Source organism: Pituophis catenifer, unplaced genomic scaffold (assembly GCF_029215685.1).
Source record: "Pituophis catenifer annectens isolate HBS135680 unplaced genomic scaffold, rPitCat1.0.hap2 SCAF_19, whole genome shotgun sequence".
Classification (NCBI taxonomy): Eukaryota; Metazoa; Chordata; class Lepidosauria; order Squamata; family Colubridae; genus Pituophis; species Pituophis catenifer.
Window position 1 is genome coordinate 735,843 of NW_027256899.1, and position 72,089 is coordinate 807,931.

The following is a 72,089-nucleotide window of genomic DNA, read 5'->3' on the forward strand; positions in this document are numbered from 1 at the left end:
AGCACTCCCAGGAGATAGATTTCAGGCAGAAAGTTAATATCCTCATTTAATACTTCTTGGATCCATTTTTGTATTTTTTTCCAGAATTTCCTCGCTTCCGGGCACGTCCACCACATGTGGTAGAAGGTACCTTGATGGTGGCCGCATTTCCAACACTTGGGGCTTGCATTCGGATAGATCTTTGCAATTCTAGATGGTGCTAAATGCCATCTATACAACATTTTGTACTGATTCTCCGTATAGCTTATTGCTCTTGTCAATTTAAGATTGCTGTTCCATATTTCTTCCCAATCATCTAAGTTTATCTTTGAGTCAATATTTTTCCCCCAAGCGATCATTTGGTCTTTAAGTATTTCTCCTTCTCTATCATATTCGAGCAGGTAGGAGTATAATTTAGCTAATAGTTTATTCTCATTGCCCAACCATATCTTATCAAAGCTATTTGTCCCTGTTTCTATTCCCTCTTCCTGTTTATCTTTCCTATATCGGGATTTTATCTGTAAATAGGGCCACCAATCGATATGAATCCCTTGCTCTTTCAATATCTCATTAGATTTAAGGTTGCCACTGTTATCTAGAATGTCTTGGTATGTGAACATTTTCTCTCTGCTTATTGTGTTTGGGTAGATCATTGCCTCCATTGTAGAGATCCACTTTGGGATTTTAAAGTAATGTTTATGCCGAATTTCTTTTCATGTCTTCATTAATGTATCTCTAATTTTGTGTCAGTGGAAACATATCCCTGCCCCCTTTCCTTTATCCCAGAGATAGGCATGCCAACCTCTCAGTAGGTCGTGCCCTTCCAGTTGTAAAATTCTTTTGTTTCTTAATGAGGCCCACTCTCGTAGCCATACTAAATTGGCAGCTTTGTGGTATAGCTCCCAAACTAGGAGCCCGAATCCGCCTTTATTCCTTTTTTCCTGCAATGATCGTAATGCAATTCTCGGTTTTTGCCTCCCCAAATAAATTTCCTTACTATCCCATTTAGATCCGAAAAATATTTTTTATCAATGCTAACAGGTTTGAAAGAAGTATATTAATTTGGGGAGAATACTCATCTTAATGGTGGCGATCCTACCAAGAAACGATATTTGCAACTTCCCCCAACGTTCCAAATCTTGCTTGATCTTTGTCAGTAATGGTGTATAATTGTCCTCCTTTAAGGTTGAGCATCTAGTGGTAATCCAAATCCCTAAATATTTTATCTTCTTAACTATTTGGATGCCCAAGTTTTCTGCTAATGTTTCCTGTTCTCTTATTGGGATATTTTTTGTTAACATTTTAGTTTTTGTCATATTTAATTTGAATCCAGATAGCTTCCCGTACTCGTCTAACTCTTTCAATACCTTTGGCCCAGTTGTTGACGGGTCCTCCATAATCAGCGCTACATTGTCGGCAAAAGCTTGAATCTTGAAGGTTTCATTCCTAATTTCCAATCCACGTATCTCGTTATTTTGCCTAATTTTCCTTAGCAATACCTCCAGGGCTAATATGAATAAGAGTGGAGAGAGTGGACAGCCTTGTCTTACCCCTTTACCAATCCGGAAAGTTTTGGTCATATCCCCATTCAGTATAATATTTGCACTCTGCTTATCATAAATTGTTTTTATCGCATTCTCGAAGTATCCCCCAAAATTCATTCTTTTGATTTGCTGGATCATAAATCCCCAATTTAGGTTGTCGAACGCCTTCTGAGCATCGAGGAAGACCAAGGCCAGCTGTTTCTCAGAGTGTGTTTCGTAATACTCCAGCACATCCATCACCACTCTCATATTAGTTCTAATCTGTCTGCCAGGGAGGAACCCGTTTTGGTCAGAGTGGATCCAATTATTTAGTATTATCTTCATCCTACCTGCTAAAATTCCCATAAATATTTTATAGTCTGTATTAAGTAAGGAGATCGGTCTATAATTCTTTATTTGCTTGGGGTCGGTACCTTCTTTTCCTACCAGTATGATGAACGCCTCCTTCCACGATTCTGGGATCCTGGAGCCTTTCAGGGCCCCATTACATATTGTCAGAAGTTTTGGTACAAGTATTTCTTCCAAATCCTGATTTTTGTACAATTCTCCTGGGAGGCTGTCAGGGCCAGGGGTTTTATTGCTCTTTAATTTGGATATTACCCCCTTCAATTCCTCTGTTGTAATTTCTCTATTTAACATTTCCCTTTCCTCCTCCTTTATCTATGGGAGTTTCTCTTTGGCAAGTTATTGATTTATATTATCAGTTGAAATTTCCTCCTCTCTATATAATGTCTCATAATATTGTCTGACAAACTCGAGTTTCTCCTCCTCATCCTCTAATATTTTGCCTTCCGAATTCTCCAAGCAATCTATAACCCCCTTCTCCTTCTCTTTTTTTAATTTATACGATAGCCATCTCCCGGGCTTGTCAAAATAGTATTGTTTAGATTGTTTGATTTTTTTTGCCAATTCTTCCTGTTCTAATAAATTTAATTTATGCCCTGTTGTCATCCATTGCTCTTTTTTTGCGGTATCACTCGGATCTCGTTGTAATCTCTTTTCTGCTTCTTCCAGTTGGATTAGCAAATCCTTCCGAACCTTTCTTTTTTCTTTGTGGTTATATATATTATGCGATATTACTAACCCTCTTAAATAGGCTTTCATTGTATCCCAAACACATGTTAAGGGAGTTTCCTGGTTTTCATTCTCCTCAAAGAAAAACTGTAGATCTCTCTGGAGCTTCTTAGTAAACCCTACATCTCTGAGGATATGGGTATTTAATCTCCATCTCCTTCGTTTAATCCTGTTTGGGCTTTTCCACTTTATCTCTAATGGGTTGTGATCGGCCCAAACATTTGGGGCGATTTCAACCGAGTGGATTTCTAACCCCAAACTTCTACTGACCCAAACCATATCAATCCTTGACCAGGACATCTACTAAATTGTAGATCTCTGGTGAGTATTACATCCGAACGATAAGCAATTTATAATATCATCTTTATCCTGTTGTAGTATTCCAGCTATTAAGTCCACCATAACATTTCCCAGATCTTCGTCTTTATCCTCTACCACGTTCTGGAAACAAAGGTAGAAAGCTGCCTGGTCCATCTCAAGCTGGATAATAGAGTCCTCCAACTCCCTATTCGGTGCCATTAATTTCTGGTCGATCGAGTCGAGGTTTCTCTCATTCTGCTCCACCCTCATCTCGACCTTTATCTTTTTCTCATTATTATGGATGGACTCCTGAATCTCACTCATTTTCTGGTCAATAGAATGGATATCAGTTTTAAGTTCTACATGATTATTGGTCATTTTTTCTTGTAACAGGAGCAGAGTTTCTTGAATTGTTGACAAAGTCACCTGCATCGCTTGAATGGTTGGTAGCATTGCTGATTTGTCCGCTTTTGTTAGCACCTCAGTGGGTTTTTGCGGAGCTGGAGAGGACATTGTTAATGCAGGGTTAGATGACATTTTCTTCCCAGCCTTAAATACTGCCGATGAGATGCTTGTCATCTCCTTTAAGATTCTCTTCTGGTTTGTCAAAATTACCTCGATGTTCTTCCAAATTATCATCCACTATCCTTTCTCTAATAGCAAGATTCACTTAAATCATCCAATCATAAATTTTCCTATCAACTCACAACAGTTCATTCAGCTGTTATTATTCAAGGTTATATATAAATAAGCTAGATGCAATTATCTAAACAAAGCCAATATACAATACTAACTACTCATTCCAATTATAGTCAAAGTTATGTCTAAATATAGGTTAGATATAGTTGACTAATCCAGATCAATATATGATAATAAATACTCAATCTCTTCAATATTCACTTTACAATATTCATACAATCGTACTATTTCACACTTATTAAATTTGTTAAATATAGTCTATAAATTCTTACATAAATCTAAGTTAAATATAGATATAGGTATCAATTTAATAGAGATAAGAGGTTAACAGTTTAAGAAAAAGGGTTATACAATAACAGTGGATTAAGATCTATTAGGCTTTTACAAGGTAATATATGATAAGTAAGTTTTCCAAGGATCTTGCCCAATAATCACAGACACGATAGGCTTTGAGTTCAATGTATTTATTTACTCCATTTCTTTCTATTCAGGTACTCATTTGGAACTGGTCCTGGACTTCTGCGCACAGCCTTATATATGGAGGAGGTGGAGTCAAGGTAAGGAGGGGTTATGGGAAGGGCTAAGTGAGGGAGGAGGGATCAGTGGGTCAGTCTATGCAATGGTGTATACACAGTTAGGCATTTACTTGTAACAATATATAGTTCACTCAAAAGGAACTAAGAGAAGTTATCTAAAATAATTAATATCTATATAAATAGAGGGATGATTATAAAATAGTTAATAAGTTAATAAGTTAGTATTAATATTAATATTAGTAATTGATAAAGAATTCTATAAATAGTGTTTTAAAAATTTGTTTAATTGACTACTACCACAGTCAAGGGAATTCTTCCACGTAGAGAGATATTTCAGTTAATTAAGGGGAAATCTCAAGTAAATCCAACGAGCAGCTAAGTCTTAATAAGCAGGAATACAGTTCAAAGAGAAGACCGCAGCTCAGAACGTTACAAAATCCTTCCTGTTGTCGAGCTTCAAATGCCCGTTGTGATTTATGGCTGCATTTCCGGTTTCTCCCTTCGGAGAGAGCCGGGTAGCTGAGAGTTGACAACAAAAAGTTATTGTTTCGATGATTCCTCGCGGTGTTATACACAAAATCTAAGTCTGAGCCTCTTTATCCACGTTCGCTACAGATTTAGAAAAATGTGCCAACAGCTTCTGATTTCGCCTTCCCCGCTTCAGCAAATTCTCCTTCCTCCTTGCAACTTTGCCAGCGATCCACACACTGCCAATCTGCTCTGTCACTTATACTCGCTGCCTTCCCACCGCCATGAGCACTTTCAGCTGGCTACACTCGCAATTCCTTGAGATCTGCTCCCACGATCACCAGGGATTTATGGTTGGGTCTCCTTCTCGTGTTAGCCATCCCGAACTCCTCGCTTCCTCGTTGTTGTTGGTAGTTGTGGCTTCGGGTCCGCCATTAAACGGCGGACGCGCCCATGCCGGTTTGACAGAGGAATCTGTCCGAGCGAGAGGCACTTGCACGTTGCTCTCCCACTTTCCAGATCCCCTCTCTAATCCGAGACACTCTCCAGGCGATCTCGCCCCTCAGGTTCCCCAAGACACGGCAAAAAAGATAGTGCCGTGGAGCAGAGCTCGCTCACACAGCACCCTGTTGCCATGATTCCCAACCGGAAGTCCCTCTTTGCAGATCAGCTTTCCATCTGCAACACGAGGGTCCTGAGCTCCCCTTCCCTCCTTTCTTCCCTCCCTCCCCTCCCCGCATGGGGAGAGAGGCAGCCTTGATTTCTCCATCTCTTTTCACTTGGCTTTCTCTAATTTCTCTCTCTCCCTCTCTCCCCCCCTTCCCCCCACTCTCTCTCCCTGTCCTTGTGATTTTTTTTAACTTCGCAAAGTTCAAAAAACTAGTTTTTCACTAAAGTTGATTTTGTTCTTAGAGACTGGCTGCACTATTGCATCAGCCCTTTTGTGCGATGCCCTTGAGCATTAGCTTTCAAAATAAAGTAAATTTTGGTTCCAACTCAGCTGGCAGCTATTTCAGATCTGTGGAAGGCTCTGGCATTAACTGGCCCCCGTAGTTTTGTCTTTCATCACTATGCAAACAAATATCAGATTTATTTGTTATTTCAGCAACAGGTGACATGTATTCCCTGCATGGAGCTAACAAATCTCTCAATTCTAGATGATGGATTTAATTCCATCTCTGCTTCTGTTATTCTGAATCACATGAGGATTATTTCCCTCCAGAGAATTTCCCAACAATCTCTGACTGCAAGAACTAGTTGAATTATCCAGGGATCCCTCCTGAGAGGGAGAATTATGATAAAAGTTTCAGCTCTGCTCTTTGGCCAAATCCTCCAGGGGAGACTTTGGGCAGAGAAATATGGAGTTTTGGGACAGGCAGAGTCTGTGCTCTTGAATTTACGTCTCTCTCTTTTCCACATGAAGCCGAGTGTTTCTCTGTGTTGAGAAAAAGCAATTGGATGTTCCACCTTGTGAGAGTCCTTTGATTCTTCTAATTCTTTAGAAACAGGAAAGGGATTCATTGATTCACGCCATTAATTATGGATCTCCTGCTTCTGCTGCTGCTTTTGTCCCATCCAGTCTCTGGGAAGCTGAGAATGAAATGCCCGCTGAGTTTGGAGAACCAGGATGGGAAACCATGGAGCTACTACAGACCAGGAGACCATCTAATCAGTATAGTCACCAATGGAATGGAAATATTGCATAGAAAATTGCTTTTCAACATGGCTCCTTCTGTTCAGTTTGTTTTTTATGATTCGTAAGTCATTCAGGGTGATGGAGTTGCACTCCCTCCATTCTAATACTCTCCTTCTTTTCAGTTTTTTATTTTTCATTTCTTCCTATATTGGGGGATGTGTCTAATTTCCTGAATGATTTTGATTTCCATGGCTTCTCTCTTTGGACTGATTTTGTGAAAAAGACTCAAAAAGGGGTCTGAAAAAAAGCTGAAAGGCCTGCAGATTATTTTCCTCTCTCTTTTCAATCCTTAATTTATCATTTGAATAATGAGTTTTATTTAAAGTAGTGGTGGAATCAGTTGTAGTTGCCATACCTCAGCCCATTTCCATATTTCTGTAACTGATCATTGCTTTTGGATCAATGTTGGTTTAAGGCTCAGTAGGCTTGTGGAGGATTATATATATTATATGTAAGAAAAGAATTTGTTGTGGCTGTTGAATATAATAACTTTTTTTCAATAGGACTTCTTACAATTTTTTTTATTGCTTACTATACGTTTTCAACATTCAAATGGTCAACAAGAATTCCCATCTCCTGCAAAATCTCACACTTGGCTACAACATCCATAACAACTATATGAGCACTTTCCGCACTTCAGATGCCTTGCTGGACATGCTCTCCACTGGAGAAGCCAATGTCCCCAACTACAGCTGTGGAAGGAAGGAGAACCTCCTGGCTCTTCTTGATGCACCTCACAGGGGCATCTCCATCCAGATGTCAACATTAGGAGGCACCTACAAAGTCCCGCAGGTTTGTGTGTGTTTTTCTCCCTCTGGTAAAGTGAGGGGTGGGTGGTGGTGGGAGAGCAATCATGTCTTCTCCATGGAATTCAAAAGCTGCTTTTCTCCATATTAGCAAAAATGTCAATATTTTATCCCATTATGTTCATCTTGAGATTAATTATAAAAGGCCTGAAATGCAAGCAATACATTCCCTGGAGAAGACTTTCTCCCAACTATTTAACTGATCAAAAAATATCCCTGGTTGTTGGGGCCTCTATTGGCATATTCATTTTCACAGATAAATGATACCTGCCCTATCCAGTTGGATTGAACTTGGCAATAGTAGCATTTTATACATCTGAAAAGTGGAATAAAAATTACTCTAGCAATTATAGGCCAAATAGACTAGCAGATATTGTGGCTAAAATTTATGCCATGATCCTCTTAGTTAAACGTGAGAAAATTTCATTCCTTGAAGAAGGTTTTAGGTAGAGTTAAACGCTATATAGATTTTGTAAGAAATAATGCATAAGTTAATAATCTAATATTGGCAACAAATTTGTCTTGAAATATCTAATCTATATCAGTGAGGTAAAACAAGGTTTGCTGCTTTCTAGATGTTAGTGCAGCATTTGATTCAATAAACAGAGAAATATGATGGGGAAAATGTTTTGCCCTCAAAATGGAGCTCAGCCTGTTGGCCCTGATCCAAGCCCTTGTTTGAGAGGAAGGTTTGGGCTCAATGGAGCCATGAGAAGAAGGACCTATGCTTACCGAGGGGGAAGGGAAAGGTGCATATTTGAACCCTTGTTCTTCAGGCTAGATATGAATGACTTACTAGGACTAATGCAGGATCAAAAAACAGATCATAAATAAACGTTATTTCTTTTTTTAACAAAAATGTCTAAATTAGTAGACCAGTGAAATGCAGTGCATGTATTATACAGTACTTGGATTTCAAAAAATATTTATGCGGAATCCTTTTGATCTCTCAAAATTTTCAATATTTTCAATGTTGGGACCAATGATATACTTGGTTGAATAACAGAATAAAAAGAAGATAAGGTTAGTGTAGATTTTATATTTTATTTGTATATTTTGACTAAAGTTATTATATTGTGTAAAGCTCCCGTCGTGATCTGTATGTGAATAAATACTTTGTTTGTAAAGAAATAAATAAATAAAAATAAAATTAAAAAAAAAAGATTTGATAAAGTAAACCACAACCTATTTCTCAGGAAGCTGAAAATATGTGGGAGAGACAGCATCATCCCCAGATGGAGTCAGCCTGTGGTCCTCAATGGAACTATGTCTGCATGGAGGGAAACAAACAGTGGGGGACCCCAAGGTTCCATTTTAGGCCCAGTTCTCTTCAACGTCTTCATGAATGATTTGGATGAGGGGAGAAATGGGGAAATCAACAAATTTGCACATGACACTAAAGTGGCAGGAATAGCCAACACCCCAGAAGATAGAGTGAAGATCCAGATGGATCTAGATAGACTTGAACCCTGGGCCTACCTAACAAACTGTAATTCATTGTAGAGAAAAGTCAGGTTTTATATTTAGGCTAGAAAAACCAGATGTACACTTACAGATGAGGTCAAACTAGATTCCATAGCAGTAACTGTGAGAGGATCTTGGAGTGAAAGTGGACAATCACTTAAATATGAGCCAGCAATCTGTGGCAGCAGCCAAAAAAGCCATTGCAATTCTAGGTTGCATTAATAGAGGGATAAAATCAAGATCACATGAAGTATTGGTACTGATTTATAATGCCTTGGCAAGACCACACTTGGAATAGTGCATCCAGTTTTAGTCTCCATATTATAAAACAGATGTAGAGACTCTGGAAAGAGTGCAGAAAAGATGATTAAAGGCCTGGAGACTAAAACTTATGAGAAACAGTTGCAGGAATTCAGTATGTCTAGTCTAGTGAAAAGGACTAAGGGTGACATTATAGCAATGTACCAATATTTGGGGGGCTGCTACAGAGAAGAGGAGGTCCACCTATTTTCCAAAGTACAAGAAGGCAAGACAAAAAACAATGGAGGGAAACTAATCAAGGAGAGAAACAACCTAGAACTAAGGAGAAATTTCCTAATAGTGAGGAGTGCAACGTCTACCCTTCAGAAATTGTGGGTGGTCCATCACTGGAGGCTTTTAAGAAGAGACTGGACAGCCACTTGTCTGGAATAGTATAGATAGATACAGATTAACAGAGTTGGAAGGGACCTTGTAGGTCATCTAGTCCAAGCAGACCCTACACCATTTCTGACAGATGACGGTCCAGTCTCTTCTTGAAAGCTTCCAGTGATGAAGCTCCCACAACTTCTGAAGGCAACTTTATCTCTTTATTTCCAGGTTGAATCTCTCCTTGTTCAGTTTCCATCCATTATTCCTTCTCCGGCCTTTGTCCGACCTTTGGGTGCTTTGGAAAACAGCTTGACCCCCTCCTCTCTGTGGCAGCCCCTCAAATATTGGAAGACTGCTATCATGTCTCTCCTGGTCCTTCTCTTCACTAGACCAGCCATGCCCAGTTCCTGCAACCGTTCATTGTATGTTTTAGCCTCCTGTCCCCTAATCCTCTTGGTTGCTCTTCTCTGCCCTTTTTCTAGAGTCTCAACATCTTTTTTATAGTGTGGGGACCAAAACTGGATGCAGGATTCTAGGTGTGGTCTTACTAAGGCTTTATACGGTGGTATTAGTACCTCTCTTGATCTTGATTGTATCCTTCTCTTAATGCAATTTAGGATTGCATTGGCTTTTTTGGCTGCCGCTGCACACTCTTGACTCATATTTAATTGGTTGTCCACTAAGACTCCAGGAACCTCTCACAGTTACTGCTATTATGCCTGGTTTACTGCTTGAACAGGGGGTTGGACTAGAAGACCTCCAAGGTCCCTTCCAACCCTTTTATTTTGTTATAAATTCTGTTATAGGTACACATGTTTAGCCTGCTAAATTCCTATTGGAATACACTGATTTATACAGATAATGTGATGTTCTCATACTTACACATTGGATTGTATAGACTTGGATTGTTTTTGTCTTAATAATTATCTGATAATTTATAAACAAGTTCAAAAGTTATGGTCTTTGGGAAATGACATCATAGCCATGGATGGTCAGACAATAGAGCAAGTAACACCTTTCCTTACCTGGGGTTGTTTTCTCTGAGCCTGAATCTTGGCTCCCTCATCATCCAAGGAGCTCAGTTAGAGAAAGGGCAGGAGTGAAAGTGGTGCTTAAATGAAAACCTCTCAGCTCTCCAGCTTCCTCAGCCCCAATTATTAAAGTATCTGAGGCCCAGTTTTCCCCCATGTTCTTCCATCAATCTGATGTTTGGGGCTCCAGAGAGAAACCACCAGCAGAACCAACCCAATCTCAGCCTCTGAGGAGGATCTTGGGGTGGGTAAAAGGACTCCAGCTGCTGCCCTCAGAGCTGATTTGGGAATTTACACAATTTCTGCTTTGTCTAAATTCAGAAAATATGGGCATTGGCATAAAATTTAATTTATGGAAACTGTCAGACTCTGAAAATTGTGGCTGTTGGAACAGACAAAACTTCAATTAAAGACCAAACTTGGATTATGCAACTGACAAATCTTATTAGGCTTTGAGGTCTGCCTGTTTCTTGTATAACTGGAGAAAGAAGTTAAAAAATTTCCTCCAGAAAGAATCTGGGATATAGAAGCAAAAAAAGATGCAGCAATCCTCGAAAATTATAATAGGCCCTTTATTGGAATAGAATACTCCAGTTGGCATTTGCACGTGTTAATCTAATTGTGATAAATTGTAGGGGTGGAATACAGTAATATGATTTACATTTTTATTGTTTTTTAATTTGCTTATTATTTTCCATTATTATGATACAATTTTGCTAATATTCTGTCTTTAATATTTTAAACAATGTCTGATTAACAAACTATTCTAATACATTCAGGAGAACCAGGTTGGATTTATTAAAATCTAATATTTTGGACTTGATCTGATCCCAAATGTAACACAGCATTCTTCATTGCTTTTTCAGATCAGTCGTACAATTGTTTCAGAGGCTCTGAGTGATAAAAGGAAATTCCCCTTTTTCCATCAGATGAATCCCAAAGAAGGATTCCAGTACCCAGCAATTGTCCAACTGCTCCTCCATTTCAGATGGACCCTGATTGGCCTCTTTGCTTCAAACACAGAGAAGGGAGAGAATTTCATGAGGATTTTTCCTCCTGTGCTTGTCAGGAATGGAATTTCTGTGGTTATATCACAACTGTTCTCAACAACTGGATACACAACAGCCCTCAGGGATTCCATCTCTAAGTGGAGACAAGTCAACGTCTTTGTTCACTTCATGGAATTTGAGTTCATTTGGGACAGAATCCTTCCTTTCCATTTAACATTTATGCGTCTGCCAGGACCCATTGAAGGGAAAGTCTGGATCCTCACAAATTTTGCAGAGTATGAAATGAACAATCGTAGACTTCTCAAGTACATCCATAGTATTTGGAACTTTGGTTATCTGTTAAAAAAAAGGCCAAAAGATTCTGCCTTTGAACCCCATTTCTTTGTGGAAGAAAAATTTCAAGATCATTATTTCCACTGTTCTCTTTCAAAGAACGTCTTTTCTCTCAAAGGCCGCAGAAGATGCACCCAGAAAGCCCCACTGGAGACCCAGGAGAAAAAGAACAGAGTATGGGTCACAAATCACTATCTATATTACAGTATCATTCAGACTCTGGCCCAGGCCTTGAATGCCGCCTATTCCTCCAGATCAAGGAGGAGAAGGAAGGAGGGAGAAAAGTCTTTGGGGTCTCCAAAGCTGCAGCCGTGGCAGGTATGGGGTCTCCATATGGATCCATTGATCTTAGATCCTTTGGAGGAGGAATCCAGAGGAGAAGGAGGGGAACCAACTCAACAGATCTGGCCAATTCAAATACTCAGGGAATAATGGTTCCAAAGAGTAGATACCATGGCATTTTATTTATTTATTATTTATTTTATTTTATTAAATTTCTATACCGCCCTATTCTACACAGATTAAAACACATAAGTACAAAAATTTAAAATAGAATAAAATGAATTAAATAATTTGTCTGACACAAATTTAAAATACCCAACAATTTAAAAACAAATTAAAATTTACATTTAAAAAGGGGAGTAGATTTTATTTTAATATTAAACTCTGCTCATTTGAAAATGCTGTGTTCTTTTTTAAATGAATTGCTGTATTTCTGGGTATGTGATGAGAATGGTGGAATTTTCCCTTTGTTCCGTCCCCACTGCAGGTGGGTCTGTGTGCAGCTCAACAGGCAGCTAAACCCCCCCATTCTCCTCCAGTGAAAGGGATCCAGTGGGGTGGATCTGGGTGTTTCATTGGGAGAAAAGGGCACGGAGAAACTGAGGAAATGCAAAGAGTGAGAATCAAATATAAATAGGAGATAGGCAGCATTAACTAAGAGCCAACAAAGAAGCAGCTGGAACCTCTCCAGCGATGCTCCGTGTGAGGGACGGAGGCCTCCAGATGACCATGTGTCTTGGTCAAACTGGCTGTTTCCATCTCCTCCAAAGGCTGACAGAAAAGGGAGTCTGGCTTCAGACCATATAGTTCAGCTTATTTACCTCTGGCCAGCAGTGGGGCTAGAGCAACAACAGCACAATAGATACATGTTGTGGCATGACAACCTTTATAAATTTGGGGGAGACCCTGAGACCATCTAGCCCAACCCCTCCTCTCTGCACGAATCCCAGTTAAAGCTTCTCTGACTGATGGCTGCTCAGTCTTTGCACTCAGATAATCCATGAAGAGGAGACTGAACTTCTCTGCTTTACTGGCTCAGCTCTAAAACAGCTCAAACTTTTATCATATTTTTTCTTTCATTCAGCTAAAATCTCCTCTCTTGTAACTTAATTCATTTTTCTGTGTTTGACACTCTGGAATAATAGTGAGCAGATCTTACACTCGTGTGTAACCTGTGTCAGTGATTGGAAGAGGGCTGCATCCTCCCTTCTCCAACCGAGAGATTGTGTCAGTTGGAAAAGGGGCTCCCAGACTCCTCCTGATCTTCAGCTCTTCTCCTTGTTCTCTTTCCTCAAGGCTAAGAGCAGCTCCTTTGATCTCTTCCTTGGCTTATTTCTCCTTCCCTGAAGTTCAGGTAGATTTTGTGCAAATTCTCCTCCAAGCTTGGTGCCTGCAAAGGGACCTGGTCCTTGAGTTAGGGTCTCACCTAACCAGAACGTTCACTTCCTGAGATTCTTATGGCTGCATTTGCCTTCTTTCCATGAACATCTCCCTGCTGACTCAGATTCTGTTCCCAGTTAACTACGATTTTGAGATAATTTCCACAAACATGCCTATCAAGTTTGGTGTCCCTCATCTTTCTTCCAGTCCATCATTCATGTTCTTATATGAGACTCTATTGTTAGTCAAGTCTTAGTTGCTAAAAATCAGATATTTTTCTACTGTTTTTTACATATGCACCCTTCTCTGTGTGCTGATGATAAATATTGTTTGTGGAAACTTGATATTCCTGTCATTAAATTTTATTTTTTTCAAAAAGGTAAAATACAAACTTCAAAAAATAAAACTATTACAAAGTCAAAACAAAATTAGATGAAACATTTTTTTTAAAAAATTGTGCATTAAAAACAGATAAAATCACATACGCATATATTGTTCCTCAGTTGAATACTGACAGATGTACATTTCTCCCCCTTGCAAAATAGGCCCACAACTATAAACTTCTACCGATATATTTGCAACTACTTGACTTGTCATCTGTCTGCTGTATATAAAAAATGTAGTGAACAGGCAATCAAAAAAAAAATTAAATTTCAAAACTTCAAAACTGTCATCTGCTATTATATTTAACTCTCAGACAATTTGCAGGGGCTTCTTATCTACCACAGACCACCACAATTATTATCTCTGATCCATCCTGAATCCATTCATGATTCAATATCTTTGTTTGATTCTTTATAATAATTCATTTCCTTAAAACTTTAATTAGGATCTTTCCCAGCAACTGCTTTCCATTCCCCAAAGTCATAGGACCTCCTGTAAATTGAAACACAATGACTCTTAAGATTTGTTTTCCAGTTAAGTATGATAAGTCCATTCCCCAATCTCCCTCAATCTTCTTGAAAGAATCCATTTCTTCAGCCATCCGTTCTGTCCACTTTGAGTCTTCAGGGTCCATGGCCTCTCCAGCCATCTCCAAGCAGCCTGCCTTCAAACCAGACTCCTCCTTCAGGGATGCCAGCAGCAAATTCAGTTCCAGTCCATCCATCCAATCCATCCGATTCAACAATTGTTGCTTGCTTCTGATTATCGCCTTTAAGTTGATTTAAAACCATTGTTATTTTATCAAACTTTGGAAATGAAGCTTCAAATAAGGTTTTTAAGTAGAAAAACTTTATAGTCTTTAAATTAAATCACATCAAATTAGCTTACTCTAGGATCTACATCGTTGTGACTCCGACCCTCGAGCCCGTCTTATCAGAGGGAGAAGGCTCCGAAAGTGAAGGAGAGGAGTTGGCCAGGCCTCCCTCTCCAGGACCCTCCTCTCTGGCAATGCCTCAGGTGTCTCCTGAAGGAGAAGAGATTGGCCAGGAGCCAGGTATTCCCAAGCAGTCGCAGTCGGACAGTGACGGAGATAAGTCTTGGCTGGATCCACACCAGCGTCAGAGAGACAAGCGCACGCAGCAGAAAAGGAGGTGTGCCAGAGATTAAGCTGAGTCACTGGACCACACCCCACAGGGGTGTGGTGGCCATTTATGCTCTGTGACGGACAAAACTAAACAACTAGCGAGTCGCATTGTATCTCTGAAACTACGTTATCTGCCTGCCTTGGATTTAATACGGACTGGACTTGACAATTCTTTGACTTTGTTTATTTGTTTTGGTATCTGACAGAAAAGGAACAACTCCCTCTGTGAGTAAAGTTCTTGGCAAGCAGCTACTAGGTTGCTGCCAATCCTGTTATTGAAGGAATTTATTGTCTGCATGTTTTATTTAACCCCTGGCTGACTGTTTGTATGCGTGTGTGAGACGGGGACAGAACAATCTTAGATCAAATCTTGCATGAAGGGGATTTATCAATTTGACCGTATTATAGAAAAATTGATGTCCAATAGCAAAAAGTTATCCCTAACCTTCAATCCCTGGCCCATTAGTTAAAGTATATAACGGTTATCCCTATGCTCTTGTATGGAGCAGAATTTTGGGATTTATGCTCAACCACAGTACTAGAACAAACACAGTCCCAGCACCTGAGCTGTATTGTGGGTGTAGATCTAAGGACATCTGCTGCAGCAGTTAGAGCTGAATTGGGAATCTATACAATTCATCCACTATCCAAAATTAAAGCATATAACCACTGGCACAAAGTCAATGAAATGGAGACTGATAGACTCCCCAAGTTATGCTTACTAGAGCAGATAAACTCACAATCACAAACCTCTTGGATCACTAAACTGATTAATTTTGGAAGTAGCTCTGGCCTTCCTGTCTCTTGCGTAACAGGAAAACAATTCAAAAAACAGCTGCCCAAAGAATTAAGGATGTAGAAGCTCAAAATGACATGGCTATTCTTAGTAAGGTGGGTAAGTTGAAATGGCTGAGCAAATACAAACCTACTTTTCAACTAGACAACTATTTAAAGTTACAACTGCCAAAACATCTTAGGGAGAGATTTATGCGAGCAAGATTCAAACTGCTGGACACAATGGTCAGATATGGGAGATTCCACTCTAGACCTTATAATGGACGTCTCTGCATTTGCAGAGTGGCAGAGGGAGAAGACCTGGCTCACATCCTATTTGATTGCTGCCTGCATAAGACTGTGAGAGGCAGGTACCTTGGTCCATAGACCAAACGAAGGACCCATTGGGAATCCCATATCAAAATGACTCACCTTATCTGCAGCCAGAATTTGAAAACAACATTTAATACAGCTCAGTACTTGAGCAAAATGGCTCGGTTGAGATCAGCATTTGTGCGGCTGGCTGGGATAGACTGAAGGGGTGATATTGAAATATGATTTTATCCTATTTTATTTATCCATATATTATTGTATTCTATTCCAATCTCATTTTAAATTGTTTTTATCGGATTTTAGTAATAATTTGTGTTTGGAACTCTGCACTTTGATTTGGCCCATGGACTAATCAATCAAATAAACAAAAATAACCTTCAGGTGTCGTAGGAAAAATTTAAAAAGATTAAAAATTATTTGAGTATCACTTTGAAGACAGTTTTTATCCACTTAGTTATCATGCGATCCGTCCCTCAGTTTTCTAATCACATCACACAATTGTTTCTGAGTCCATTACTGAAATCCAGTGATATCACCAGAGTTCCCATAATCTATTTAGGAAGTGCAATGATGTGTGAGAATGACTTTTGGGATGAGGGGAAGAGAGGCTGCCTAGGGAAGGATCAGAGAAGAGGGGAGAATCCAGGGGTGAAATTCACTTACCTTCCCTACCGGTTCGCAAATGTGTGTGCACTACCACAGAGCCCTCATCAGAGCCTCCCCAGACTCCAGGACTGGCCCATGTCCCTCCCCAACCTCCTCACTGTCCGAATCTGCTGCCAGCTCCACTATATGGATTCTTGCTTCGGCTTGTCAATTCTGTCTCCAGGCACAGAAGTGCATTTGAGACACAACGTGGCATCTGGAGAATTGATCTCGTGAATTTGGATTGAACTACTTCTAATGATGTAAAACATGAAGCTGACGGTCCGAGCAACGTCCCATAAAGGAGCTGTGCTAGCGACTTGGGCACAAAAAGCTGAATAGCAGCAGGGACATAGTAGCCTCCCTTTGTGCGGAAACAATGAAGAATGGTGCTGGCTGATCTTTGGCCCAGGGCAGCTGCATGTTTCTTGAACCCTTGGCCTGAATGGCCACCCCCAGGGATTTGAAGGGGCTTCCCTGCTCTATGTTGTGGCTATTTATATACCATGAATAAAGTTTTGGCCTTTTTGATCTTTGTTTTCTCATCATTTATGCCCAGTTGATTGTAATTACAGTGCTGGAGAAGGGCTCGCAAGGCTCTTTTAAGGCCTTCTGGTGTCCTGGAGAGGATCACAGGGGCATCTGCATAGAGCAGGAGGGCGATGCTTCGGTCACCTAATTTTTTTGGGGGGTGATTTGGTTTGTTTAGCCATTTTACCATGCCAATTGTGTAAAAGTTGAAAAGCAGGGGGGCCAAAATGCCCCCGTTTAACCCCCTTTTGAGTTTTAACTGACTTTGAGAGGGACCCCTGCATATCACACCTCACCTTGAGGGATTTATTTATTTTATTTATTTTATTTTGAATTTGTATACCGCCCTTCTCCCTGAGGACTCAGGGCGGTGAACAGCCAAGTAAAAACATCAAGTACAAATATTAAAATACAGTTAAAATATACATATATAAATTTGGCCCCATTAATTAAAAACAATAAACAAAACACTTAAAAACACTTAAAAAAATTAGGCCAGCCCGGCTTGCTGGAAAAGGAAGGTTTTAAGGGCACGGCGGAAGGCACCGAGGTCTTGGATTCTCCTTATCTCTGGAGGCAATTGATTCCAGAGGGTAGGTGCCCCCACAGAGAAGGCCCTCCCCCTGGGGGTCACCAGCCTGCACTGTTTGGCTGATGGCACCCCGAGGAGGCCCTCTCTGTGGGAGCGCACGGGTCGATGGGAGATTGTCGGTGGCAGCAGGCGGTCTCGAAGATAGCTAGGCCCTATGCCATGGAGCGCTTTAAAGGTGATAACCAACACCTTGAAGCGCACCCGGAAGACCACTGGGAGCCAGTGCAGCTCGCGCAGCAGCGGTGTTACATGGGAGCGCCAGGCTGCTCCCGTCACTACCCGCGCTGCTGCATTCTGGACCAGTTGGAGCCTCCGGGTGCTCCTCAAGGGGAGCCCCATGTAGAGAGCGTTGCAGTAGTCAAGGCGAGAGGTGACGAGGGCATGAGTGACTGTGCACAGGGAATCCCGATCAAGAAAGGGCCGCAACTGGCGGATCAGGCGAACCTGACAAAAGGTCCCCCTGGTTACAGCTGTCAGATGTTCCTCCAAGGACAGCTGCCTATCCAGGAGGACTCCCAGATTGCGAGCCCTCTCTGTGGGGGCCAACGACTCGCCCCCAATAGTCAGTGATGGAGTCAACTGACTATATCGGGATGCCGGGAGCCACAGCCACTCAGTCTTGGAAGGGTTGAGCCTGAGCCTGTTCCTCCCCATCCAGATCCGCACAGCCTCCAGGCACTGGGACATCACTTCAAGGGCATCGTTGGGGTGGCCTGGGGTGGAGATGTACAGCTGGGTGTCATCAGCGTACTGGTGGTATCTCACCCCAAAGCCACGGATGATCTCGCCCAGCGGCTTCACATAAATGTTGAACAGGAGGGGCGAGAGGACCGACCCCTGAGGCACTCCACATATAAGAGGCCTTGAGGTCGACCTCTGCCCACCTGCCAACACGAACTGCGACCGGTCGGAGAGAAAGGAGGAGAACCACCGTAATACGGTGCCCCCCATCCCCAACTCTTCCAGCCGGTGCAGCATGATACCATGGTCGATGGTATCAAAAGCCGCTGAGAGGTCTAACAGGACCAGAACAGAGGAACAACCCCTGTCCCGAGCCCTCCAGAGATCATCAACCAACGCGACCAATGCCGTTTCCGTGCTGTGCCCAGGCCTGAAACCAGACTGGAACGGATCTAGATAGGATGTTTCCTCCAAGAATTGTGGAAACTGTCGCGCGACCACACTCTCAACAACCTTCGCCAGGAAGCGAAGGTTGGAGACAGGACGATAGTTGGCCAATATTGCCGGATCCAGGGACGGCTTCTTGAGGAGAGGCCTCACCACCGCTTCTTTCAAAGCGGCGGGGAGGTGACCCTCACTCAACGAAGCGTTGATAACACCCTGGAGCCAGCCTCGTGTAACCTCCCGGGAGGCCAGTACCAACCAGGAGGGACACGGGTCCAGTAAACATGTGGCCGCACTAAGTCTCCCCAAAATCCTGTCCACATCATCCGGAGTCACAGCATCAAACTCCTCCCAGGTAACATTCTCAAGACTATTCCTCGTCACCCTGCCCTGATCTACCCAGTCAGAGTCCAAATCCCCCCGGATCTGAGCGATTTTGTCATACAGGTATTGTCCGAAATCCTCCGCCCTGCCTTCCAAGGGATCCTCCCGCGCTCCCGGATGGAGCAGGGAGCGGGTTACCCTGAACAGGGCGGCCGGACGATTCCCTGATGACGCAATAGAGGCGGAAAAGTAGTTAAACTTTGCCGTCTTTATCGCCACTAGGTAGGTCTTAATATGCGACCTTACCAGTGTTCGGTCAGATTCAGCGAGACTGGCCCTCCAACCACTCTCTAGGCGTCTTTTCCGGCGTTTCATCTCCCTCAGCTCCTCGGTGAACCAAGGAGCCGCGAGGGATCGACACCGGGTCAGAGGCCGCAAAGGCACGACTCGATCCAAGGCCCCACCAGCCGCCCGATCCCAGGCAGCTACCAGGTCCTCGGCCGAGTCGTGTGCCAGATCTTCAGGAATTGGCCCAAGCTCCATCTGGAACCTATCGGGATCCATCAGGCGCCTGGGACGGATCCATCTAATTGGGTCCGCCTCCCTGCGGCGGGGTGTAGCGGTTCGAAGGTCCAGACGAAGGAGTGAGTGATCTGACCATGACAAGGGTTTCATGTCTATATCCCCTATAATAAGACCACTCAACCACTGGCCAGAGACAAAAATCAGGTCCAGCGTGTGTCCCCCCCTGTGAGTGGGGCCATGAACTAACTGGGTCAGGTCCATGGCCGTCATGGAAGCCATGAACTCCCGAGCCATCTCTGACGTTTCACCAACGGACGGCAGATTGAAATCACCCATGACCATAAGCCTGGGTGTATCAACTGCCACCGTGGCTATCACGTCGAGTAGCTCGGGCAGGGCCGTTGCCACGCGGCAGGGAGCCAGGTACGTAAGCAGCAAGCCCATCTGAACCCCATGACCCCATCTCACAAAGAGGGACTCACACCCGGCAATCTGTGGCACAGTGGTCTCCCTCGGACCCAGACCTTCGTTAATAATAACCGCCACCCCCCCCGCCCCTCCCCTGGGCCCTCGGCTGATGGAATGCTCTGAAGCCTGGTGGACACATCTCAACCAGAGGGACCCCTCCCTCCGGGCCCAACCAGGTCTCCGTAATACCCGCCAGGTCCGCTCCCCCCTCTTGAATAAGATCGTAAATGAGGGGGCCCTTATTTACCACGGACCTGGGATGTTTTAGTATGTAGGGCAGGTAACAGATGAAGAAGCCTGTGGTCAATTGAGGCAGCTTCCAGCTTCTCCCATAGCTTAGTCCTGGTAGCCGTATCAAAGGCTGCCTTGAGATCTATGAAGCAGGCGTAGAATGATGCAGGTCTATTTGATATGTATTTTTTCAATCAGTTGATGAAGAACTAAGCACTGATCGGTAGTGCCTCTCCCCTCTCTAAGCCCTCTTCAGCGATCAAATTCTCCAGAGCCAGCTGTTAAGGATATTGGTGTTGTGTTACCAACCAGCAGAATAAATGCACAAGGAAACGTTGCTGAGAGCGATGAATAAGAGTTATGCAAACTGGTTTATCAAAAGCTTACTTTATAGTAGAAAAACAGTCTCATAGTCTTTAAACAAATTCCAAGTCTTTGCCAGTAAATCAGTCCAGTAGTTACAGAATCTTCTTACCCAACAAACAGTAGTTGGTTAGAATAACAAACTCACTCTGGTTCACAAACCACGATGGTTGCAGATCCATCAAATGATGATTAGCAGATAACAACTCCTCTCAATGGTAGCTTATCATAGCAGCTTCATCATCTCATCATCTTCATACACAATGGCAGCATAGCATAGCAGCAACTGAACATGTTACAATACCTTTCTTAAATACTCTCACAACCAGTCATTATCTAATTACAGCATGACTCAGCATTAAAGTCACATAATACATTTACAGATTAAAGTTACAGTACACATATATTGCCTGGACAACTGTTAGGCTCAAACCATATCCTAACATGCTCCCTTTTGGACAGGTCAATATATACAGTTTAGATTCTTAATCCATAGCTTTCGCAACACGTTTTATGTTTGATAGCACCTTGCGCTTTGGTAAAATTATCAGCTATATTGTCTTCCAACATACAATATTCCAACTTAACCATGTTGCTTTGGATACACTGACGAACATTCAGATACCTAATGTCAGTATACTTAGATCTAGTTTTAACTGCTAAATTCGTTGCCATTTTTATAGCAGCTTGATTGTCCTCATGTATTACAATTGGATAATCCATTTTTAAACCAATATCCATCATTAATTGTTTGTAATAAATTAAGTCGGTACAAACTAGTGACAAACATGAGAATTCTGCCTCCATAGTCGAAAGACTAATATGTTTTTAACGAATTGATTTCCAGCCAATCAAACAATTGTCTAACATGATAGCTATACCCGATGTGGACTTTCTGGTGGTCACATCAGTAGCAAAACCGGCATCATCATATGCGCTCAATACTAAATCATTGTTAGGTTCTAGATACAATGCATAATGCATCGTCATTTTCAGATATCTTAATATACGCTTTGCGGCTTGCCAATGCCTATTAGTTGGCTCTGCATTATATTTCGCTAATTGGTTTACTCCAAATGAAATATCGGGCCTTGACCAATTGCTTATATAAGATAGACTACCTAGAAGAGACTGGTAGATCTCCTTACTAAATTTAGGACTTTGGATTTCTCCTTGTTGAAAATCCTGTGCCGTAGGCATTTTAGCTGGCTTACATAGCTCCATACCATAACGTTTTAACATTTGGCTTATTTTGCTAGATTGAGATATTTTATAACCTCTAGCTGTTTGATTTATATCTAAGCCCAAATAATGCCTAATATTTCCTAAATTTCTAATCTTAAATTTGGTTTCTAACTGTTTAACAATATCTATGGCTTCATTGTCAGTTTTGGTTATTATGGCTATATCATCTGTAAACAATAATAGAAATGATACTACACCATTATTTTCTCTTTTAAAGAGACCCTTATCCGCTACACCTTCATGAAAACTGATCTTATTTACCTCTTTAACTATACATTGGTTCCACTCAAACCCTGATTGTCTCAAACCATAAAGGCTTTTATTTAACTTCCAACAATCAGTGTGGTTTTGTGTTTCAACTCCTAAAGGCTTCCTCATATAGATGGTGTGTCTCAATGGAGCATGCAAGTATGCTGTCTCTACATCTATATGGTTAATACTATATTTATGCTTAGCAGCCCACACTAGCATAGTCCTTAAAGTACTCGCACGTAAACTAGGAGCAAAAACCTCATCGAAATCATTTTCGGTCTGAGAAAAACCTTGAGCTACAAGGCGAGCTTTATGGGTTACTGTCCCATCTATACTTTTCTTAATTTTGTAAACCCATCTACAACCTAATAATTTTTCACTAGGTGGCAATTTCACAGTTTCATAAACACCTAACTTAGTTAAAGAATTAATTTCCTTACTCATTGCCTCCTTCCAAGCATTCTGCTCCTTTTCAGGATAAAGCCTGATATCTTCATAACTTGAAGGTTCAACATTAACCTGACAAACTATGGTTGCTTTATATCGACCTGGCGGATGCCTTTCCCTAGTAGATCTCCTAGATAAAACAGGACTTACAGCAGATGATTCATCTGACTCCTCCCCTAAAACTGCATCCTCTAAACCTACTTCCTGTTCTTCCTCCTTTATAGAGGATTTTACATCATCTAAATCCTCAGGAATATCATCAGGAATATGATGCTTTATACTAACAGTATTATTATCATGTCTATAATCTGCACCTTCTAGTTTATCCCATCCTTCGTGCTCTAGAAATTTAGCACTTGCACTACAGTAAACATTAGTAATTCCTTGTGCCCAAAATCTAAAAGATCTATGATTTGATTCATAGCCAACGAAAAACATTTTTCTGGCTCTCTGTTGATCCTTTCTCCTTAAACTAGATGGAATATGTACCCAAGCTGGGGTTCCAAATGTGTGTAAGTAACTAAGATTTGGTTTCCTCCCATGCCATAAGGTGCATGGTATTTCACCTGTAGAGGAATTAACCACGTTGTTTAACACATGGTTAGCACACATAACAGCCTCACCCCATAAAGTTTCAGGCAAACCAGAATCTGCCAACATAGTTCTAGTCATGGCTTGTAATGTCTGACCTCGTCTCTCATACACGAATTGTGCTGTGCTCTGTACGGAGCAGACCGTTTATGCTGGATCCCTGCATCCTGCAAAAACTTTTCCAATCTTTAGTTGGTAAATTCTGTACCATTATCAGTCACTAAGCATTTAACCTTAAATTTCTGTTTCCTTTCTACAAAAGGTAGCCAGTTGTTAATATGCTGGAATGTTTCACTTTTTGTTTTCATAAGATAACAGAATCCGTATCTTGAATAATGGTCTACTATGCTCAGAATATAGCAGGCACCTCCTATGCTAGGTTTCTTGGGTCCAATTAGATCTATAAACACTACCTCTAATGGATTTGTGGTTTTAAAACCATTAACACGGTTTGCTGGTGTAACCCTACTTTTTTGCTGACTACAGGCATTGCAATTTAGATATTTACTACATGCTTGTAGTTTTATCCCTTCAGATAACTGAACTGTTTTCTTTAACATCCTGAAATTTAAATGCCCAAGTCTTCGGTGTAACAGATGAATACATTCATCATGTGGTTTAACATTCTTATAAACAGACTTAAATTTAGCCACCAATACTGGGTTATCCCTTAAAGCAAATAAATCATTTTCTAAACTTGCAGTAACAATTTTGCCATCTTTCTCAATAAAACATTTATCATTTTTAAATGTTACTGTAAACCCAAATTTCAATAATGATTTAACAGATAATAAATTGAATTTTAACCCAGGAATATATAACATAGGCAATGGTTCATTACTAAATGACCAACGACCAACACCCTCTCCAGCTACCTTAACTTTCCAGCCATTAGCTAGTTTAACATGCTGGTTACTCTTCTCCATTTTAACAAAAAAATTTCTGTTCCTAGAAATAGATTGAGAAGCACCACTGTCAACAACCCAACAATCCTGGTTAACATCAGTAGTTGAACTGGATATAGCTAAATTACAACCCTTCTTGGGTCTAGTATTGTTCCTAACAGGCATTTTCTTATTCTTACAATACTTAGCTATATGCCCTTTAGCGCCACAAGCAAAACAACGTTTTACAAAATAGGCAGTAGAATATATTTTTTCTTCTTTTGGTTGTTGCACTCTCAACTGATCCCTTTCTTGTCTTCTTTTGGATTCTTCCAATAACCTACCGGTTATGCCAGCCAATGTCAGTTCATCTCTGGACAAAACCTCTAATGAAGAAACATAGTTGTCATAGCTATCGTCCAATGAAGAAAGAATTATATAAATGTTGGAAGAAACTTCCTTCTAGGTTCTGCTCCAAGTGGGGAAAACAGACACTGGAAACATGGAGACTGCTTGGAAAGATGGTTTAATGGTGGACGGGATCACATGGCTTGAGTTCCTGAACAGAAAAAGGGGCAGATACAGTAAATCCTCGGGTTTTTATGCTCTCTCTGGCTCTGCATTTCTTGGGGCCCCGAAAGAGTATCCTGATTGGTTGTCAGACTCCCAGGGGGTGGGGGCCTTGCTGGCTGATGGTCAGATGTGCTTCCCAGGTCACATGTGGTGAGTTTCTGCTGCTATTGTGTAGAGGGCTAATCCTATCTTTGTTGGATCTTTGGCAATTCCTACTATGGCTCTGCCTGAAGGAGGTAGATCTTTGTTATGTAGAATAGACTGGCCCAAGCCTTAATGGCCCATTGACAAAGGGTGGGGGCAGGAAGGTGGGAGCTGCTTTGTCTGTAAAATATGCTTCTCATATTTCTCATCCAGGGAAATATAATATTCTGCCTTTTTCATATTTCCTAAAATATTTCACTCTTCCAGGAAAGGGGTGGGTGCTAACTTCCTACATAAACTTGTTGTAGTTCTGAGAACACAAGTTCTTTTTCATGCAGCTCCTGGAAAATTCTGGTCATGGATTCCAAATGAGCCATCATATCTCCACCTTTAAGAAGATGTTGTTTAAATAATCTCCGTGTGAGATAAATATGAGCACCCACAGAGGCACGAAAATATAGTCTCTTCAACTTGGTCCAACACCTAGCAGCAGACTCTTCGCCACGAATATGGACAAGCTGCTGGTCACCCAGTGTTAGTCCAATAATGCATAGAGCTCGCTCATTGTCTCTGTTAAACTTCGCTAATTTCTTCTCATCTTCCTCATCAGCAGGATTCCATGCTGTTACATCGGGTGGATTATTAACTATATCCCACAGTCCTTCTCTAAGCAAAAGTAGTTTACATTTTGCAAACCAGGATAAATAGTTTGTTCCATCCAGCCGGGTTATCATGGAAAAATTTGCTGCTTGTTCTAGTGCCATCTTCACTTGGATTGTTTATCACAAACACAGTTTGTACTATTCACATTTACTCTCAGTTTAGCTCTTAACAATCCTAGTTAGTTCTGGTTGGCTCTGGGCCCATAACCAATGTTAAGGATATTGGTGTTGTGTTACCAACCAGCAGAGTAAATGCACAAGGAAACGTTGCTGAGAGCAATGAATAAGAGTTATGCGAACTGGTTTATCAAAAGCTTACTTTATAGTAGAAAAACAGTCTCATAGTCTTTAAACAAATTCCAAGTCTTTGCCAGTAAATCAGTCCAGTAGTTACAGAATCTTCTTACCCAACAAACAGTAGTTGATTAGAATAACAAACTCACTCTGGTTCACAAACCACGATGGTTGCAGATCCATCCAACGATGATTAGCAGATAACAACTCCTCTCAATGGTAGCTTATCATAGCAGCTTCATCATCTCATCATCTTCATACACAATGGCAGCATAGCATAGCAGCAACTGAACATGTTACAATATCTTGCTTAAATACTCTCACAACCAGTCATTATCTAATTACAGCATGACTCAGCATTAAAGTCACATAATACATTTACAGATTAAAGTTACAGTACACATATATTGCCTGGACAACTGTTAGGCTCAAACCATATCCTAACACCAGCCACTCTACATCTGGAGGTGTTTTCCATCAGGATGACCAGGGAGAAGATTAGCCTGACACCTTTCTTCTTGATCAACCCATGCTTTCTGGGAATCAACCTCCTGTTTTCAAAGAGTTTATGAATCATCTTTTTCCCCCCTCTGTTCATTTTATTTGTCATCTGCTCTAGAATGTTCCCTATAATTGATCAATTGTGTCGATTATATTTTCTCTATGCTTTGTCAGTATATGATGGACAAATTTTTCTCAAAGTTTTTCATTCACTTATAAAAATAATGTTAATATTTGTATCCTTTTTAACCATATTTGGAGATTAGACAATTGTGGAAGAAAGTTTTTATGTGGGATAAGAAACAAAGTTTTCTGTTTTTCAAATTCCTGGATGTTCCCTTTCTAGTTTCATCCCTTTCTGGAGAAGAATGAATTTTGGAATATTTCTGATAGAAAACTGTACTTGGACCAAATTGGAGAGATAACAGCAGATCTGGGCATTCACGGCTTCTTGGTTCTCCCCAAGGGGGATGTCAGGAGAGGGGCTCTGGCGTATTCTCTAAGACAGAGACTTTCTATCGACCAAGATGTTCTTTCACGGATAAAGTTGCTCAATAAGGTGGGAGAAATTTTGGTGTCTTTCCTCCGTTTTCCAAAGCCTGAGTCCCATTTCAAGTGGGCAAAGCAGGGGTGAAATGCTACCAGTTTGCTCTGGTTTAGGCAAACTGGTAGTAATAAAAACTACCCATTCGGGTAAACTGGTACTAAAAAATACTTTTAAAAGGTAAAAAAAAGGTTCCAATGATCGCGCAGCACAGCTGTGATCATAGGAACCTTTTAAAAAAAACTTTTTAAAGCATTTTTTTACAACCTATTCGCCCCAACCGGTGGTAAAAACAATGCTTTAAAAAAGTTTTAAAAAAATGTTGGCCAAGACCACCCGGTCACATGACCCCCCCCCCAAGCCATGCGCCCCTCCCCCAGCCACGCACACAGAACCGGTAACAACAAATTTTACATTTCACCACTGGGGCAAAGCCTGGAGTCTCCAGAGTGATTGGCCTCCCAAGCCAGGTGGTGTCATCTCATGGAAGCTCTTCAAGAGACGGGACCTAAGTGGAGTGGCTTTGCCATGTTTTATGGAAACCTTTCAAGGTCTTACTGGTCAGAGGTTTCTTCATCACAGTTTTACTCTACATTAAAAAATCTAATAGAATAAAAGCTTCCTAAAATTTTTACAGTAAACTTTGTTTTCTGTTTTAATAAGAGTATATCATCATATTTAAAAAAAATCAGTTCCATCTCTCTAGACTACATTAAACAGAAAAGTATCTTATTATAATGTTAAATTCCAAAAGAAAAAGGGAGGAAATAAATGAAGAATCTGCTAATTGTACTTCCTGCATCTGTTTGGAAGTAGTCAGAGCTTTCATATTTACCTCAGTGAAGACCAGAGGCTACTTATCTCCATCCATTTCTCCCTCCATTTTCCATGGACGGAGAGTCCTAACCTCTTTTCTTTGGCATTCCTTGTTTTTCTGTTCAGTCCCTGCCTCAGTCCAAATGTGTGGAAAGTTGTCATCCTGGATTTGTCAAGAGGGCTCGAGAAGGAGAGCCAGTTTGCTGCTATGACTGCGTTCCTTGTCCGGAGGGGACCTTCTCCACTCAGGAAGGTGGGTCACACTGAGGAAAATGGGAGGCTTTGTGGAACTGGATCCATCCAGAACCTTTTCATGAAAGTGCAAGTTAAAAGACAGATGGAAGCTCACCTGGGTTTTTTATTTTTAACCTGCACAATTTCTTATATAAATGGAATTAAATCAAAAAGACTTGGAAGGAGGGGCTGGGAAGAGATGGAAGGAGGGAGTGGCAGACTGGGCAAGCTTTACTAACAGCAGAGGAAATATCTCTTCTGCTTTTTAGTTTGGATATGTGCTGCTATGTTTATCTTTCTAGGAACATCTGAGATCTTTGAAACTTGATCAATTGTTTTAGGTCCACCTTTTGAAAGACCTTGCAATCCACTGTATCTTGGATCCTCCCCTTGAGGATCACTGAGAAGGTGTCACTGGTCCATAATCTGGTGCTGTGGATAGTTATGAGGGGGAAATCATTACAGAAATATTCTGCCAGTCATGTAGATCAATCAATCAATCAATCAATCAATCAAACAATCAATCAGAATAGACCAGGAAGGGACCTTGGAGGTCTTTTACTCCTACCCCCTATTCAAGTTGGAGACCCTATACCATTTCAGACAAGTGACTGTCCAGTCTCTTCTTAAAAATCTTCAATGTTGAAGAACCCACAACTTCTGGAGGCCAGCTGTTCCACTGGTTAATTGCTCTCAGTGATAGGAAGTTTCTCCTTAATTCCAGGTTGCTTCCAGATGTTACAAGATGCTGTAGGTATCCTCCAAGTCCAGGATATTAACTGCCATGTGGCAGGACTCAGGATGTTTGCCTAAATAGATAATATGATTCATTATTAACCTCTAATAATGTAGGTTCCTGTGAAGATTCTACACATTGCACTGGAAATAATTAACATCCTAGATTAGTGGTTCTCAACCTTCCTAATGTCGCGACCCATTAATACGGTTCCTCATGTTGTGGTGACCCCCAACCAGGGGTGGGTTCTAAATTTTTTTACTACCGGTTCTGTGGCCATGGTTTATTTTGTGGGCATGGCTTGGAGGTCATGTGACTGGGTGGGCGTGGCTAGCTGGTCATGTGACCTGGTGGCCATGGCTATGTGTATAGGGACTACTCAGAGGGCTGAAAAAAGTCATTTCTGACAGGTCCTCGCACTTTTGACCGGTCTTCGCACTTATGACCATCGTCACATTTATGCCTGTGCAGCATTCTTAACAACCATCTCATTCATTTCACAACTGCTTCTCTTCACCATGGTGACAAGATAGGGCAAAAACGTAAAATGTGAGGACAGTCGTAAGTTCGAGGACTGGTCAAAAGTGCGACAACCAGTCAAAAATAACTTTTTCAGCCTTCTGAGTAGTCCATATGTATAAAAGGATACAGCAATAGAGAGGGATGAAGGAAAGGAAGGGAAATTAGAGTAGGAGTGAGGGTAAGAGTGGGAGGAAGAGAGGAGGAGGAGAAAGGAAGAGGAAGTAGGGAGGAGAAGAAGAGGGGGGGAAGAGAAAGTAAGAAGGAAAGAAAAGAGAGAGGTGGTAGGTTTGAGGAGAAAGATTGCTGTACAATAAAAAAGATGAAAGGGAAGAAAGCCAACACCAAACAAATATCAAGATATTAAGATAAAGAATGAATTGTTAAACTTTAAAGAATAAAAGAGAACAAATACGAATAAATAGCAATAATTAGAAACATACGTACAAACATACAATGTATTTTCTTTGAACAGAGTATTTGGCCGGTTCACAAATTTAAAGTGTTTAGTCATTTCAATTAAATTTATAATTTCTATATTTCCTTTTTGCCATATTTATTCCTCATCTTTTTTTTAAAAAAAAACCAATATTACCCTTCATCGTCATCTCTAATCTTAATCAAATTCAATTTTTCCCTTCTATTCTATATTATACCTCTTCCCATTGTCATCTATTTTTATATCCATCCTCACATTGGTTAATTATGTAATTATGTAATACAGTTGTTTAATACAAATTCAACATTTTAATATAAATCAATTAGTTATATAACTATCTTTTTTGTATATTAATCAATATGAACGTGACTATTCCAATTATTTCCATGCAATCCAATTTCTTACAAATCAATTAATTATATTTACCAATAATAATAAACCAAATAATTTCCCCCATATATTCCTCCAAACCACAATTTAACCATTTCTGCTTTCAACACAATATACAATTAATAGTATCTCAATTATTACAATTCCCTAGTTAAATAAAGCTTTTTTTCTTTTGTGTTTTAAAATCTTGAACTTCCACTTTTGCCCTAAATTTCCCATTGTTTGCAGTTTTGCACCTACCTTTTTTGGTGAGGAAAAAGAAAAAGAAATCTCTCTGCCTCATTTGTCACGTTGCAGCAAAGACCCTGCTTTACTTTCAGTTTTGTTTTTCAGCATAGCTAGGGGGGGGAAATCTGCTCCTCTCTTTGCAGCTAGCAACAGAGCCCTCCGCAAAACAGCTGAGAGCAAATCAACTGAGAGTCCGGAGGCTGATCAAATCAACTTATGGTAATTAACCTATGCTGAAGCTGAAAGGAGATGTTTTTTTTCTATTTTTGCAGGCACCGGTCTTCTCATTTGTTTTCTTTTAACATTGATCAGCTGTATAGCGGCCCTTTGAAGCCCCACGGCAAGAATTTAAACGGTTTGTTTCCCTCTAGCCATCAGCTGGGACTCAGGAGGCAGCAATAGATTGGGAGTAGGCGGGGTAAGCAAACGGCGATCCAACAGAGGCAGAGGGTGAGGGCGAGTGAAGACATGGGGGGGGGGGTGAGAGAGGGCTTTGGCGACCTCTGTGAAATGGCCGTTCGACCCCCAAAGAGGTCGCGACCCCCAGTTTGAAAACTGCTGTCCTAGAACTTTCCTCAACTTCATTTACCTAGCTACATTTTTTAAAACAAAATATGCTCTTTTTAATGAAATTGTTAATAAATACTCCTTGGTAAATGCCTGTTGTATCAGCTATTAACCAAAAAATGTTTTCCTTGCAAGAGAAAGAGACAGAATATTAAAGAAAGTTGCTTTTTGCTTTCTCAGATACAGAAAAATGCACCAAGTGTCCAGATGATAAATATCCAAATGAGGCCAGAGTCCAATGTATCCCCAAAGTCATAACTTTCCTGTCTTATGAAGAACATCTGGGCATCATCCTGGTCTCTTTTGCCCTACTCTTGTTCTTAATCACAGACCGTGTTTTAATCACATTCATTAAATACAGAGAAACTCCCCTTGTCAAAGCCAACAACCGGGACCTCTCCTACATCCTCCTGGTCTCCCTCCTGCTTTGCTTCTTGTCTCCTCTTCTCTTCATTGGTCAACCAAGGAAAGCCACCTGCCTTCTCCGACAAACGGTTTTCAGCCTCATCTTCTCAGTTGCTGTTTCTTCTCTCTTGGCCAAAACCATCACGGTGGTGCTGGCTTTCCTGGCCACAAAACCAGGAAACCGAGTGAAGAGATGGTTGGGAAAGAGCTTGGCCAACTCCATCATCCTTTCTTCTTCTGCAGTCCAAATTCTCATCTGCTCCACCTGGCTGGGAGTTTCTGCCCCCTTCCCTGACTCTGACCTCCACTCCCAGCCTGGAGAGATCATCCTGCAATGCAACGAAGGGGCCGTTGTCATGTTCTACGTCACCCTCAGCTACATGGGCTTCCTGGCTGCCATCTGCTTCACGGTGGCTTTCCTGGCCAGGAACCTGCCTGGGGCCTTCAACGAAGCCAAGCTGATCACCTTCAGCATGCTGGTCTTCTGCAGTGTCTGGGTGACTTTTGTGCCCACCTACCTGAGCACCAAAGGGAAATCCATGGTGGCTGTGCAGGTCTTCTCCATCCTGGCCTCCAGTGCTGGTCTGCTGGTCTGCATCTTCATCCCCAAGTGCTACATTATCCTTCTGAGGCCGGACCTCAACACAAAGGAGCAGCTCACAGCCAGAACAAATGTGAAAACATGAGATATAACACCATTGTGATATTGGAAGAATTGTTAAAAGTTTTTTTTTTATTTGAAAGGAGATATTCTTTACATTTAGATAGTAAGCAGGATTCAAAGAAAATCATATTTATATGTTTCAAAATGTGATATTGTTGAACAACTGGAATTCTTTTAGCTCCTTTTCCTTCCAGCTCACTAAATCAGCAACAATTGAAGTATCACAATTGAATGTGACACTTTATAAAAAATAATTTGGGCCCTTGTTCCTCCTGACAGCATCTAAAAGTGTGCCAGAGAGAGAGAGAGAGAGAGAGAGAGAGAGAGAGAGAGAGAGAGAGAGAGAGAGAGAGAGAGAGAGAGAGAGAGAGAGAGAGAGAGAGAGAGAGAGCAAGCAGGAAAAGAGGCCAGGAGGAAGCTGAGGGAACCAGCCTGGTTGCCTGATCCTCTCCCTGAGAATGTCAGAATGATGTGAAATGCCATGTTTGACTGGCTCTCAGCTGGGGAGGGAAATCTTCATCACTCTTATATTGTTGTCTTGATTTCCTGATTAAAACCTCCTTTGCAGAAAATGTTCAGCAGAACAGCTGTCTGGGATTTCAGTTTGGGGTTTTTATCTTGGTGTATACTTCACACCAAAATAAAAATAAATAAAGTAAATAAAAGAATAAAGTGTATAAAGAAATTTCCACTGTGTTTTTAACTTTCCTCCACCAGAGAAATAAAATAGCAGTTTTCAGGCCCTTTAATTTTCCACTCTACAATTTCTACCTAAAGCAGTTTCTTTGCTCATCTTCCAAGCTTGTCTTGTCTGTGAAGGGGTGGAGAAGATGTCCAGAGAAAGGGGACCTGGAGACTCTCCCCAGGAGGAGTTGAAGGGATCCTGTCTAAAGGCAGCTGCACCACTGACCAGGTCACAAACCTTCAATGCTGCATAATATTCATCCAGGTCCAAGATGGGGGTGAATAGAGGGGGAGGGCGGGAACTTCCAGGTTTCTAGGAAGAGGCACCCATGGAAGCTGTTCTGCTCTCCAACCACACAGATTGCTGATCAATTGGGAATCAATGTTTATGTCTTATAATGGCTGCTAATTGCAAATAGGATCCCTTTGAAGCCCAGTCTAAGATCCACAATGAACACTCTGGTTCTCCCACAAGCAGAAGACAGAGAGACTTATGGCTTTGCCCAACATGGAAAAGGCATCTTCCCACAATTTCACTTTCCTCCATCAAACCACACAGCTTTGGACACTCGGCCATCTCACACTCTAGGAATCCCCAATTCTGATCTCCCACATTAATCTGAGAAAATATTTCCAACTTTCACACCCGCAATCAAAAAGGACTAAGGCGGGACTGGAACTCAAGACCCTCCTGGGGATTGGCCCAAAGTCACTCAGGAAGATTTCATGCCTGTGGGAAGATTAGAACTCAGAGCCTCCTGGACCTTGGCCCAAACTCCCCCAACTGGCTTTCCTGCCTAAGGCAGAGCTAGAACTCACCATCTCCCAGTGATTGTCTCAAAGGCGCCCATTTGGATTCTATTTTAAAGCTGCTTTAGTGAGGGAAGAAAAGTCCCTCGGCTGCCTTTGCTTCTCTGCACCCTCCCCGGACACTCCTGGCCCCCCTTTCCCCCCCTCCCCAGCACCCAAGGCTCCTCCTGCCCCTGCGCCTCCTGGCTCCCCCCTTGCCTCGCCCAGACAGACAGCTGTCACTCAAGCCCCTGTCCTGCAGCGCCACCCCCAGCAGGCGATCTGCCCGAGTGCCTCCCCTCCCGCCGCCTCGTCCCCGCAGAAGCCGCCTCAGGAGCCGGTCGGAGGGCAGCGGGCGGGCGGGCGAGTGCCTGGACGGGCTTCCTCCCAGCCACGCTGCGTGGATGGTTGCTGGGTCTCCCGGGCCACGTCGGGGCTCCGTCTCCAGAAGCTGCGGCGGCCCAGCCGAGGAGAGCGGCCCGCGGAATTGAGAGCAGGAGAAGCTCCGGGCGGGCGGGCTCTGGGAAGCCTCCCTCCCCGCAGACTCTGCCAGGCGGGCGGGCGGGGGCTGCGGCGGGGAAGCCGGTCTCGGGAGGAGAGGAGCTGCCACCGCCGGACTCCGGCCCAGGTTGCAGCCGTCGGGCGGGGACGGAGGGAGGGCTCCGGCTCCACTCCAGGACAGGCGAGGCCAGGAGCAGCAGCAGCTGCAAAGGGGGGGGGGGGCTCTCGGAAAGGGAGGGGGGAGTCTTCTCGTGGCTGTGGCTGTGAGAGAGAGAGAAAATCCCCCCTTTTTTTACTTGAATTCCGTCAAAGGGGCTCCCTCTGCCCCTCCCGCCCCCTCAGTCCCTTCTCCGCCCTTCGGCCGACCCGCCCCTCCCACCACGGCGCTGCTCCTGCCTGGCAGCTGGGAAAGCCCTGGAGGGGCAGCCGAGGGCCCTCCCCCCCAGGATTGAAAAGCCCCCTTTCCGCCTCTGGTTCTGCGGGGGGGGGGAGAACCTCCCCCCCCCCTTCAGAGGAGTTGGTGGTTTGGTGAGACGGTTCAAAGAAAGGTTTCTAGACCTCAAGGTGGGAGGGAGGGGAGGGAGGAAAGGCGGGGGGAGCGTGGCGCACCTTCCGCGGGTGGGAGGCTGCAGGGGCACCGCAGGCGGAGGCTCCCCAAAGGACAGCCAGGGGGTCGGGGAGCGCGGGGCAAGGCCTCCAAAGGCAGCGGAGGGGCTGCGTGGCTGCGGTGCCCTGTTCCCACTTTCCCCGGGTGCAAGAGGGAGGGGCAGGCAAGGGGCGGCCGCCACGGCTGTAGGTTTGGGCAAGGCGAGAGGGGGCGGGGAAGCACCTTACTGTCCATCCATCCATCCGTGTCTGAGACTAGGTTGAGCGTCCGTCTCTCTCTCCGCTAAATCAATAAAGAGAAGGTGGGATTTCTATTTAGCCTCCTGTCCAACGGCCTCATCCAGGCCATCCGGGAGAAGGAGGAATCTGCGTGAAACAAGAAGGAAAAGAGGGATTGAAAGAGGAGGAAAGGGAGGGGGAGGAGAAGGGGAGGAAACCCCCAATCCCCTTTTCTTGTCTTTGGATGATTTTCTAAGTACAAACACCCGAACAAGAATCAGCCTGACTTGCTCAAAACTTCCGAGATCAAAGCAATCCGAAGGCTGCTCTCTTCAGAAGGGACCCTGTGCAACTGTCTGGGCTTCTGGGCATTGGCTGATTTCCCTCTCCCCCTCCCTCCCTTCCCCCCCCCTCTCCCCCTCCCTCCCGTCTTTCCTGCCCATGGACTTTTCCTCCCGCATCACCTGCCACCAGGTGTCCACAGAGTATTTGTCACGTTCCCTTAGGCAGCTCTTACCTAGCAGAGCAAACCCCACCCAGACAGCCAACCTCAAAACCAACCCAAAGCTGCCAATCATCCCCGGCCAGATCGAGGTCCCTGCCACAGTTGAAGAGGAAGGGATCCAGCGGGACGGCCGAGGAAGGGAGGGTCTCCTGGGACTGAAGGGGCCTCTGCAGATCTCCAGAGCCGGAAGGTCTGGACAGGGAGGAACTGGGTCTGCCTCAACTCGAACAAAAGGAGGATTTTGGGGGCCCTGAATCTGGGCAGCTGCATCTTTTCTCTCCTCCCCCAAGGCAGAAGAAGCCCCTCCTTCTCCAGATGTTGCTCTCTACAGTTGTGGGAGTGACGAAGGGCCAAGTTGTCCCAATCACCCCTCCCCCCACCTGCAACTTCCTAATAAACCCGACTGTGAGATCAGGAATGTGGAACTCGGAATTTGGAATTTGGAACATGGAATACGGAATACGGAACACGGAACACGGAATTCAGAACTCGGAACTTTGTACTCTGAATTTGAAATGCAGAATGCAGAATTTGGAATTTGGAATTTGGAATTTGGAACATGGAATACGGAATACGGAACACGGAACACGGAATTCAGAACTCGGAACTTTGTACTCTGAATTTGAAATGCAGAATGCAGAATTTGGAATTTGGAATTTGGAACATGGAATACGGAATACGGAACACGGAACACGGAATTCAGAACTCGGAACTTTGTACTCTGAATTTGAAATGCAGAATGCAGAATTTGGAATTTGGAACTTGGTACTCGGAATTCAGAATGCGGAGTGCGGAGTACAGAGTGCGGAACTTGGAATTTGGAATTTGGAATTTGGAACACAGAACGCGGAATGCAGAGTTCGGAGTGCCGAACTCAGAACTCAGAATTTTGAATTTGGAACGCAGAATACGGAATACAGAATGCGGAACGCGGAATTCAGAATACGGAACTCGGAACCCAGAATCTCTTCCTGCCTTCAGGGGCTCTGGAGGATGAATGGAGCCCCTCTTCTCCGTGAGAGCCACCCAAGTATTGGGCAATGCTCTCTGATCCCCTGCAGCCCTTCCCTTCCTTGGACCAGACATTCCCCGTCCCTTCATCCGTCACCCCCTGGTTCAGCCTCCGGACCCTCCACCCTCTTTCTTGCTCTGCTCTGCCCACTGAGGCCGAGGGGTTTTGGGGTTGGGGGAGGGAAGAGGTGCAGGCTGCCCTTGCCCCCCACCTCCATCCTGCAGCCGGCTAAGGAGGAAGCCTGTCCAACCTCCCCCCCCCCTTGCTGCGCTCCTTCTGCCCGGCAGCTGCTGGCTGAGAAGCGAATGGAGGGAGGGGCGAGGGGAGCTGTGCCCAAGGCCACACACCCCCTTTCCCTCTTTTCCCCCTCTGCCTTTGTCAACGGGAGCTGGGCTGCGGCCTGGGGCTCCCGAACCTTCCCCCCCACCACCACAGGATGATCTTTATTGGGAAGTTGGATGTGGGGGGGAGGGGTGACTGGGACAACTCTTCTTACCACAACTGTAGACAGCAACATCTGGAGAAGGAGGGGCTTCCTCTGCCTTGGGGGAGGAGAGAAAAGAGGGCAGCTGCCCAGATTTGTGGGGGGGGGAGGCGAAATCTGCCTTTTATTCCAGTTGAGGCGCACCCGGTTCCTCCCGCCAGACCTCCTCCCCGCAGATCTGGGGATTTGCAGAGGCCCCTTCACGAGGCCCCTTCAGTCCCAGGAGACCCTCCCTTCCTCCGCCAAACGTCTCAGACTGGCCGTCCAGCTGGGTCCCTTCCTCTCCAACTGCGGCAGGGACCTCGGTCTGGCCGGGGATGATTGACAGCTCCTGGGTAGTTTGGGTTGGTTGTTGAGGTAGCCTGGCTGGGTGGGGTTTGCTCTGCTGTGTAAGAGCTGCGGAAGGGAAGGTCACAAATACCCTGCGGACACCTGGTGGCAGGTGAGGGAGGAAAAGACGGGAGGGAGGGGGAGAAGAGGGGGGAAGAGGGAGGGAAATCAACCAATGCCCAGAAGCCCAGACAGCTGCATGCGGCCCCTTCTGAAGAGCCTCCGGATGACTTGGATCGCTGAAGTTTTGAGCAGGTCAGGCTGATTCTTCTTCAGCTGTTTGTGGTTACAAAATCATCCAAAGACAAGAAAAGGCGTTGGGGTTTCTTCCTCTTCCCTTCTCCTTCCCCTCCCCCTCCTCTTACAATCCCTCTTTCCCTTCCCATCAGGTCACACAGATGTCATGCGAATCCCTCGTTCTCCAGGAAGGCCCGGATGAGCCCCTTGGACAGGAGATTAAAGAGAAATGCCAACTTCCCTCTATTGATTTATTTAATGGAGAGAGATGGACACTCAACCTAGTTTCAGACACACCCAGATGGATGGATGGACGGACAGTAAGGCGCCTCCCTGCCCCCCCTCTCGCCTTGCCCAACCATACAGCCGTGGCGCCCGCCCCTTGCCTGCCCCCCTCCCTTGGCACCCGGGGAAAGTCGGAACAAGGCACAGCAGCCCCCCAGCCCCTCCGCTGCCTTTGAAGCCTTTGCGCCGCGCTCCCCGACCCCCTCCCCGCTCTCTGGAGAGGAGCCTTCGCCTGCGGTCCCCCCTCCAGCCTCCCACCCGCGGAGGACGCACCACGCTGAGCCTCCAATCAACCGACTCCCCCCCATTTTCTCCCCCCCCCGGCTTCCCTTGAATGGCCTCATCCCCCCCCCCACCTCCTCCGCTCAGCGCCTCCGTCTCTGAGTAACGGGGGAGGTTCCGCACCTGGAGGGCCCCGCCTCTCGTCTCTCCTCACCTGGCCCAGATGTTGCCGCCTGGAGGTTGGGGGGCGAAGACGGGCTGAGCTTCCCCATCGCCCCCGCAGCTTCCCCAGAACAGAGGATGCGGGCATTGGGGGGGTCTGGGAGGGGCCTCAGCGTAGCCCTTGGCAGAGGCGGAAAGGGGGCTTTTCAGTCCTGGGGGGGGAGGGACCTCCAGGGCTTCTGGGCAGCAGCTGCCAGGCAGGAGGAGCGCCGCAGTAGGAGGGCCGGGTTGGACGGAGAGCGGGGAAGCGACTAGGGGTGGGGGTGGGATGCAGATGCAGATGCAGATCAAAAGGGGGGATTTATACACACACATACAAAAAGAGCCGCTTCCCTCCCCCCCCCCCTTCCTTCCAAGAGCCTCCAACTTTGCAGCTGCTGTTCTGGGACTGGAGCCGGGCGCTGTTTCTCCCCCGCCCGACGGCTGCACACTTAGCAGGAGAGCAACCTGGCCCGGATTCCGGTGGTGGCCGATCCATTCCTCCCATGACCGTCTTCCCCGCCGCCCCCTCCGCAGTGCTCGCCCTCCCGCCCGGCTCCCTGGCGAGGCTCCCGCGCAAGGCCCGAGGCGGCTTCTGCAGGGACGAGGCGGCTCAGGCGGATTGCCTGCCGAGGGTGCCGCTGCAGGACAGGGGCTTGAGTGACAGCTGTCTGTTCGGGGGGGAGGGGAGAAGGGAGGCGCAGGGGCAGGAGGAGCCTTTGGTGCTTGGGGGGGGGGAGAAGGGGGGCCAGGAGTGCCCGGGGAGGGTGCAGAGAACCAAAGCCAGCCGAGGGACTTTGCTGGACTCACTAAACTTTTAAAACCAGCTTTAAAATAAAAGCCGAATGGGTGCCTTTGAGACAATCATTGGGAGATTGTGAGTTCTAGTTCTGCCTTAGGCATGAAAGCCTGTTGGGGGAGTTTGGGCCAAGGTCCAGGAGGCTCTGAGTTCTAATCTTCCCACTGGTATGAAATCTTCCCGAGTGACTTTGGATGAATCCCCAGGAGACTCTTGAGTTCCAGTCCTGCCTTAGTACTTTTTGATTGGGGGTATGAAACTTGGAAACATTTTCTCAGATTAATGTGTCCAATATTGTGTGGTGTGATGGAGGAAAGTGAAATTGTGGGAAAAGACCAGTTCCGTGTTGAGCAAAGCCATAAGTCTCTCTGCCTTCTGCTTGTGGGAGAACCAGAGATATTTGTGTGGTCACTGTGAATCTATCAGAGTTTCTTACAAAAATCAAATCCAGAAGCACACAGAAACTGATTCAGCTGGATTCATTAACTTCTTTATATATACAATAATAATACATGAAGTAAGTTTACAATACAGTTTCACAGTTTCATTTCAGCTCAGAACAGCAGACAAGTTCACACACTGGTTTCAGTTTCTTTTCTCTGCACAGAGTCAGAAGCTGCAGACTAAGACATGCCCTGGATCCAGTCTGTCTCAGCTCTCAATTGGCTGATTTAGTTGCTATGCCTATTCATTGGCTGACTTTGTTATCGTGTCTTCCCAGTCATGAACATTCTGACAGAATCTTAGACTGACCTTGTTCTGATGCCATCAGAGCTTTTTTTATCTCCTTAAAATAAAATTTGCAAAGGGATTCTACTCACAATTGGGAGCCATTCTGAAACATAAAAATTGATTCCCAATTGATCAGCAATCTCTATGTTTCGAGAGCAGAACAGCTTCCATGGGTGCCTTTTCCTAGAAATCTGGAAGCCCCCCCCCCCTTCTTGGACCTGGATGAATATTATGCAGCATTGAAGGTTTGTGACCTGGTCAGTGATGCGGCTGCCTTTAGACAGGATCCCCTCAACCTCCTCCTGGGCTGAGTCTCCAGGTCCCCTTTCTCTGGACATCTTGTCCAGCCCTTCACAGACAGAACAAGCTTGGAAGAGGAGCAGAGAAAATGCTTTAGGTAGAAATTGTAGAGTGGAAAATTAAAGGCCTGAAAACCGCTATTTTATTTCTCTGGTTGAGGAAAGAAAAAAAAAACAGTGGAAATTTCTTTACACATTTTATTTTTTTATTTACTTTTTTATTATTATTTTGGTGTGAAGTACATACCAAAATAAAAACAATCCCAAACTAAAATCCCAGACAGCTGTTCTGCTGAATTATTTCTGCAAAGGAGGCTTTTATGAGGAAATCAAGAAAGAATTATATAAGAGTGATGAAGATTTCCCTCTTCAGCTGAGAGCCAGTCAAACATGGCATTTCACATCATTCCGGCATTCTGACGGAGGAGATCAGGCAACCAGGCTGGTGCTTGGTTCCCATAGCTTCCTCCTGACCTCTTTTCCTGCTCTCTCACGCACACACTTTTAGCTGTAGGAACAAGTGCCTCAATTATTTCTATAAGATGTCACATTCAGTAGCTGTTCCTGAACATCAAATTCCTCTAAATGACTTCTACAGAGTTCTCTTTAGCAAGATTTATTGAGCTGAAAGGAAAGGGAGCTAGAAGAATTCTAGTCATTCAACAATTTCCAATTATGAAACATATAGATATGATTTTCTTTGACTCCTGCATACTATCTAAATGGAAAGAATATCTCCTTTCAAATAAAATGAATCTTTAACAATTCTTCCAGTATCATAATGATGTTATATCTCATGTTTTTACATTTGTTCTGGCTGTGAGCTGCTCCTTTGTGTTGAGGTCTGGCCTCAGAAGGATAATGTAGCACTTGGGGATGAAGATGCAGCCCAGCAGACCAGCACTGGAGGCCAGGATGGAGAAGACCTGCACAGCCACCATGGATTTCCCTTTGGTGCTCAGGTAGGTGGGCACAAAAGTCACCCAGACACTGCAGAAGACCAGCATGCTGAAGGTGATCAGCTTGGCTTCGTTGAAGGCCCCAGGCAGGTTCCTGGCCAGGAAAGCCACCGTGAAGCAGATGGCAGCCAGGAAGCCCATGTAGCTGAGGGTGACGTAGAACATGACAACGGCCCCTTCGTTGCATTGCAGGATGATCTCTCCAGGCTGGGAGTGGAGGTCAGAGTCAGGGAAGGGGGCAGAAACTCCCAGCCAGATGAAGCAGATGAGAATTTGGACAGCAGAAGAAGAAAGGATGATGGAGTTGGCCAAGCTCTTCCCCAACCATCTTTTCACTCGGTTCCCTGGTTTTGTGGCCAGGAAAGCCAGAACCACCGTGATGGTTTTGGCCAAGAGTGAAGAAACGGCCACTGAGAAGATGATGCTGAAAACCGTTTGTCGGAGAAGGCAGGTGGCTTTCCTTGGTTGACCAATGAAGAGAGAAGAAGACAAGAAGCAAAGCAGGAGGGAGACCAGGAGGATGTAGGAGAGGTCCCGGTTGTTGGCTTTGACAAGGGGAGTTTCTCGGTATTTAATGAAGATGATTAAAACAAGACCTGTGATTAAGAACAAGAGTAGGGCAAAAGAGACCAGGATGATGCCCAGAAGTTCTTCATAAGACAGGAAGGTTATAATTTTGGGGATACATTGGACTCTGTCCTCATTTGGATATTTATCATCTGGGCACTTGGTGCATTTTTCGGTATCTGAGAAAGCAAAAAAAGCAAAATTTCTTTAATATTCTGTCCTTTTATCTTACAGAAAATACCTTCTTTGGATAACAGCTGATACCCCAGGCATTTTCCAAGAAGTATTTCTTAACAATTTCATTGAACAGTCACTCCTTTGAAATGGCATAAGGTCTCCTGCTTGAGAAGGGAGTAGGACTAAATGACCTCCAAGCTCCTTTCCAGCTCTGTTCTGATTGATTGATTGATCTACATGACTGGCAGAATATTTGTGTAATGAGTTCCCCCCATAACTATCCACAGCACCACATTATGGACCAGTGACACCTTCTCAGTGATCCTCAAGGGGAGGATCCAATATACAGATTACAGATTAACAGAGTTGGAGGGGACCTTATAGGTCATCTAGTCCACTCCTCTCTGCCTAAGCAGAGACCCTACACCATTTCTGACAAATGGCAGTCCAGTCTCCTCTCGAAAGCTTCCAGTAATGAAGCTCCCAGAACTTCTGAAGGCCTTTCAGAAGGTGGACGTATAACAATTCATCAATTTTCAAAGAACTCAAATGTTCCTAGAAAGATGAATTTAGCAGCACATATCCAAAATGAAAAGCAGAAGAGATGTTTCCTCTGCTGTTAGTAAAGCTTGCCCAATCTGCCACCCCCTCCTCCCATCTCTTTCCCAGCTCCTCCTTCAAAGTCTTTTTGATTTACTTCCATTTAGATAAGAAATTGTGCAGGTTAAAAATAAAAAACCAGGTGAGCTTCAATCTGTCTTTTAATTTGGGTCGAATTCCATAAAGCCTCCCATTTTCCTCTGCGTGAACCACCTTCCTGAGTGGAGAAGGTCCCCTCCGGACAAGGAACGCAGTCATAGCAGCAAACTGGCTCTCCTTCTCGAGCCCTCTTGACAAATCCAGGATGGCAACTTTCCACACATTTGGACTGAGGCAGGGACTAATCAGAAAAACAAAGAATGCCAAGGAAAAGGTGTTAGGACTCTCCGTCCATGGAAAATGGAGGGAGAAATGGATGTAGACAAGTAGCCTCTGTTCTTCATTGGGGTAAATAGGAAACCTCTGACTACTCCTAAACAGATGCAGGAGGTAAAACAACTGGCAGATTCTTCATTTAGTTCCTTTTGCTTTCGGAATTTAACATTACAATAAAATAATTTTCTATTTACTAAAGTCTAGACAGATGGAATTGATTCTTTCTAAGTATGATGATATATTTTTAATAAAACTGATAACAAAGTTTACTGTAAAAGATTTAGGAAATTTTATTCTATTAGGTTTTTTAATATGAAATTAAACATTGATGGAGAAAGAAAGCTCTGACCAGTAAGATTTTGAAAGGTTTCCATAAAACATGGCAAAGCCACTCCACTTAGGTCCCGTCTCTTGAAGAGCTTCCATGAGATGACACCACCTGGCATGGGAGGCCAACCACCCTGGAGACTCCAGGCTTTGCCCCAGTGGTGAAATGTAAAAATTGTTGTGACTGGTTCTGTGGGCGTGGCTTGGTGGGCGTGGCTTGGTGGGGTCATGTGACTGGGTGGGCTTGGCCAACTTTTTTTTTTTTACTTTTTTAAAGCATTTTTTTTTACTACCAGTTCAGGAGAAAAGATAGTAAAACAATGCTTTAAAAAGTAAAAAAAAAAAAAAGGTTCCGATGATCACAGCTTTTTTTACCTTTTAAAAGTATTTTTTACTACCAGTTCGCCTGAATGGATAGTTTTTATTACTACCGGTTTGCCCAAACCAGAGTGAAGTGGTAGCATTTCACCCCTTCTTTGCCCACTTGAAATGGGACCTCAGGCTTTGAAAAACAGAGAAAAGACACCAAAATTTCTCCCACCTTATTGAGCAACTTTAGCCGTGAAAGAGCACCTTTTTTGATAAAAAGTCTCTGTCTTTGAGAATACACCAGAAACTCTTCCTTGACATCACCCTTGGGGAGAACCAAGAAGATTCTGATGCCCAGATCTGCTGTTATCTCTCCATTTTGGTCCAAGTACAGTTTGCTATCAGAAATATTCCAAAATTCATTCTTCTCCAGAAAGGGATGAAACTAGAATGGGAACATCCAAGAATTTGAAAAACAGAAAACTTTATTTCTTATCCCACATTGAATCTTTCTTCCACTATTGTCTAATCTCCAAATATGGTTAAATAGGATACAAATAATGCCATTACCTTCATAAGTGAATGAAAAGTTTTGAGAAAGATTTGTCCATCATATACTGACAAAGCATAGAGAAAATATAATTGACACAATTGGTCAATTATAGGGAACATTCTAGAGCAGATGACAAATAAAATGAACAGAGGGGGAAAAAAGATTATTCATAAACTCTTGGAAAACAAGAGGTTGATTCCCAGAAAGCATGGGTTGATCAAGAAGAAAGTTGTCAGGCTAATCTTCTCCCTGGTCATCCTGATGGAAAACACCTCCAGATGGAGAGTGGCTGGCTCTGGAGAATTTGATCGCTGAAGAGGGAGCCGGGTTTAGAGAGGGGAGAGGCACTACCGATCAGTGCTTAGTTCTTCATCAACTGATGGAAAAATACATATCAAATAGACCTGCATCATTCTACGCCTGCTTTATAGATCTCAAGGCAGCCCTTGATACGGTTCCCAGGACTAAGCTATGGGAGAAGATGGAGCTGCCTCAATTGACCACAGGCTTCTTCATCTCTTACCTGCCCTACATACTAAAACATCCCTCAAGGTGAGGTGTGATATGCAGGGGTCCCTCTCGAAGTCAGTTAGAACTCAAAAGGGGGTTAAACGGGGACATTTTGGCCCCCCTGCTTTTCAACTTTTACATAACTGGCATGGTCAAATGGCTGAACAAACCAAATCACCCCCCCACCCAAAAAAAATAGGTGACCGAAGCATCGCCCTCCTGCTCTATGCAGATGCCCCTGTGATCCTCTCCAGGACACCAGAAGGCCTGAAAAGAGCCTTGCGAGCCCTTCTCCAGTACTGTAATTACAATCAATTGGGCATAAATGTTGAGAAAACAAAGATCAAAAAGGGCAAAACTTGATTCATGGTATCTAAATGGCCACAAAATAGAGCAGGGAAGCCCCTTCAGATCCTTAGGGGTGGCCATTCAGGCCAAGGGTTCAAGAAACATGCAGCAGAGTATAAGATGCACCTACCTTTTTTGGTGAGGAAAAGAAGACAAAGAAATCTCCCTCTGCCTCTGAGCAATTTTGCCTCATTGCAGCAAACAGCAAACAGCCTGCTTTACTTTCATTTTCGTTTTCAGCATAGCTTGATTAGCACAAGGAGAAAAAAATCTGCCCAGCAATTTACCTCTTTGCAGTAACGTAGCAGAGCCCTGCGCAAAACAACTGAGAGCAAATCAGCTGAGAATTGGGAGGCTGATCCAATCAACTTGTGCTAATTAGGCTGTGCTGAAGCTGAAAAGAGCTGTTTTTTCTTGCTGTTTGCTTGCAAGGAGGCAGAGGGCAAAGGGTGGGGGCCAGTGGGTGGGCAGGGCTATATTTGGTGTATAAGACCCATCTAAATTTTCACCCCCTTTTAGGGGGGAAAAGGTGCATTTTATACTCTGAAAAATACGGTAACTGGAAACAGAATCTGAGTCAGCAGGAAGATGTTTATGTAAAGAAGGCAAATGCAGCCATCATTTCAGGAAGTATCAGGAAGTGACCATTCTGGTTTGGGGAGACCCCAACTCAAGGACCACATCCCCTCGCAGGCACCACACTTGGAGGAGAATTTGCTGTTTTAGAGCTGAGTCAGTGAAGCAGAGAAGTTCAGTCTCCTCTTCATGGATTATCTGCAGAGACTGAGCAGCCATCAGTCAGAGAAGCTTTAACTGGGATTCCTGCAGAGAGGAGGGGTTGGGCTAGATGGTCTCAGGGTCTCCTCCAAATTTATAAAGTTTGTCATGCCACAACAGGTATCTATTGGGCTGTTGTTGCTCTAGCCCCACCTAGTGGCCGGGGGCAGATAAGCCTAACTGTATGGTCTGAAGCCAGACTCCCTTTTCTCTCAGCCTTTGGAGGAGACGGAAGCAGCCGGTTTGACCGAGACACATGGTCATCCACAGGCCTCCGTCCCTCACACGGAGCATCACTGGAGAGGTTCCAGCTGCTTCTTTGTTGGCTGTTAGTTAATGCTGCCTTTCTACTATTTATATTTGATTCTCACTCTTTGCATTTCCTCAGTTTCTCCATGCCCTTTTCTCCCAATGAAACACCCAGATCCACCCCAGGCTCCCTTTCACTGGAGGAGAAGAGGGGGGTTTAGCTGCCTGTTGAGCTGCACACAGACCCACCTGCAGTGGGGACGGAACAAGGAAGAAATTCCACCATGCTCATCACAAACCCACAAATACAGGAATTTTATTTAAAAAGAATACAGCATTTTCAAATGAGCAGTGTGTAATATTAAATGCCATGGTATCTACTCTTTGGAACCATTATTCCCTGAGTAATTGAATTGGACAGATCTGTTGAGTTGGTTCCCCTCCTTCTCCTCTGGATTCCTCCTCCAAAGGATCTAAGATTAATGGATCCAATTGGGTTCCCTTACCTGCCACGGCTGCAGCCTTGGAGACCCGAAACTCTTTTCTCCCTCCTTCCTTCTCCTCCTCATTCTGGAGGAATAAGCGGCATTCAAGGCCTGGGCCAGAGTCTGAATGATACTGTAACATAGATAGTGATTTGGGGCCCGGATCCTGTTCCTTTTCTCCTGGGTCGCCAGTGGGGCTTTCTGGGTGCATCTTCTGCGGCCTTTGACAGAAAAGACGTTCTTTGAAAGAGAACAGTGGAAATAAGGATCTTGAAACTTTTCTTCCACAAAGAAATGGGGTTCAAAGGCAGAATCAATTGGCCTTTCTTTTGTCAGATGACTAAAGTTCAAAATACTATGGATGTATTTGAGAAGTCTGGGCTTTCTATGCTTGTTTATTTTATACCCTATAAAATTTGTGAGGATCCAGACTTTCCCTTCAATGGGTCCTGGGAGACGCATAAATGTTAAATGGAAAGGAATAATTCTCTCCCAAATGGAACCAAATTCCATGAAGTGAACAAAGACGTTGACTTGTCTCCACTCAGAGAGGGAATCCCTGAAGGATGCTGTATATCCAGTTGTTGAGAACAGTTGTGATATAACCACACAAATTCCACTCCTGACAAGCATAGGAGAAAAAATCCTCATGAAATTCTCTCCATTTTCTGTGTCTGAAGCAAAGAGGCCAATCAGGGTCCATCTGAAATGGAGGAGCAGTGGGACAATTGCTGGGTACTGGATTCCTTCTTTGGGATTCATCCGGTGGAAAAAAGGGAATTGACTTTTATCACTCAGAGCCTCTGAAACAATTGTATGACTGATCTAAAAAACAATGAAGAAAGTTGTGTTATATCTGAGGTCAGATCAAGTCCAAAATATTAGATTTTAATAAATCCAACCTGGTTCTCATGAATGTATTAGAATAGTTTGTTAATCAGACATTGTTTAAAATATTAAAGACAGACTATTAATAAGATTGTATAATTTATCACAATTATATTAACACGTGCAAATGCCAACTGGAGTATTCTATTCCAATAAAGGGCCTATTATAATTTTCGAGGTGCATCTTTTAATTGCTGCATCTTTTTTTGCTTCTATATCCCAGATTCTTTCTGGAGGAAATTTTTTAACTTCTTTCTCCAGTTATACAAGAAACAGGCAGACCTCAAAGATTTGTCAGTTGCTTAATCCAAGTTTGGTCTCTAATTGAAGTTTTGTCTGTTCCAACAGCCACAATTTTCGGAGTCTGTCAGTTTCCATAGATTACAGTTTATGCCAATGCCCATATTTTCTGAATTTAGACAAAACAGAAATTGGGTAAATTGCCAAATCAGCTCTGAGGGCAGCAGCTGGAGTCCTTTTACCCACCCCAAGATCCTCTTCAGAGGCTGAGATTGGGTTGGTTCTGCTGGTGGTTTCTCTTTGAAGCCCCAAACATCAGATTGATGTAAGAACATGGGGGAAAACTGGGCCTCGAATACTTTAATAATTGGGGCTGAGGAAGCTGGAGAGCTTTGAGGTTTTCATTTAAGCACCACTTTCACTCCTGCCCTTTCTCTAACTGAGCTCCTTGGATGATGAGGGAGCCAAGATTCAGGCTCAGAGAAAACAACCCCAGGTAAGGAAAGGTGTTACTTGCTCTAATGGCTATGATGTCATTTCACAAAGACCATAACTTTTGAACTTGCTGTATAAATTATCAGATAATTATTAAGACAAAACAATCCAATGTGTAAGTATGATAAAATCACATTATCTGTATAAATCAGTGTATTCCAATAGGAATTTAGCAGGCTAAACATGTGTCCCTATAACAGAACTTATAACAAAATAAAAGGTTTGGAAGGGACCTTGGAGGTCTTCTAGTCCATCCCCCTGTTCAAGCAGTAAACCAGGCATAATAGCAGTAACTGTGAGAGGGATCCTGGAGTCTTAGAGGACAACCAATTAAATATGAGTCAAGAGTGTGCAGCGGCAGCCAAAAAAGCCAATGCAATCCTAAATCGCATTAACAGAGGGATACAATCAAGATCAAGAGAGGTACTAATACCACCCTGTAAAGCCTTAGTAAGACCACACCTAGAATCCTGCATCCAGTTTTGGTCACCACACTATAAAAAAGATGTTGAGACTCTAGAAAAAGTGCAGAGAAGAGCAACCAAGAGGATTAGGGGACTGGAGGCTAAAACATACAATGAACAGTTGCAGGAACTGGGCATGGCTGGTCTAGTGAAGAGAAGGACCAGGGGAGACACGATAGCAGTCTTCCAGTATTTGAGGGGCTGCCACAGAGAGGAGGGGGTCAAGCTATTTTCCAAAGCACCCAAAGGCCGGACAAGGAATAATGGATGGAAACTGAACAAGGAGAGATTCAACCTGGAAATAAAGAGATAAAGTTGCCTTCAGAAGTTGTGGGAGCTTCATCACTGGAAGCTTTCAAGAAGAGACTGGACCGTCATCTGTCAGAAATGGTGTAGGGTCTGCTTGGACTAGATGACCTACAAGGTCCCTTCCAACTCTCTTAATCTGTATCTATCTATACTATTCCAGACAAGTGGCTGTCCAGTCTCTTCTTAGAAGCCTCCAGTGATGGACCACCCACAATTTCTGAAGGGGAGACGGTCCATTCCTCACCATTAGGAAATTTCTCCTTAGTTCTAGGTTGTTTCTCTCCTTGATTAGTTTCCCTCCTTGGTTTCTTGTCTTGCCTTCTAGTACTTTGGAAAATAGGTGGACCTCCTCTTCTCTGTGGCAGCCCCCCAAATATTGGTACATTGCTATATGTCACCCCTCGTCCTTTTTACTACCCTAGATATACCCAATTCCTGCAACTGTTTCTCATAAGTTTTAGTCTCCAGGCCTTTAATCATCTTTTCTGCACTCTTTCCAGAGTCTCTACATCTTTTTTATAATATGGTGGCCAAAGCTGGATGCACTAATCCAAGTGTGGTCTTGCCAAGGCATTATAAAGCGGTACCAATACTTCATATGTATTCTTGATTTTATCCCTCTGTTAATGCAACCTAGGACTGAATTAGCTTTTGGGGCTGCTGCCACACATTGCTGGCTCATATTTAGGTGATTGTCCACTGGGACTCCAAGATCCCTCTCATAGTTACTGCTATGGAGCCAGGTTTCACCTCATCTGTAAGTGTACATTTGGTTCTTCTAGCCTAAGTATGAAACCTTACTTTTCTCTACAATGAATTACAGTTTGTTATATAGGCCCAGGGTTCAAGTCTATCTAGATCCATCTGGATCATCAGTCTATCTTCTGGTACGTTGGCTATTCCTGCCACTTTAGTGTTGTCTTCAAATTTGATGATTTCTCCATTTCTCCTCTCATCCAAATCATTGATGAAGATTTTGAAGAGAACTGGGCCTAAAATGGAACCTTGGGGTCCCCCACTTCTCGTTTCCCTCCATGCAGACGTAGTTCCATTGAGGACCACAGGCTGACTCCATCTGGGGGTGATGCTGTCTATCCCAGATATTTTCAGCTTCCTGAGAAATAGGTTGTGGTTTCTCTGTCAAAGCCTTTCTGAAATCCAAGTACTGTATACTACGTGCCCTGCATTTCATTGGTCCACTAATTTAATCATTTTTGTCAAAAAATAAAATAAGATTTATTAATGATCTGGGTTTTTTTATCCTTCATTATTCCTAGTAAGTCATTCATATTTACACTGAATAAGAAGGGTTTAAATATGCACTCCTTCCCTTCCTCCTTGGTAAATGTTATGATCTTATAAGGACATCCGCCGGGGGATTGGCTGATTCCACCGGCAGGAACTTTAAATAGCTGTCATTGGCCGGCTGACTTGCCGGAGCCACATAAAAGGAGGCTCGGCAGCTCGCCCGGCAGTTCGTTTTCCTATTGAAATAAAGTGCTGATCGGACTATAGCTGAGTCACGTCTCTTTTCCCTGCGCTGATCTAACACTGGCGACCAAGGACGAGGAAAGAACCGACAGCAGATCAGCGGGCACGATCGCCACCACCACCCAGAAAAAGAGCTGAATCACTGAAGCAGAATCGCCAAAGCTGAGTCACAGAACCATGTCCGGACCACATATCTCGCTGGCTCTGTTCGAGCCAAACCAGGAGAAATGGAAGTCCTTCATGGTCCGATTCAGACAATTCCTGGCGGGCAGCGGATTCACTGATCTGGACAACAACAGGAAGAGAGCCCTCTTCCTGGCTCACTGTGGCTCAGGGGTCCTGGAAATGGCCATGGACCTCGTGACACCGAGAGACATCGAGCTGATGCCATGGTCTGAGCTACAAGAAGTCCTTCAGGAACATTACGCTCCCTCAAGCACCCCGTTAGCCAACTGGTTCGACTTCCATCAGTGGAACCAGCACGATGGGGAATCAGTCAAGGACTTCATATTGGCGCTCCGGAAAATCACGGCCAGCTGCGAGTTCGAGAATGTGGATGTCCAGCTAAGGGACCTAATTGTCTTCGGAATGAGGGACAGCACAGTCCAAAAGAAACTCCTCAGCCGGAAGAAAGTGTCCTTAAAAGATGTGATCGAAGAAGCTACAGCCGCCGAATCTTCCGACAGAGCAGTAGCCGCGATGCGGAGATCCAAGGGGATCAACAAGATCCACAGGGATCCCCAACAATCTTCAGACGAGACCACCACTGGGTCTGACTCTGAATTTGAAATGGCTGTCCATAAGGTCACAAGACCCCAAAGGCAGAAAAAGCCTCAAGATGGTGGCCGGGAGGAATGCTGCGCCAGCTGCAACGGGGACCATCCACGTGCCAGATGTCACTGGCGGGATGCGACCTGCAGGCGCTGCAGGAGAAAGGGCCACATCGCTGAGGCATGCAGAGTGGCAGAACCAGTCTCAGAGGCTCCCAGGAGTTAAATAAAACTTGCAGACAATAAATTCCTTCGATAACAGGATTGGCAGCAACCCAGTAACTGCTTGCCAAGAACTTTACTCACAGAGAACCAAAACAAATACACAAAGCCACAGAATTGTCAAGTCCAGTCCGTATTAAATCCAAGGCAGGCAGATAACGTAGTTTCAGAGATACAATGCGACTCACTAGTTGTTTAGTTTTGTCCGTCACAGAGCCTGAATGGCCACCACACCCCCTTTTATTCCCTGTGGGGTCCAACTGTCCAACTGCGACTGCTCGGCGATACCTGGCTCCTGGCCAATCTCTTCTCCTTTGGGAGACATCTGAGGCATTGCCAGAGAGGAGGGAGGCCTGGCCAACTCCTCTCCTTCACTTTCGGAGCCTTCTCCCTCCGATAAGACGGGCTCGGGGGTCGGAGTCACAACACACTGTGACCCCAATGAAGCATGATGGATCTGTGTGCATCTGTGCAGATTATAAGTGTACCATTAACAGGGCACTTCAGCAGAGTGCATACCCAGTGCCAGTGGTGCAACATCTGTTGCATTCACTTGGTAGTGGGACCGTATTCGCAAAACTGGACCTGGCTCAGGCTTACCAGCAACTGCCAGTCGATGAAAAAACTGTGGAGGCACAGACCATTGTCACACACAGGGGCGCTTTTAAATGCAACTACTTCCAATTTGGACTCAGCGCTGCCCCGGGCATTTTCCAGTCGATGATGGAATGCCTGCTTCAAGGCATTCCAGGGGTGGTGCCGTATTTCGATGATGTCTTGGTCTCTGGAGACTCAGAAACCCAACTAATGGAATGGTTCAGGCTTGCCCTGCAGCGGTTCCAGGCGAAGGGTCTAAGAGTCAGGAGGGACAAGTGCATTATCGGAGTCCAGGAGGTCGAATTCCTGGGCTACCTAATTGATAGCAAAGGCATCCACCCCACCAAAAGCAAAATAAAGGCAATCCACGAAGCTCCAGCCCCCAAAACCAAAATGGAGCTTCAGGCTTTCTTGGGACTACTGAATTTTTACAGTGTCTTTTTAAAACAGAAAGCCACTGTTGCTGAGCCACTCCACCGACTCTTAGGGAAGGCAGTCCCTTGGAAGCATGGAGAAAATGAAGAGGCAGCCTTCCGGAAAATCAAAAGACTCCTCTCCTCAGACAGTGTCCTCATGCAGTACCATGAGTCACTCCCCCTGTCCCTGACCTGCGATGCCTCACTGTACGTAGTCAGAGCTGTCCTCAGCCATCAGCTGCCCAACGGCTCTGAAGCCCCCATCGCCTTCTTTTCAAAGACAATGTCCTCAGCAGAGCGGAACTATAGCCAGCTAGACAAAGAAGCCCTAGCAATCGTAGCTGGCATCAAGCGATACCACGAGTACCTTTATGGAAGGACCTTCACAATTATTACAGACCACAAGCCGCTGCTGGGACTACTCGCAGGGGACAAGCAAACGCCCACCTACATGTCGCCCAGGATGACACGCTGGGCCATCTTCCTCTCCGAGTATTCCTATAAACTAATCCACAGATCCAGCAAGAACATCTGCAATGCCGATGCCCTCAGCAGATGTCCCGTACAAGAACCAATGGTAGACCCAGCACCCACTCTCGGGCTATTACACATCGATGATGACCAGCTGTGCCCAGTTTCATCAACCACAGTGGCAATTCACACCCAGAGGGACAAAACCCTCAGGCAAGTTCTGTCTTAGATCTTGAGGGGCTGGCCTATGGGGAGAGTGGGCGAAGAATTCAGCCCATTCGTGCGAAGGCAAAAAGAACTGTCCGCCATGAAAGGGTGCCTCCTCTGGGGTGACAGGGTGGTGATTGCTCACACCCTGCAGAAAAAGTGATTGGAGACCCTGCACAGTGGCCATCCGGGGATAGCCAGGATGAAGGCACTGGCACGGAGCTATGTCTGGTGGCCAACACTGGACAAGGATATTGAAGCTTGGATCGCCAGATGTGACCCATGCCAAGCGGCGAGACCGGCGCCCCCGCAAGCCCAACCGACGGAGTGGGAACCACCCAGCAGCCCATGGTCAAGAATCCATATCGACTTCGCGGGGCCAGTGGAGGGAAAGTTCCTCCTTATCATGGTGGACGTATTCTCGAAGTGGCTGGAGGTAATAGCGATGCCCACCACCATGACAGAAGCCACCATCAAGGCACTCCGCCGGCTGTTTGCCACGCACGGCCTGCCGGATGTCCTGGTGTCAGACAACGGCCCGTAACTCATATCCAAGACTATGGAGGCCTTCTTGGCGGAACAGGGCATCAGGCACACCCTCATCGCCCCATACAGGCTGGCTGGAAATGGACAAGCGGAGAAAATGGTGAGACTCACCAAAGATACGCTCGCCAAAATGGGCGAAGGGGACTGGCAGGAAAAAAATGACAAGTTCCTGTTCTCCCAACACATTACTCTGCACTCTACCACCAAGAAAAGCCTGGCAGAACTCCTGATGGGGAGATGGCTGCGATCACCGCTAGATCGGCTTCACCCCCAATACAACCCGCAAAGCAAACCGAACAACTCACAGCCACCGCGGAGTTTCAGAAGCGGAGACGTGGTGTTTGCGCTAAACTTCCAGGGCCCGCCGAAGTGGAGCTGGACGATGGACGAACCTGCAGACGGCACATCGACCAGCTCCAGAAAAGGTGGAGGGAAGTCAAGGGAAACCACCCCGACGAGGTAGGCCTGTGCCACCCCAACGAGGTAGGCCTGCGCCACCCCGATGAGGTAGGCCTGCAACACCCCGATGAGGTAGGCCTACAACACCGTGAGGAGGTAGACCTGCCCCACCCCGACGGGGCAGGCCGGCACCAACCTGGCACGGTGGGCCGCCTCCACCCCAGCGAGGCAGACGAGGTAGACCGGCACCAACCCAGCACGATGGGCCATCATCTCACCAACAATGCTGACTGGCGATTCCCCAGCGAAAGGGACTCCCACCATCATGACAGGGTAGACTGGTGACAACCCAACATGGCAAGCCTACACCGACCCAGCGGGGTAGGCATCCACCACCCTGGCAAGGGAGACCGACACTACCCCATCGGGGGAGGCCTACCCGACCCCGACAAGGTAGGCCAACCCCACCCCAGCGGGACCGGCCAACAACAACCACAACTACAAGCGGGAGCACATCCATGGGGATGTTCCACCACCGCCGACGGCGAGAGACCCAGAACAAGAGGCAAAGAAAAGGGAAAAGAGCCAAGGGTCCTACCGCGATTCAGCTGTCCAGTCTGAGTGAGAGGCGAACACCAGGAACCGAGCATCCGTCATCCCGGCCAGGAAGAGGGACCTCACCGACCACAGAACGATTCCTCCACTCCAGCCGGAGGCGCTAGGCGAGGCCCCGCACACTCAACGGCCGAGTCCCGGGATGTTCCACCGCAGGGACGGGAGAGAGCAGGAGGCCAACTCATTCGGAGCAGCGTCGATGAAAGAACTGAGCTGCACAGGTCAGGTAGGACTATTAGCCGCCCCGCCTACCTGCGCGATTACGTGACCTACGTCGGCCACGGATTGACTGACTAAGAACTAGGAGGGGGGGAGTGTTATGTCCTTATAAGGACATCTGCCGGGGGATTGGCTGATTCCACTAGCGGGAACTTTAAATAGCTGTCATTGGCCGGCTGGCTTGCCGGAGCCGCATAAAAGGAGGCTCGGCAGCTCAGCCGGCAGTTTGTTTTCCTATTGAAATAAAGTGCTGATCGGACTATAGCTGAGTCGCGTCTCTTTTCCCTGTGCCAATCTAACAGTAAGCATGGATCCTTCTTCTCTTGGCTCCATTGAGCCCAAACCTCCCTCTCAAACAAGGGCTTGGATCAGGGCCAACAGTGTCACAAGTAAATGCCTTATTCTTCATTATGTAAATAGTACATGACCAGGGTATCAGGGGTTAACTTATTCTTCACTACTTAATATATTCATATTTAACCACTCCCATATCTAGCTCCACCCTATGTATATATAAGGAGCTGTATGCATTCTCTCTGTGCTTCTATCTGTGATTATTCAGTGAATATAGAATGCCTTCTGTAAATAAACAGTGCTTTATTTGAATATCTAACTCTTAATTCATTTATTGAGTCTGATCCTGAAAATATCGCAACAATCTGGTAGCAGAGGATGGTTGAATTGACTCAATAAAACTTTAAATATGTCTGAGAGAGAAAACTCCAGAAACAAAAGAGAAAGGCCCAACACCAGGGCATACAGTAAAGAAATGGAAGCAGATCAAGAAATGATCGATGAGACTTCCGGTTTTTGCCAGCTCCGGTGAAGACGGTGCCTTTTTAAGGACCACCAGCCCCGCCGTTTGTAGAGCCGCTTCGATCGTGAGAAGCGGCTTGAAAACTCCAGAATCTGTAGGATTTGAAGGAGAGAGCAAGCAAGGCGCAGGTTGAGCCCCTGTGAGCCCCCAGAAGTTTGCTATTGGGGGGGAAACAGGCGCAGCTCCCTTTCAACTTGCGAAGACTCCGAGCGGCGTGGGACGACTCTGCTTTTTGCAGAGCAAGCCGGCAGCAGCAAACACGAAAATTGATTGAAACTAATTTTACCAACTAAAAGAAAACCTGAACCCTCAAACCAAGGAACTGCAAGTATTCTCTCTTTCTCTTTGTGATTTCCCGATTTTACTAAAAAATAACACGAGCGGAAGCGGCTTGAAAAGATGGCGCCGCTCCAGCGTTAACAAGTTAACAAGCTGAAAGGGAGAGTGATTTCCTGAAGTTATTCCAACAAGTTACATTGTTGCGCTGTTTGTAGCAAGCACAGGAGAAGAGGGGGGGAAAAATCCCTTTTTAAACAAGTTGATCTCACAGTTTAATTCTATTTCTAATTTGCTTCAAAACTGGGGGATTTTTTCAGAGGACTTTGTGGTGTTGCAAAAGGAAAAAGGATTTCTCCTTTTAGAAAATCTAACCTACGTGGCAAAATGGCTACTAAAAAACAGGAAAGCAAGGCAGCGGGGGGGGATCCCCCACACATAAGCCTGAAGAGCAGTTTGACTTTGAAAATTTAAAAAAATTTATTACTCAGGCTTTGGATGACAATTTTCAAAAATCTCAACAGGAAATGGATGATAAATTTCAAAAATCTCAACAGGAAATGGATGACAAATTTCAAAAATCTCAACAAGAAATTAAGCAGGAAATTAGTGAAGTGAAAAAATTGGTGAAAGAAAATTATGATAAGGTGACTGATAAATTATCAGATGTGGTTTCTGGCTTGTCAGAAATTATTATTAAAGTGGACTCTAAATTGGAAGATTTTAAATCAGAAGTCAATGTCAAAATGAAAGATACTGATTTTAAAATTGCTGATGTGGATAATAAAATGCAGAGAGTCGAAGACGAGATTACGATGATGCAATTCCGGTCCATGGAATTTGCCATAAGAATTAGAGGTATTAAGGAGAGTGACCGGCAAGATTTGAGACAGGTTTGTGCTGATGCCTTGGCTGTGTTGTTAAAAATTAATTCTGATGAGATTTTTTACAAAATAGACAAAATTTACAGAGTGAATTCGTGGGTGGCCAGACAAAGACAATTACCAAGAGATGTAGTGATATACTTTACTGATAGAAGAATGAGAAATGATATTTTGCAAAAATCTTTTCATTCCTCTGTGCAAGTGGAGGGAACCCAAGTTGGAATCTATAAAGAATTACCCCCAAAGATGCTGAAAGATAGAAAAGACTTTGGTTTTTTAGTAAAGGAATTAAATAAATTAGAGATACCATTTCGGTGGGATGCCCCAATGGGTATAATTTTGAAGTATCACGGGGAAAGATATCGACTGAATACTGTTGAAAAGGCGGAACATTTTTATCATACTGTTTTTAAGGAGAGATCACCATCTCCACGTTCATCTACTGTATTGGAGATAAAGGAGAGTGACAAGGAGAAGCAACCCCAGCAAGAGTTGGAAGCGCAGCTTAAGCAGGCTGAATTAGATCCAATAGAAGCACAAGGTGCTACAGGAGGTTTTCTGGAGGAGCCCCTGTTAGAATCCTCTCCAATTTTGACTACAAGAGATGTGGCTTTGGATCTAGCTCGTATGGCTGAAGCTAAAGACCAGCGAATAACTCGTGCGGTTTCAAAACAACTCAAAGAAAAACAATTGCAAGAAAGAGCTAAGACACAACAATACAAAAAAGGAGCTAAGAGTACTACAGAATATAGTGAAGCCATGGGGAGAGCAAAGTCGGTGGCCTCGGAAAACATCCGGCATTTCTGCTCGTTGCTTCAAAAAAGTTTGCATGATGGTTAAGTTTTTGTCATGGAATGTGAATGGTCTGAACTCACCACAGAAAAGAAAGAAAATATTTACATATTTGCAACAATTTAATAATGATATAATTTGTTTACAAGAAACTCATATTAGAACGCAAGATCAAAAATATTTGATAAACTCCAAATTAGGATTACATTTTATAGCTTCAAATTTGGAGAAAAAGAATGGTGTGGTTATTTATATAAATAAAAGATTATCAGCTAAAATTATAGAAGTGGATGAAGGTGGTAGGTTTGTAGCAATTGAACTGCATACTGTACTTGGTCAAATTCTTGTGATTGGAATTTATGCTCCTAATCAACAACAGGATCACTTTTATAAAATTTTGCATACTAAAATATTGCAGTGGGATTATAGATCTATTTTGATTATGGGAGACTGGAATGGAATAATTGATTCTAAATTAGATAAAAAAAGTCTGGTGAAGTCTAGGATTAGACTACCACAAACTTTTTTTGACATGAAAGAAGATTTGGAATTAAAAGATGTTTGGAGAATACACAATTCAAAAGATTTGGACTATACTTTTTTTTCTGATAGACATAGATCCTTTTCAAGGATTGATTTCATTTTATTATCAAATGATTTACTTGTTAAAACAAGAAGAACTAAAATCTTTCCAAGAATCTTATCTGATCACAGCTCAGTATGGATAGAAATTGAGATTGGAAAAATTGAGAGAAGATCATGGAGATTAAATGAAAATTTATTTAGATATGAAAAAAATATAATAGAACTTAAGAAGCAGATGAAAGAATTTTTTGAAATTAACTTGAACAAGGGTACCCCTATTGAAATTGTCTGGGATGCAAGCAAAGCGTATATGAGAGGGGTACTCATTCATATGAATTCTAAACATAAACTGAATAGACAAAAGAAAAGATTAGAAATTGAAGCAGAAATAAAGAAAAAAGAACAGTTACTTATCAAAAATCCAGCAGATGAAAGAATACGTGGAGCAATAAGACTTTTGAAAGATCAATTCCAAATGCTTATGGCGGATCAAGTTGCAACAAACTTACAATACGCAAAGCACAATACATTCTGTAATGCCAACAAACCGGGCAGATGGCTGGCCTATACATTAAGGAAGAAACAGAGCATGCGGACTATCGACTGTATTGATATTGGAGGGAAATAAATTTTTCAACAAAAATTAATTAAAGAAGCTTTTGTAGATTATTATACTAAACTATATGCTAAAGATGATATACAGAATGGACTTATAGAAAAATATTTAGAAAATAAAAGAGTTACAAAAGTTACTAATCAACAAAAGGAAAGAATGAATCACCCTATAACAGTGGAGGAAATAATTGCAGCAATTAAACAACTGAAAACTGCCAAAGCTCCGGGAACAGATGGTCTGACTGCAATGTATTATAAAACTTTGCAAGCAGAAATGGTGGAACAACTTAGAGACTTATTCTGCAATATACAACAAGGGGATAAAATACCCCCATCATGGAAAACAGCTTATATTTCTTTGATACCAAAAGAGCAAGCAGGTCCAAAAAAACTGGAGAATTATAGACCAATATCTCTTTTGAATAATGATTATAAAATTTATGCAAAAGTACTAGCCAACAGGTTGATGCCAGTAATTCAAAAGGTGATTCATGATGATCAAGCGGGATTTATAGAGGGCAGATATATGAAGGACAATGTAAGGCAAGTTATAGACTTATTGGAATATCTTGAGAAGAATAAACAGTGCTGGTTTTTTTGGATGCGGAGAAGGCCTTTGATAGAGTGGATTGGAATTTTCTACTAAAGACTTTGAAAAAGATGGACTTTGGGGACCAATTTATACAAGCGGTATCAGCAATTTATCAAGAGCAAAAGGCACAGATTATTATTAATGGAAATTTAACAACAGATTTTAATATTGAGAAAGGAACAAGACAAGGTTGTCCGTTATCCCCTTTGTTATTTATTTTAACACTAGAAGTCTTGTTGAATATAATACGGGATTCGAACAATTTGAAAGGTATAGTGATAAAGCAAGAGGATTACAGACTAAGGGCATTTGCAGATGATCTGGTTGTTACCCTTTCACAGCCGATGGAATCAATAATCCAGATGAAAGACATTATAAAAGACTATGGTACAGTATCAGGATTTAGACTGAACCAGAAAAAAACTAAGATGATAGTTAAAAATATGACACAAGATCGAAAACATGAACTTGAAAGGATGGCAGGTTTTGAGATTGTACCAAAGGTTAAATATCTACGAATTCAGGTGGCAGAATCAAATATGAAATTATTTCAAAACAATTATGAGGTGTTATGGCGAGATGTTCGAAAAGATATGGAGACTTGGAAAAAGTTGCAGCTTTCGCTACTTGGAAGAATAGCAGCAGTTAAGATGAACATTTTGCCAAGATTTCTTTTTCTGTTTCAAATGATTCCGGTGCTTAAAAGTGATAAACAACTGAAAGAATGGCAAAGTGGAGTGAATAAGTTTGTTTGGAATGAGAAAAAACTGAGAGTGAAATTAAAAATTATGCAAGATGCCCCAGAGAGGGGAGGCCTTAAACTTCCAAACCTACAGATATATTATGAAGCAGCAGCTTTGACTCAAGCAAGCGATTGGTTTGGAAGGAAAAAGACTGGAATATTGAACATAGAAAGCTTCGACTTGGATCTTGGTTGGCATGCTTACTTATTTTATGAAAACAAAGTGGATAAAGTCTTCAAAAGCCATATACTTAGAGATTCGTTGATGAGAGTTTGGAAGAAGCACCGATTTAAATGGGATTACAAAATACCGTTATGGTTGGATCTTGGTCATATCATGTGGAATACAAATATAATGTCACTCGGGGGGGTTTTATATAAAGAAGTTCTTTTTACAGATGCGGGCAGATGGCAACTAAAGACATTAGAGACACTGTTGGATGAAGGGATTAACTTAACCTGGTTACAATATAATCAACTTCAACAGAGATGGAAAGAGGATCAAAAAACTGGTATTATGTTGCATGAGGAAGAATTGGTTAGACATATAAAAGAGAAAGGTCCAATGCATATTAAAAGGTTATATAATGTTTTGTTAGAAAGGGATTCAGAAACTGAATTGGTTAAAGATTGTATGATTAAATGGGCACAGAATTTTGCAGAACCAGTAATGTTGGAAACATGGGAGAAAATATGGGTTCAGAATGTTAAATTTACACAATCGCAGAATTTGAGGGAAAACTTTTATAAAATGTTTTACAGATGGCATTTAGATCCCAAGAAATTATCTTATATGTATCCTAACGTTCAGCCAAAATGTTGGAGATGTGATAGTTTAGATGCTACATATTATCATGTTTGGTGGAATTGTAAGAAAGTCAAGGCTTTTTGGATAAAAATATGGTGGGTTATGCAGAATGTTTTGAAGAAAAAAATTCAATTTTCTCCACAACTGTTTTTATTGGGTATAGTTAAGGGTTTTACACTGGATGAAACTAAATTGATATTGTACATGATAACAGCAGCGAGATTATTGATAGGTAAATATTGGAAAAATGCAGCTTTACCCACTATTGAAGAATGGACTTTCAAGATGGCCAGTTTTGCGGAGATGGCGAAGATTTCAGCATACCTAAAAGATCACTCACAAGAGACTTATGAATGGGAATGGAAAAAATGGATAGATTATGTGCAAAAAAAATACCAAGTTAGGAAGTATCAAATTGTTTTTCATTGAAAGTTATATAGAAATAGAAATGTATGAATTGTGAAGAGGGGGGGGGGAATTATAGGGGGTTTGAGGGGTTCAAGTTTTTATAAAAAAAAAAAGAAGGGGGGATTTTGATGGGATTATATTCTGTGGAAGTCAGGGGGGAGGGTTAGGGGGCGTTTGGGGGGGCTAGGGTGGGGGGTGTGGTGGGTTGGGGGGGAAAAATGGGGTGAAAATGTAATTGTAAAACTTTTGCAATAAAAAAAAAAAAGAAATGATCGATGAATCCACGACTGCAATATCGAGAGAATCTGAAGACTGCACTACAGACAACGAAGAAATAATGGATGAAACTGATAACCAAGAAGAAAACGAAATAGAAAACAACGAACTCAGGTCAGAGATACTAAAACTCTTAAAAAGCCAAAAGAACGATGAAAATCTCATCGCGAACCTCCAAGACATATTAAAAAACAACGGAGCAGCGAGAGAGAAACACATCGCTACAGATGAACCTAAAAATTCAAAAACGGTGAGCAATCTGCCTGCAGATAAAAATACAGCGAAAAAGAAAACTAACAGTCCCGCGCAAAATTTCGAATGGCAGCCATCTTGGTTTCAACAGACCCCTAAGATGAGCGAAGCAGAGCCAATCAGAAAGCAGGATTCAAAATATCTGGCGCGAAAAGCCTTACTCGATGCAAGAAATGAAAGGGAGAAAATTTACACCTCAGAAGAATCAGACACAGAAATCGAAGAAGCTTCAATAGAAATACGAGTAAAATCAACAATGAAAACGCTCTTTGCAGCATTTGGACCAAAATTGAAAATCACAAAAGAATCAACGAAAAGACAAGCAAGCAAGCAAACATCTCAGAATCTACCCGCTTCTATCCAAACGACGAGAGCACCGACGCCTGAACCCAGAGAGCCTTGCAGATACCATCCCACACCACAGACGATCCCAGGGGCCAGCGTTCTCAACAAAAGAAAGCGAGCGCCTGCTAACACCAGGACTCCCAAGATCGAGCCGGAGACCGATTCCTCGGAGGAAGAGCGATGCGGGGGAGCTGCAGTAGCGAGAACCTCTCACGACGGCTTCAGGAGCGAAATGAACAACACGCATGTGCAAGACTACGCAGACAGCTTCGGAGGACATGAGGAACGGAGAGAGCCATTCAGACTCGTTGCAAGCATACCCACGCCATTCTGCAACTTTCAACATTTACAAGATCATGAACTACCCCCAGTTGTAAGTAATGGATCTAACAATATTGGGAATTTGCCCAATGATTTCCCAAAACTAAGAATAGATGGTATTAATTTGCAAGAGTGGTGTCAACAGCTCCAGGTTGTCTTTCTAAAAGAAAACTTATTATTTTTTATTACTAACCCCCCAAAAAGACCTTGGACTCTAAAATTGGACTGCCTACACCATAGAGCATTTTTCTTATTAATTTCCAGTATATCTCCTGCCATGTACCACAGTATTAAGCAAAATCTGACTGTCTCAGAAATTATTCAATGCATGTTTAAATTGTTTCACAGTGAAAGTGTAGCCACTACAACAAGGATGTCTAAAGATTTCTTCTCAGCTAGGATAAAGCCAGGGGTTACCATAAGTGAACATTTAATATCTTTAAACAAAATCAGAGCAGAACTGCATTTAAGGGGGGAGATAATTTCAGATCAAACAATGAAGAGTGTTATCATTAACTCACTAGACCCATCGTGGGATAACTATATATCACATTTAGACACAATCAATTTAGGATATTTATCCATAGAAAATCTATCTAATAAGCTAATAGCTGAAGATAATTCAAGGAGGAGTCGTTGTAACAACCACATGGAACATAAACAATATAAGAAGGTAGCATTTCAAGAAAGATATCATGAACCAATTGGATGCCACAACTGTGGATCCAAGGAACATAATAGGAGAGATTGTCCTAAATTCCTTAGGGAAAGACAAAATCAGACCATAGAAATAGATACCACAACAGACAGTCATCCATTGATAGACATAGATATAGAAGTCCACCCAACTATAGAGAACATAGAGGGGGCAGGGACAATTCAAAGGATAGAAGATCTGGTTCACTGAATGGGTTAAACAAACATAACAACACTAACATACAACAGTCAGAGGACAACAATTGGCTTATCGATTCTGGGGCAACTAATCACACTACACATAATAAAGATATATTATCTTCATTTGTAGAAGATAAATTTGTAATTAAAGTAGCTAATCAAGAAAAGGTCCAAGTCATAGGTAGAGGGAATATAATCTTACCTGGTCTAGGAAAAATAGAGGGGGTATTGTTAATACCTGAAATACCTCATAACATACTTAGTGCAATAAAACTAAGCAGAGATTCTGACATAAATATTGTGTTCTCAAAAGGAAGAGCAACATTAGAGAAAAACAGAATAAACATAGGTACTGTGGTTATCAAAGGAGGTCTACCTTATTTAATGACAAAAGAGAGATGGTTACACAACATTGATTCCAACATGGAAGATAACAATGACATAGATAATGGAGACAATAGTAATAGTGATAATGAGGAACATGAGATAATTCATAATCACAAAGACACATCCAATGACAAAAAACCTAAAATTGGTAAACCAATTCATGATGAGTGTGCTCATGTCTTACATAGGAAATTAGGACATGCCAGCTTTCCTGTAGTACAAAAGATGACTGAACATGCTGAAGGTGTTAAAATAAAAAATTGTAAAAACTATTTGGAATGCTCAGTATGTAAATCCACAAAACTCAAAACTAGTCCCAAACCAAGAAAGTCAACAAGATCAACTAACCAAATTTTTGACTTGGTACACATGGATCTAGTTGGTCCATTAACACCATCAATCACATATAGAAAACGGTATTTTCTAACCATTGTGGATGACTATAGTCGTTATGGGTTTGTCTATACATTAAAACACAAAAATGAAACTTTTCAGAAATTTAAAGAATTTTACAAACGTGTAGAAACACAACATAATATTAGAATAAAACAAATTATGACAGATAGAGGATGTGAATTCATGTCAAAGGAATTCTCCCAATGGCTAAAAGACAAAGGGATGTTACATTACACATCTAGCCCTTTCTCTGCATTCCAAAATGGAGTGGTAGAGAGAAAGAACTCAACATTACAAACCATGATTAGATGCACACTAGAAGATGCTGGCTTAGGTAAACAATTCTGGTCAGAAGCTTTACAATATTCCAATTATACCCAAAATAGAACTTGGTCCAGCATTGTAAACAAGACACCATATGAAGTAATGTATAGTAGGAAACCAAAAATAGCACACATGCACATATTTGGAGTCACTGCAGACGTACACATACCTAAGCAATTGAGGCGTAAAGGTGAGAACGTATCCAGAAGACTTAGGTTCATGGGATACGAAACAGGCACAAAAGGGTACAGATTTATCGATAATAATAACAAATTTATAATTTCTAGAACGGCAGTATTCCATGAACAGGCCAACTGGTCTAAAATACATCTTAATGAAATATTCCCAAACACTAATCCAGACACTAAACATCAAGATAAAATGACTAGAGAAGAATACAATCACAACTCACATAAAAACAAAATCAAAACATGGACAAACAGTCAACACAAAATAAAGACAGATTCATTAACAAAAAAGGAAGCAAGGTATTTACATGACAATGATAGTAAACCAGAAAGAACGATCAGAAGTAACAGGAATCAGGTGCCAAACAAATACAAAGATTTTGTAATGTATATGGATGGAGAAACATCAACACCAAACACATACGAGGAAGTGTTAAAACTTCCCCCCGAAGAAAAGAAAAAGTGGGAATCAGCCATGACTAAGGAGATGGATAGTTTACGAGAATTAAATGTATTCACACCTACACCTGCACCTAAAGATAAAACTATTATTGGCACCAGGTGGATATATAAAATCAAAAATTTAGAGGGAGGCAACACTTTATACAAAGCTAGACTAGTTGCACAAGGTTATGCTCAAAAATATCCCGAGGATTACACAGACACATACTCTCCCACTGTAAGAACTGAGAGTGTTAAAACAGCTCTAGTTATAGCATCAGCACTTAACCTTGATGTATTCCAATACGACATACAGACTGCATATTTACATGCAAAATTAGATAAAGACATATATGTAAGAGCACCTCATAGTCAATACACAAACAAAAATGAAACGTGGTTGCTAAACAAAAGTTTATACGGATTGAAACAATCTGGCAAACGATGGTATGAATGTTTAGTCAAAGTACTCAAAACTATGAATTTCAATGCTACTACTGCTGATAACTGTTTCTTTGTCAAAAAAGAGGGTGATTCTTTAGAATTTGTGTTAATTTATGTGGATGATATTTTGTATATAGGTAAACATAAAGAGAAGAGAGAGACATTTGTAACAAAACTAAATGAACATTTTTCTTTGAAATCATTAGGGAAGGTAAATAAGTATCTTGGAGTTCAAATCAGTAAAACAAAAAGGGGGTTCAAACTTTCTCAAAGAGATAAGATTATAGAACTCCTGAACAAATGTAACTTAAATAATGCTAAACCCTGTGATACTCCCATGCAAACTGATTTTTTAAGGAACACAGATGAGTCATCCCCCGAATTTAAAGATAATACACTTTACAGATCAGTCATCGGTTCCCTTCTATATATTTCCAATTGGACTAGACCTGATATTGCTTTGCCTCTCAACTTGTTGTCTAGGCACGTCAGCAAACCATTATTATATCATTGGGAAGCTGTCAAGAGAATACTAAGATATTTAAAGAATAGTTTAGACTTCTGTTTATTATTGGAACCTAATAATGTCAAAGAGCCCATCCTCACGTGTTATGCCGATGCGGATTGGGCTGGCGATACAACATGTAGAAAAAGCACATCTGGCTATATATTTTTCCTTAACGATTGTCCAGTTTACTGGTACACTGGTAAACAAGATTTAGTAGCCACCTCAACGACTGAGGCAGAATATGTTTGTCTGTCTAAAGCCTCAAATAACCTCGTATGGTTTAATGACTTATTGTCAACCACTTGGAAGAAACCTTCATTACCATTTATCATGCACGAAGATAACAAGGCTGCTATTGAAATATCTAGATCTGATGCTATTGGACAAAGGTCCAGACATATAGATATAAAATTCAAACATGTGAGACAATTATCTCAGGATGGATTTATTAAAGCAGTTCATTGCGAAACATCAGAGCAAATAGCTGACATATTAACAAAGCCTTTGCCTTCTAAACAGCACAAATACTTGACTTCTAAGTTACAAGTTTTATATTGTTCTGAATCTGAATGTAATTGTTGTATATCGAATCGGCATTTAGAGGGGGATTTGTCACAAGTAAATGCCTTATTCTTCATTATGTAAATAGTACATGACCAGGGTATCAGGGGTTAACTTATTCTTCACTACTTAATATATTCATATTTAACCACTCCCATATCTAGCTCCACCCTATGTATATATAAGGAGCTGTATGCATTCTCTCTGTGCTTCTATCTGTGATTATTCAGTGAATATAGAATGCCTTCTGTAAATAAACAGTGCTTTATTTGAATATCTAACTCTTAATTCATTTATTGAGTCTGATCCTGAAAATATCGCAACAAACAGTCTAAGCTCCATTTTGAGGGCAAAACATTTTCTCCATCATATTTCTCTGTTTATTGAGTCAAATGTTGCACTAACATCTAGAAAGCCAGCAAACCTTATTTTACCTTAATGATATAGATTAGATATTTCAAGACAAATTTGTTGCCAATATTAGATTGTTAACTTGTGCATTATTCCTTATAAAATCTATATAGCTTTTAACTCTACCTTCTGGTTCTTCTGCAAGGAATGATTTTTTCTCAAGTTTAACTAAGAGGATCATGGCATAAATTTTAACGACAATATCTGCTAGTCTATTTGGCCTATAATTTTTATTCCATTTTTTTAGATAGGTAAAATGCTACTATTGCCAACTTCAATCTCAGTGGATAGGGCAGGCATCATTTATCTGTGAAAATGAAGATGCTTATAGGGGCCCCAACAACCAAGGATACTTTTTGATCGGTTAAATAGTTGGTAGAATATCTTCTCCAGGGAATGTATTGCTTGTATTTCAGGCCTTTTATGATTAATCTCAACATGAACATAATGGGGTAAAATATTGACATTTTTGCTAATATGGAGAAAAGCAGCTCTTTGATTCCATGGAGAAGACATGATTGCATCTATTGCTCACCCACCACCACCCACCCCTCACTTTACCAGAAGGAGAAACACACACAAACCTGCGGGACTTTGTAGGTGCCTCCTAATGTTGACATCTGGATGGAGATGTCCCTGTCAGCTGCATCAATAAGAGACAGGAGGTTCTCCTTCCTTCCACAGCCATAGTTGGGGACATTGGCTTCTCCAGTGGAGAGAATGTCCAGCAAGGCATCTGAAGTGTGGAAAGGGCTCCCATAGTTGTTATGGATGTTGTAGCCAAGTGTGAGATTGTGCAAGAGATGGGAATTCTTGTTGGCCAGTTGAATGTTGAAAATGAACCGTAAGCCATATGAAAACCAATGAAGATTCCTATTGTTAAAACATGTTATTATAATCAAAAGCAACAATAAATACTGATTTTAATATATAATCCTCCACAAGCCTACTGAGCCTTAAGCCAACATTGATCCAAAAGCAATGATCAGTTACACAAATATGGGAATGGGCTGAGGTATGGCAACTACAACTGATTCCACCACTACTTTAAATTCATTATCCAAGTGATAAATTAAGGATTGAAGTGAGAAAGGAAAATAATCTGCAGCCCTTTCAGCTTTTTTTCAGATCCATTTTTGGATTTGAGTTCCTTTCACAAAATCAGAGAAAAGAGAGAAGCCATGGAAATCAAAATCACTCAGGAAATTAGACATATTCCCCAATATAGGAATAAATGAAAAATAAAAAACTGAAAAGAAGGAGAGGGTTAGAATGGATGAATGACTGAATGACTTACAAATCATGGAAAACAAACTGAAGAGAAGGAGCCATGTTGAAAAGCAACTTTCCATGCAATCTTTCACTTCCAGTGATGACTATACCAATGAGATGGTCTCCTGGGCTGTAAAAGCTCTGTGGTTGTTTTCGATCCTGGTTCTCCAAACTCAGCGGGCATTTCATTCTCAGCTTCCCAGAGACTGGATGGGACAAAAGCAGCAGCAGAAGCAGAAGCAGGAGGTCCATCATTCATAGCGTGAATCAATGAATCCCTTTCCTGTTTCTAAAGAAGAATTAGAAGAATCAAAGGACTCTCACAAGGTGGAATCTGAGGTGTCTTTCCTGATTCAAACACAGAGAAACACTCAGCTTTAACTTGAAAGGAGAGAGACGTACATTCAAGAGCACAGACCCTGCCTGTCCCTAAACTCCATATTTCTCTGCCTTAAGTCTCCCCTGGAGGATTCGGCCAAAGAGCACAGCTGAAACTTTTACCATAATTCTCCCTCTCAGGAGGGATCCCTGGATAATTCAGCTAGTTCTTGCAGTCAGAGATTGTTGGGAAATTCTCTGGAGGGAAATGAAAGGGAAATAATCCCCATGTGACTCATAATAACAGGAGCAGAGATGGAATTAAATTGGTCATCTAGAATTAAGAAGTTTGGGAGCTCCATGCTTGAAAGTGGCCCCAGAGGGAATACATGGCACCTGTGGCTGAAGAAACAAATAAACCTGATATTTATTTGCATAGTGATAAAAGACAAAACTCCAGGGGCCAGTTAATGCTGGAGCATGTCACAGATCTAAAATAGCTGCCAGCTGAGTTGAAAGCAAAATTTACTTTATTTTGAAAGCTAATGCTCAAGGGCATCGCACAAAAGGGCTGATGCAATAGTGCGGCCAGACTCCTAGAACAAAATCAACTTTAGTGAACAACTAGTTTTTCGAACTTTGCAGAGTTAAATAAATCACATCCAGAGAGAGAGAGAGAGAGAAAGAGAGAGAGAGAGAGAGAGAGAGAGAGAGAGAGAGAGAACCTAATGGTTACAGAATCTAGTATACCAGTATATCATATCCTAGCATTATTTATTATATCCTTATTATTGTTTCCCTTCATTCCACACTTTTTATTTAAATGATGGAATGCTTTCCATCGCGGGAATCATGTGATTATTCTTTGGATTAAAGGAATGAGACAAGGGAGAAGAAGGAGACCTCCAAGGGTTAACAATCATCAATTTTGCAAACAAAATTTGTGAGATTAATTTTTCCATACACACCTACTTTTGCTAACAAATAGTGTACAGCAAGTCTATTCTGGGATATTGCTGTTTTCAACAGAGAGTGCTGTTTAGCTAAGAAATTTAGAGCACTAGCAGTTGTATTAGGTATCATTGCCATCATTGGCTGTAACCTTACAATTCTATTCAGCATATAAAGGGAGTTCTGTACCATCTTCTGCCCAGGTGGCTGGTCCGTATATCTGAACTATTATTTCTGGAGGCCACTCATCTTTCTGTGGCCTACATCCACATAAATAGGTATACCCAGTCTTTCACCTTGTTGTATGAGCCGTAGAAAAAGGAAGAAAAATAGATTTCACAGTTCCTAATACACATGCTTCATACCATCGTCTAGGCAATTGCATATAGGCAAATTTTCCATTTATCCAATATAAGCCATCTGGAGCATGCCAATTAAGAGTTACCACATCCGTCGGGCTTCCGGTTTCCTTGTCTTCGGCGGCGGCGGTGCCTTTTGAAGCTCCGCCAGCCCCGCCGCTTGTAGAGCCGCTTCGCGACTAAGAAGCGGCTCGAAAACTTCAAAAATCTTTAGGATTTTTGAAGAGAGATCGCAGGGCACAGGTTGAGCCCCTGCAACCCCCCCAGGGAATAGTTTCTGGGGAGGGAACAGGAGCGGCTCCCATCCAACCTGCTGGAACTCCGGGCGGCGTGGGACAAGTCTGCTTCTGCAGAACAAGCCAGCTACAGGAAACTTTAAATTGAAAGAAAAGGAACCAGCCTTAATAAGCAGCATACTGTTACTTGAACCCTGAAACTCGGAATCGCAAGTATTAGAGTTTTCTTGGCTTTTTAACCTGAGTGAAAAAATGCGGATGAGTGAAAGTGAACTGTAAAAACATGGCGCTTAGCCTTAGAGTTAATGAGCTGGCGAGTGTGGATTGCTGAACTCATCCTGCTTTGTTACAAAGTTTCTAATCTGCTATGAAGTTGCTTCGCTTGCAATAAGAGAAATAAGAGAGAAATTTCTCCTTTTTCAATACTGGACTTTGCTCTACTTTGGTTCTTATTTGATTAAATCTGGGGGACTTTTTTAGAAGTCTTTGTGGAGGTGGGAAAGGAAGAAGAATTTCCCTTTTTAGTAAAACTAGCCTACGTGGCAGGATGGCCTCAAAGAAGCAGGAAGCGAAGGCAACAGGAGGTGGATCTCCCACACATAAAGCACAGCCTCCCCCTGCACAACAGATACAGACTCAGAAAAAAGATTTAGATGTGGGAGATTTAAAAGAATTTATTTCTAAAACTTTGGATGATAAATTTCAAAAATCCCAACAGGAGATAGATGATAAACTTCAAAAATCACATCAGGAATTTATGCAGGAAATTAATGAAGTTAAAGATATGGTGAAACAGAATCAAAACAAGGTGACCAAAAAAATATCACAAGTGGCGTCTGGCCTGGCAGAATTTGTTATGAAAGTTGACTCTAAAGTTGAAGAACTTAAATCAGAAGTAAATGTTAAGATGAAAGACAATGATTATAAAATTGCTGATGTTGATAATAAAATGCAAAGAGTTGAAAATGAGATTGTGATGGTACAATTCAGGGCAATGGAGTTTGCCATACGGCTTCGAGGAATTCGAGAAGAGGAAAGACAGGATTTGAGACAGGTCTGTTCTGAGGCCCTGGCTAAGATTCTACAAGTTAATCCTGATGTGGTTTTTCACAAAATAGATAAAATTTACAGAGTGAATTCTTGGGTGGCCAGACAAAGACAATTGCCCAGAGATGTGGTCATATATTTTACAGATAGAGAAATAAGAAATGACATCCTGCAAAAATCCTTTTACACTTCTGTGCAAGTGGGGGGCTCACGAATTGGAATTTATAAAGAATTATCTCCTAAAATGCTGAAAACCAGAAAAGAATTTGGCTTTCTTGTTAAGGAATTGCAAAATTTACAGATACCATTTCGGTGGGATGCCCCAGCTGGTATAATTTTTAGATACAAGGGAGAAAGATACCGTTTGAATACCGTGGAGAAGGCAGAGCACTTTTATACTACTATTCTTAAGGAAAGAACACCATCCCCACGTACATCTACAGTTTTGGAGATTAAGGAGAGCGATGAGAAGCAACCTCAACGAGAACCGCAAGAACAGTCTAAGCAGGAACTAGAGGAAATGCGAGGCGCAGAAGGAGGTTTTTTGGATGAGCCTTTGCTGGAATCTTCTCCAATCTTGGACCCGGCTCGGATGATCGAAGTTAAGGATCAACGTGTAACTCGAGCTCAATCTAAGTTACTTAAACAAAAGCAACAACAACAGGAAAGACAAGACAAGAAGGCAGTTAAGAGTACTGCACAAGAGACTGGAGCCATGGGGGGAGCAGGATCGAAGCTTTCGGATGACATTCGATTATTCTGCTCTTTGCTCCAGAAAGATGAAGATGATGCTTAAGTGTTTATCTTGGAATGTGAATGGGTTGAATTCAGCACAGAAAAGGAAGAAATTATTTACATATTTGAAACAATTTAATAATGATATAATTTGTTTACAAGAAACGCATATCACAACTCAAGATCAAAAATATTTGATAAACTCCAAACTAGGAACACATTTTATATCTTCAACTTCGCAAAAAAATAATGGTGTGGTTATTTATGTAAATAAAAAGTTAACAGCTAAAGTTATAGAAGCAGATGAAGATGGTAGGTTTGTAGCAATCGAATTGCTTACAGTAAATGGCCAAATTCTTCTGATTGGAATTTATGCTCCCAATCAACAACAGGATCATTTCTATAAGATGTTACATACTAAAATACTGCAATGGGACTACAGATCTATTTTAATTATGGGAGACTGGAATGGAGTAATTGATTCTAAATTAGATAAAAAGAGTTTGGCAAAGTCTAGGATCAGTTTACCACAAACCTTTTTTGACATGAAAGAAGATATGGAACTAAAAGATGTTTGGAGAATACATAATCCAAAAGAATTGGAC